The sequence below is a fragment of the Nicotiana tabacum genome, chromosome 16, assembly GCF_000715075.1.
Source record: "Nicotiana tabacum cultivar K326 chromosome 16, ASM71507v2, whole genome shotgun sequence".
NCBI lineage: Eukaryota > Viridiplantae > Streptophyta > Magnoliopsida > Solanales > Solanaceae > Nicotiana > Nicotiana tabacum.
Window position 1 is genome coordinate 168,540,169 of NC_134095.1, and position 72,089 is coordinate 168,612,257.

General features: G+C 37.2%; 1 long non-coding RNA gene and 1 pseudogene across 2 annotated transcripts; one reads left to right on the forward strand and one right to left on the reverse strand.

Moving 5' to 3' along the window:
- Positions 1-11,939: 11,939 nt before the first annotated feature.
- On the reverse strand, positions 11,940-12,030 carry LOC142170861 (small nucleolar RNA snoR114; annotated as a pseudogene).
- Positions 12,031-26,465: 14,435 nt separating this feature from the next.
- LOC142170810 (uncharacterized) lies at positions 26,466-52,485 on the forward strand. 2 transcript variants are annotated; one of them, XR_012700411.1, is made up of 3 exons: positions 26,724-27,659; positions 37,867-39,858; positions 50,057-52,485. It is a non-coding gene; the product is annotated as an uncharacterized LOC142170810 (long non-coding RNA). The 2 variants fall into 2 exon arrangements; XR_012700410.1 differs by lacking the exon at positions 50,057-52,485 and having other exon boundaries at positions 26,466-27,659; positions 37,867-40,293.
- Positions 52,486-72,089: the final 19,604 nt, after the last annotated feature.

Here is a 72,089-nt window from a genome sequence, read left to right on the forward strand (position 1 = left end):
ATCATTTAAGATGTCAAAATAGAGTAAAACATGGCTGAGTTATGAAAATAGTATAATATAGCATGACGGAGTACAAGTATAAAGTCAAAACAATGAGGAATAGCTGTGAAAATCCCCTAAGGTTCCAAAACAGTTTGCGCGAGGCCCAAATATGGCTTTCAGCCCAAAACATGATGATAACAAACAGTTTTCAATCAAATACGCAGTAAAACAGTCTTACGGGACGGACTAAGTCACAAACCCCAATGGTGCACGACCCCACGCTCATCATCTAGCGTGTGTGTCACCTTAAAATAGCATAATGATATGGAGTCTGGGGTTTCATACCCTCAGGACAACATTTACAATCATTACTCACCTCTATCCAGTCCAAACGCTAGCCCGCGATGCCCTTGCCTCTCGAATTGTCCTCCGGATGCTCCAAATCTAACCAAAATCAGTGCAAAATCATCAAAATATACTAAAGGATCAAAGCCCACTCGAAAGAAATCAAATTACAACACAAATCCCGAAATTGGCAAAACCTGACCCCCGGGACCACGTCTCGGAATTCGATAAAAATTATATCAATAGACTCCTTATCACTCCCCGAGTTTATTCATATCAAAAGCACCAAAATACAACCACAAACGACCCCTCAAATCCCATATTCGAGGTATCCAATTACAAGCCCTAGTTCTTCAATATTTAGGCTTAAATTCTACAAATTCCATGATTAATTAGATAGAAAAAACATTAGGATTGAGTATTAAGTCCATAAATCTTACCTTCAAGTGTTACCCCTTGATTCCCTCTTCAAAAAGCTTCAAAATCGCCCCAAAATGGAGGAACTTTGGCTAAAAATCGCGGAAATGGGTCTTTTAAACATTCTGCCCAACACTTAAAAATCCTTCATCGCGAACGCGGCTCTCCGTACGCAAATGCGAAAGCCTAACTTCCCCTCTCATCGTGAACGCGGCTCCCCACAGCGAACATGAAGAACAAATCTTCCAGGACCCCATCTGCTCCCTTACCTCTACGCGAACGCAGCAAGAACCTCTCGAACGTGATGACCACGAGCCTCAACCCTTCGCGAACGCGGGATAACCTTTGCGAACGCGAAGGCAAATTTTCCAGCCTCACATCTCAACTCTTCGCGAACGCGAGGGTCCACTCGCGAACGCAAAGAACAACTGCCTGCAACATCAACAACATATTTTCTGCAATTTTATCAAACTTGAAATGGTCCGTTTAACCACCCGAAACTCACTCGAGGCCCTCAGAACCTCAACCAAACATGTCAACCTATCACATAACATCATTCAAACTTGGTCCAACCTTCGTAACGCTCAAAACAATATCAAAACACCAAATTTGCATCAGATTCAAGCCTAAGAATTCTAAAAACTTTCAAATTCCGCTTTCGATCAAAGAGTCTATCAAACCACGTCCGAATGACCTGAAATTTTGCACACACATCCTAAATGACGTAACTGACCTACTGTAACTCCCGAAATTCTAATCTGACCCCGATATCAAAATCTCACCCATCAACCGGAAAACGCCAAAATTCCAATTTCGCCAAATCAAGCCTAGATCTACTCCGGACCTCCAAAATACATTCCGATCACGCTCCTAAGTCCCAAATCACCCCCCGAAGCTATCCGAACCATCAAAATTCACATCCGAGCCCTATTTCACATAATTCAACATCTAGTTGATTTTTTCCAACTTAAGCTCACTCAAAAGAGACTAAGTATCACAAACCTCACCAAAACCTTTTCGAACCCGAGCCAACCAACCCGATAACCCATAATACCGATAAAAAAAGCAAAAAAAAGCAGAAATGGGAGAAACGGAGCGGTAACTCATAAAACGACCGACCGGGTCGTTATACGAATAGCTTTAGGCAGAAACTCAAATTTCATAACCACGCATAACGTTAGTTATAAAAAAAATTGAAATATAACATGATTTAAAAATTTATAAATGGACTACGCAGTATCGATACGATTCAGTCAATTTTTGGTATTTTTACGATTAAAATAAATTGCAAGTATTTCATTGGTTTTCGTATGTGCTTCAAACTTCAAAGAATACCTATTTTTGAAGTATTTCTTATTTTCCGTAGATCGCCTAAGTACATCTCAAAACTTTGACATCGTCCATAATGCTTATTTGAATTAAAAAATTGGTGATTAAGAATTACAAAATTAACTATTTTGATTAATTCTGATTGATTCAATTTTTTCATTTACTTCTCTCATCGATTATTTTTTATTCAACTAGGAAAATATATGCTGTTTTACTAGTAATTAAAAAATTGTAATAAAAAGATCAAAGAAATATAAATGAAAGAAAAAACAAGAAGTCATACTCTCTTAGTCAAAGAAGAAATGAAGGCCGACAAAGCATTCCTTAGTGAGTTAAATTAGAGAATTATATAGTAAGAAGAAACAAAGACAAAAATAATATTAACGAAGGGAGCTAAGGTTTACCTGACTCAGAAGTCGATAGCCTTTACATACATACATATATATATATATATATATATATATATATATATATATATATATATATATATATATATATATGTCATATATTTTTTTATATTACCCTTCATGCTTAACTTTTAATATAATTACCTTTTATATACCCAATTACCATTTAGAAAACCTTTTCCTGTGCTCTCCAAGCTTACATGTATGTTAAGTTCACGCGGTGTTCAGACAACATATCAGTTTGTATGTCTTTTGGTGTGAAAATTGTCTTAGGATCAACATATTTTGGAATAACCATACCAACTACCATGGCAGTAGGTTTGCGTTGTATGAATTTACTGTCCATCAAAGAGCATGTGTGGAAGCTGTTGAATTTTCTAACCTTGAACATTGCAGAATCATTTATGCTAGTTTCCTTGAAGTGTCATGTACAATTTTCACCAACACATACCAGCCAGTAGCTACAAAATAAAAATAATTTAAACACTAGTATGAAAAATGTAGATTAAAAAAAACTGTTGTAGCATAAAAGATCATATTCAACAATTTATATACAAAACAACTACAAACTATCTACAATTTTGTTAAATAATATCACAAAAAAAAACTGAAGAAGTAAAAAATTACAAATAAACTACAAAATAAAAAAAAGTTTTGACCATTCATATGTTCCTACCTTCTAGCACTAGATTTTTTCACGCTAAATTGGAACTTGTTCATGACAGAATAGTGTTTCATTGCACTTGCAATTGTTTGCTTGTCTTGGTATACTTGGACTACTTCAATAACACTTGGTGTACTTTATGTTATTATTATACTTTCATATTTCACTATCGTCGGAGATGTTGGCATATCAATTAACTTTAGTGTTCCAGATGAACCTGCAATAAAATAAAGCTAAATAATATTATGAACTATTTTTTTGTAGTTATTTTATAGAAATATTGAAATTATGTATTTCATATTGAGCTACAAATGATATGTAGTTTTATTGTTGTGATGACCCAAAAGGTCATCACTTGTGTTGCAAGTGAATTCAGTATTTCGAGGCCTAAAAACCTCCCTTTTACCTCACCTTGATTTGAGTGCGTGGTCCGGACCTATACCCGGAAGCCCTCTATGTGAAAATAAATGAGAAATAGAAATTCCTAGAATTAAAAATTTGATTTTTGGTTGATTTTGGTAAATATTTTTAGAAAACGGACCCGGATCCTTATTCCGACGATCCCGGAAGGTCCGCAGTAAAATATGGGACTTGAGCGTATGCCCGGAGATGAATTCCAAGGTCCCAAGCCTTAGAAATCAATTTTGAAAGAAATTGTTTTACTGAATTATCTAAGAAATGAAGAAAAGAATTAATATTTGAAACAATTATTATCGGGCCCGTATTTTGGTTTCGGAGCCCGGTACAAACTTGTTATAGTATTTGAAAGATAACTGTGAAATTTGGTGAAAACGGAGTTTATTTGACGTGAGTTGGACTTCCGGTTGAAGAGTTATGAACTTTGAGAGTTCTTGATGAAAATGTTGAGTTTTGAGGTTTAATTCATGATTTTACATGTTATTTTGATGATGTGATTGCACGAGTAGGCCCATATGATGTCCTTGAGTTAGTATGCATACTTGGTTTGGCGTTCCGAGGGCTCGGGTGAGTTTCGGGTAGGTTCCAGGATGTCTTAGGCTTAAAACATAGTTGTTGCAGGTTCAGAGAAGTTGGAAGGCCTCTGAACAAACCAGTGCGGTCCGTACGAAATGGAGTGCTACTGCGGAGGGGCTTGTGCAGCCGCACTAGATTTTGTGTGGTTCGCAGTGAAGAAAAATTTCACTGGTCCGACTTCGGAAGCCTATATCTTTTGATCTACAAGGAATTTTGAGATGATTCGAAAACAAAACTTTTAGCCCTTCGTGTCTAGTTTCCAAAAAGCTAAAGAAATCACAATTTGGACATCTCCAGAAAGTTATGGCCAAAATACTAAAGCATGTCACTGCAGTCCATACGGGAGTTGTGCGGTCGCACTTGATTTTGTGCGGTCCGCACAGGGGGTCTAAGAGGGGTATATTAAAATGGAATTTTCAGTTATTTTTCATTTTTCAAAACCCCAAAATCATAAGAGGCGATTTTTCAAACAACCATTCTTCTCCAAAACATTGGTAAGTGATTTCTAACTCATTTTATTCAATCATTAACATCTTTTCACATGATTCAATTTCATGGGGGAAATTGGGTATTTTGGGTAGGACCTAGGTTTTTCAAAAATTGGGGATTTGGACTTTGATTTGAGGTCCGATTTCAAAATAAATTATATATTTGTGTTCTTGGGAGAATGGGTAATCGGGTTTTGGTTCGAACCTCGGGTTTTGATCATGTGGGCCTGGGGGAGATTTTTGACTTTTGGGTAAAACTTTGGAAAACTCATTTTCATGCATTGGAGTTGATTCATTTAGCGTTTATTGATGTAATTAAGTAAATTGTAGCTAGATACAAGCGAGTTGGAAGTGGAACCAAGGGGTAAAGCGGTAGTTGAAGCTTGATTGTGCTCGTGGCTTTGAGGTAAGTGTTTGGTCCAACCTTAGCTTGAGGGATTAGGAGTCGAGTCCTATTTGTTATATGGTAGTTGTTGAGTATGACGTATAGTCATGGTGAGGAGTATCTATACATTGGTGTCTAGCATGCTCGTGAGTCTTATATTGTGATTATCATGACTTCGATGTATCTTTCATGCCTTGGTAATGGTTTCTACTTGTTGTGTAAAGTTTATGGAAGGAATTGTGACCTATGAACATTGAGGAGCGTTGGCTCAACTTGTATAACGGATTGTGAAAGTATAAGTGATTATTGAACCTCTAGAGCATTGGCTCGAGTTGTGAAGTGAATTGTGAAGTAAAAGTGAGAAAGGTTAAGAGATCATTATGTTGCCACCCTTGTCGGGCTATTGTTGCTTTATTTGTTATCTCCCTTGTCGGGATGTTGATATTACTAATGTTGTTCCCTTGCCAGGACATAATTGTTAATTTGTTGTTCCTTTGCCGGGATTCTTATTATAATCTCATTTATTCCCTTGCCCTATTGTTTGTGATTGTTGTTTGGGTGAGGAAGAGAGCTAAAGCACGAAGGGTGAGGCCGTGCATTATTTTTTCGTGAGGAAAGAGTGTAAAGCACAAAGGGTGATGTCGTGCCGCACGATGTACCATTCTATGCCGATTATATTGATTATATGGTGAGGAAAGAGAGTAAAATCACGAGGGGTGATGTCGTGCACATTTTTATTATATGATTGCTTTGGTGAGGACGAGAGTAAAAGCACGAAGGGTGATACCGTGCATTTATCGATTTCTGACTCTTTGTTGTTGTTCGAGTTATATTGTTTCTTTCGTTTACTTGTTGTCTTTCTATTTGGAATCGATATCTCCCCTACAGCATTCCTCCCCCCTCCCATACTTGACTGTTTATTTATGTATTTCTTTTCCGCTGTATATATCTGAATTGCACAGGTTTATTTGGTAGTCTGGTCCTAGCCTCGTCACTATTTCGCCAAGGTTAGGCTAGACACTTACCAGCACATAGAGTCGGTTGTGCTGATACTACACTCTGCACTATGTGTAAATCCCGGAGCAGCTCTTGGACCGTAGTTTGGAGGCTACCTTCAGTCCATGCGGAGATCCAAGGTAGACCTGCAGGCGTCCGCAGACCCTGACGTTTCCCTCTATCCCTATTTCCTGTTTCATTTTCCTTACATTCAGAAACAATATATTGTTATTTTCTTCAGACTTTGTATGTAGTAAATCTTAGATCGTCTGTGACACTGTGATACCAGGTTTTGGGTACTTAAGGCCTTAACAGTTGTAATAGATGCAGATTTCAGATATTTTATTATTTTCTTCCGCTTAAATTCTAATTTCCGTTGTTCATACGTTATCGCTTTATGTTTGTTAAAAAGAAATAAATGGATGATGAAGTTATTATTTTAAAGGATCGGCTTGCCTAGCTCACATCAGTAGGCGCCATCACGACTCCCAAGAGTGGAAAATCCAGGTCGTGACAATTGTAGAAATATTGTATATAAAATGAAATTCAATACTATTATATATATATATATATATATATATATATATATATATATATATATATATATATATATATATATTTATAGACTTTGACATGTAGTTGTTTTTGTAAAAATATTGTAGATAAGTAATATACAACCAAAATTCGATAGTAATGTAACAGAACAAACCTGCAACTGTGTTCGAATTGGTGATACTCAATACCAAATTGAAATCACGTACTGTTATACATAGCGGATATATTCCTAAGCTTTTGTTTTCCTTTTTCGTCTCCATGTATACACGAACACCCATATCGTTTCTAATTTCCATTGGAGGACAATGTTCGTTAACAATGTATTTGATTTCTATTATTTTTTCGGATGTATCTATCATTAGATGCTCTGCTATTGTAGAATTCAATAGGTTATAACTCGCATCCTCTCCGAACTACAATTCCATTGACCTGAAAGTCTCTATATCTCCCATAGATATCTCAGTTCACATTTAGTTGAAGCATAATTGGGATTTTCGACATAATTGCGGTTGTTACAGAAGAATTGTAGCTAATTTAGTCGCTTTTGATTTGTGAAATCAGAAAAACCAATGAAACAGAGTATTGTCGTAAAAACAGAGTAGTGAATTTTGGAGAGAAACGGGTGAAATTTAATAGCGAGATTTGCGTTTGATAAAATCTGGAAGAATCCTTAATATCCCAACATTCGCGCGCCTATTAAAGGAATTATATAGCTAACAAGATTCTGTTTTTAATGAGTTGTTTATATTTTGTAGAAAATTTGTTAGCAGGGCGGGTAATTTGTAAATTATGACATTTTTCGTAATATAGTTTCCTATATGGTATAGGAACGAAAATTTCCCCTTAAAATATAGTCAAAAAATTTTCTTTGAATTAAATTTTGGATGCCTACAGACGAATTTAGGGAACGTAAAACGTCCGGGGGAGTCTATGACACTTACTGAGTGATAGACTCACTCTTTACATTTTTTTTTTAAATAGATGCAGAGGGCAAAGTAATGCCCCCGGATAGATCTGAAGTTTTTTTGGACTTTTTCATTTTTAACTCGCGCGAGAAACTATTTATATTCTATAGTCAAAAAAGTATATAACTTTTTTATATAATATACATAATATATATATATATATATATATATATATATATATATATATATATATATATTGTTGGACTTTAAGCCATTGGGCTTTAAAGTAGAAGAAGTGTGAATTGGAAATGGAGGGAAATAAAATTGAGGGAAAATAAAAATTTGAAGAAGTAAACTTTTGTCTTGCACTTTGTCCCTCATTGGTGAGGGACAATCACATTTGTGTGCTTATATATAGATTCACTTCTTAAAGCTCTTAAAAGGAGTTGAAGAGAATGAACCCTCGCGCCGTCGTCGTCGCTCGGCTCGGCTTCGGCTTCGGCTTCGGCTTTGTCAAATGATCGATAAGATTATTTTTGGACAAAATTTATTTAATTATTTAATAATTAATTAAATGCCAAATCACTGCTGAAAATATGCTAGAACACTGCTGAAAGTTCAGAGGGCCTCGCTGGCTGCGATAGCGGTAGAACCGCGGCAGGCCGCATATTATCTGAAAAGGCACCTTTCGAGACACCTCTTCTGATATTTACCTATAAATTCTGAGGCAAGGCTGCATCTTCAAGATACGAAAAACATTCTAGAACTTCTTTCTTTCTGAATATACTGCATCCTACTTCGCAGTCTCTCTCTCTCAAATTCGTAAGTGTGATTTTGCTCCGTTCTTTGAGTTCGTTGGTATCCTGCAGTTTGTATTGCCACTGTTGCAGGAAGGTTTATTCCGTTTTATCCTGGGAGGATTTAATCCATTACCTTGGCAACGTGTGAGGGGGTTAAAATTCCTTAAGGACACACAAGAAAATTGTGGACTCGGAATATTTCTGATTCTTTACTATTTTATACATTTCTTTATTCTTCTAACAGTTTTCTGATTTTTTGTTTTAACACAGCAACGCTCACACACACACACACATATATATATATATATATATGTATGTATGTATGTATGTTTTTCGACTATTATTTTGAGAATGATTATACTATGTCATTTTCCCAAATTTTATCGTGTAGTGAAGCATCTTTTATAAGAACAAAAATTCCTACACAAAAAGGTATAAACGTTTTATTCTCTTAATTATACAATTCAAACACTTGGAACTGATAGTTTATAGACTATTCATCTATGTACCGTCAGCTCTATTTTTAACATTACATAGGGAAATACATAAAGGAATACTAATACAAAGTAGACTATGGTTTGAGTTTAACTAATATCCATCAACAGTATAGTGACATTTTTACACTATCAGATCACCTGAAATATATTCGTAAGTAACCACCCTCCATACAACAGGTAGTTAACTGTGACGTAATAATGTAAAAAATAAATTACGCTGTGGACGTATATAAGTTAAACTCTATATTTATTAAAGAGCCAATTTAAGAAGTAGGACATGGACATATGTAACAACAAGGAGTACATGAGCAAATCTCCATTTTTCTACGTTGAAGCTCAGCAAAAAAGCCCTTTGAAACTGGAGTAAAATAGTTGTCTATAGTTGCAATACTATCACTTAAATAATTACCATCAGAAGAAGAATTGCAAAGAATGAAAAGAAAGGAAAAAAACATGAAAATTGCAAATATGGACATTGTGTTCTTTTTTGCCATGGGTTTAAAAAGTGGCTATATTGATGAATAATCTTAGCATTCATGCAACTGTTTATATAGCTATGATAAGGTCCAAATTTTGATATTTTCAAGAGATATATCTTAGTAATTAGCAGTATAGTATAAGAATAAAACTTGAATACAAAGTGAGTTTTTGTCTTATGAGATTTCAAGAGAATCTTTCTGTCTGCATAATAAACTATATATTAAATGAGAAAATATCTAAGGATGTGGCCTCGTGGTTAATAAAGTGAGTTGAGAATCATGAGATCTCAGGTTCAACGCCCCTCGGAGGTAAAAACAAGGTGATTTCTCAATACTTGTACTTGTGGGATGCAGTAGATATCCCTTGAAATTAATCGAGGTACTCGTAAACTAGCCCGAACAACATGATTATCAAAAATATGATAGAAAGGGTTGGATCTTTTAGTCGTCCCTGTATGATGTAGATAAAACCTTTTTCGAACATATAGGTTTTCACGGTCCATATTTTATTTATAGATTTAACTTATACACACTGATAGAGTAATTTTTTATTTATTATCGTATTTAATCGGTTATAGCAATCTATTCACTGCATTGTCTATGTTACCTATTTACAATTTATATAGATAATTAAATTTTGCTATTGGTCATGTTGACCGGATAGTGCATAAAAATTACAAACCGTAAGAATATCTATTTTATTTATTTTCACAATTTTTAATACCTCAAGCTTTAAACTAAAAAAGAACTTAGTAAACTAATTTTTTATATTAAAAAAATTAGGAAAAGGGGACTCAGATGAGTAACTCTACCGTGGCAGGATACTATTCTATCACTAAATCGCTGGTGCTTGTTGAAGCTAACTCTCTCATTTTAATATATGAAAGTCTCCCTTTTGTTTAATTAAATAATTTTTTATGATTAGTTGTTTTCTCGCGGAAGATTTGAGGAAGAATCGGACCATGTTGGATTAATTGTACATGGACATCATTTTTGCTACAAATTGTTTCCATAGCTGGAACCATGATCTTCTACTCACATGATGTCAACTTTTGCCGCATTGAATAAAGGCTCAACGAGACCAAAAAATGTCTGAATAAATTGCTACCCTACTTAAACATTTCAACAAATGCTATATTGTACACAAACATCATATTTGTTACAAATTATTTTCATGGCCGGAACATGTGATCCCACTTGACTTGGGAATGCCAACCTCCCTTAGCTTAGCCCTTTACGACCTTTTTTGCCTTCTCACTGCCATTCATCGGTTAAGACTACGTCACCTAAATCAACAAAAAAGAGGAAGGCATTTCTCATTGTTGGCTAGCCTGGGCTCCACACCAGATTTTATCTGAGATGGCGAGAATTCTTTAGTAAAGGCATGGCTTAAGCCAACTCGGGATCTTCTGCTCACACGACGTCAACTCTTGCTACATTGCGCAAAGGCTCAACGAGACAAAAAAATCGAATAAATTGCTATTCTATTAAGCATTTCAATAAGTGCTATAAAGAAAATACGCAGAGAAAATGAAGATTCAAATATACAAATATGTTGCAAAAGGAGTTCATTCAAGGTTTACACCAAATAAGCTGTTTAATTACATTCACCAATAACATGATCATTTATTCTTATTTATAAAACTCCACTCTAATTCTAAACAAAAGATGATCAAACATACATATAGGATCATGAAACCATAAAAAATGGACATGTTTATTAGCATAGCCATTTTTAAGAACATGGACATGGAAATGCACAGCAAGGATAGCAAGGGCAACGCTCCATTCGTCGTCGTCGGCGCAGCTCGTCGGAAACTCTCTTTGATGCAAGAGTAATATTGTTGTAATTTTCAACAGTTTTAGATATTGATTCATCACCTCTAATAGCCATTAAATTGCCATTAGATGAAGAGCTACAAAGTAAGAAAAAAGTCATCAAGAAAACCATGAAAAAGGGAAGTATAATTAGTGTTGCATTTAACTTTGCCATGTTGATATATTAAGTTTATATGCAAAATGATTTATATAGGCGTTGTTGAATCATATTTTCAAGATTCTTGTGAGTATTTTGAGTTCGGCTTTTAAAGCAATAGATTGTACTTAAGTGGTTAATTTTGGAAAGGAAAAGAAATTGGTGGATATTTCAAGAGAATCTTTTATGCCGTAGAGGAAAAATAAAAAAAAAAATTAGTAGTTCGAATATTACGAGGAGAACCTTGGAGGAATGGTAAGGTTGTTTTGGTATGACCTATAGTTCACGTATTCAACTTGTGAAAGCACACACTAATGTTTGCATTAGGGTAGGTTGTCTACATCACGTCCCTAAGGGTGCGACCATTCTCCGGTTATTGTGTGAATGTAAGATATTTTGTGCATCGGACTACCCTACATATGAATAAATGTCACTAATGGTCATTGGCCTTATTACATTTTATTAAGCGAAAAGACAAACTCCTATCTATTTGGTCCTAGAAGGACCTTCCCCAGATTTGGCATCCTTAGCTCTGTCGAACAGCTTTCCCAGTTGTCGAAGTCCCAGCAATAGGTAGGTGAAAGCAGACACTAATGTTTGCATTAGGGTAGGTTGTCTACATCACGTCCCTAAGGGTGCGACCATTCTCCGGTTATTGTGTGAATGTAGGATATTTTGTGCATCGAACTACCCTACATATGAAGTAAAAAATAAATAAAGGGAAGCTCGGATGCTCAACTTGTCTTGCTGCAAATTCAGAAGAGTGCGGAGACCCTAATCACCACATTGAGCGCAAATTATTCATCACAGCTAACCCCACAATTGCACCAGCCGGGAATTGAACCCGGGTATGTACCGTGGCAGGATACTATTCTAGTACTAGACCACAAGTGCTTATTGCTTACATATCTCTCTTTAGATTTTCAAAATCCACGGCCAAGGGCTGCTCCCTCAATCTCACCAGCTATTTAACCATGAAAAATGGAAGTTATAAGGGCGAGTTCAAGATTTAACTACTGAGGCGCCTTTTGGATTAAAGTTCAAGGGGCCAAAACCATAAGTCCAGAAACCTTGAGGTGGTCGAAAGGGGTTGGATCATAGCGGACAGTACCTTGACAGTTGTGCATGAGTCGTTACAGAACCAAATCACTGGAATAATTATTTAAAACAGTAATTGACTAATTATCTTTAAACCCTCAATAACCTTTTAAACTTGCATATACAAGAATTAGTGCCATATATAGAGTGTCACTTATATAGGAAAATAAAGAGAGAGCATAACATCCATGAACTAAACTCAAACAAGCATCTCCCAACACTAAAAATTATTGAGAAGATAAGCATTTTATTCATGAAGCAGCAGCAACAACAACAACCCAATAAAATTTCACAAGTAGGAATTTGGGGAGGGTAGTGTGTATGCAAACCTTACCCCTACCCCGAGGAAGTAGAGAGGTTCTTTCCGATAGACCCTCGGCTCAAAAAAACAAAAGGAGACAATACATCAGTTCCCACAACAGAAACCATAAAGTTTATTCATGAAGCCAAGTGCAAATTTGGCTACAATTAACACATATTACAATTAACAACATAGTTATTAATTCTTCAATTTGGCAATGCAACAAGTACAAGAACCACATTGAGGGACACAAATTCTGCAATAGGATATGACATCAAGATTACGATTAGTTTTCTTAAGCTGATCATTAGCAGCAGAGTGGGATAAGAGCATTCTGTGTGTTGGATTATCAATAATATCACGTGAGCTAGCACTTTGGTTGAAGCAAAGTGCAGATAAAACAATGAAAATGGCAAAAATTGCTAATTTGGTTCTTGCCATTGCACTAGTAGATATACTATATATGATAGTATTAAATATGGCTATGTAGTGAAATACAACTCCTTGCTCCTCCTTTATATAGAGCTTATCATGTATATGTAGCCATTTTATTACTCCCTCGGTTCCATTTTATGTGGCACAATTTAATGTGCACGGTTTTAAGATATAACGAAAGACATACCCCCTTCGTTCTATCTTATGTGATGCAGTTTGACTGGACAAAAAGTTTAAGAAATAAAGTAAGATTTTAAAATTTGTAGTGTAAAATAAGCCATAGGTATTTGTGTAGCTATAAATCATCTGAATAAGGTTAAAATAAAAATTTAAAAGTTAAATTATTTTTAATATAAAATAATATTATTCTTTCTGTGACAGAATAAAAAGAAAAGTGTATTACATAAATTGGGACAGAGGGAAGTCAGGATTTATCTTAAACATGTCATGATACTTCTACGACTATAAAAGCATGTCATTAAAGATAACATTGACAGCTTAAAAATAATTTGTTTTCCAATATGAAAATATATATTTTATTTTTAAACGAATTAATAAGAAAATAGCGTCACATAAATTGGAACTGAGAAATACATAAATATTTTAAAATACAATATTTGAATGATGCTTATCGATCGACAAATACAGTGTAGTTGAAGACTTAAATGGCCCAGCCCCTTTATTTGAAAATAAATTGCCTACTTGTCTAAAAGCATACAATGTAATAGACAAATTTATTAGCTGACTTTGAATTTTGTGTTTACTGCTGATGTCATGAATGATGCATATCTTTGTGAGAAAAAGATACAGTAAAATTTTGAGTGATTTTATAGTGAAAATAATTTAAAAGAGAAAAATTATTTTGAATTTATTAGCCTCGAAGATTTTTTTTATACCCAAGTGAAAAGTATAGCTAATCTCAAATATGGTTGTGAAATGAAATATAGATCAGATGTTTCTCATCACGGAAAAATTATACAGAAACTATTTCTTTTAATTATATAAATATTGTTGAATTTCCCTCTAAGAGAAAATTCTAGTGTAGTGAAATAGAGGGTTCAAAAATTACATTTATCACACGCTCAAATTATAGTAACACTCTTTTAGTATTTTTTGAGTACCCTTAATTAGTTTTTTGGAGAAATTTTACACGGTAGATCAAACCGGGAGTTTTTCTAACCAATTTAAGCTCCTATTTTAGTTTGTTTAGCAACCATTGTGATTTTTACACAAATAACACGTCGGATTCGTTATTTATTTTTTCTAGCCGGTATACATAGATTACATAATGATTATACACTTTTATACATATATTATATATGGATAATACATATATTGTATATTTACCGTCTTTTTTTAGTTTAAACGATTGGGTGAGTGGCTATTTAAATTAAGGGCAAGTGCACAGATAGCCATTTTTGGGAATGTTATTTAGAGATTAGCCAGTATTTATTTTGTCCTGAAATTTTAGACTAAAAATCTTAACTTCAGGACAATTCAGCACATTTTTGTCCTAAATTTTTAAATTGAAAAACTAGAATTCAGGATCACTGACTAATTCCTAAATAGCAACCCTTTAGAGTGGCTACCTAGTATCATTTCTACTTTGATTAATTCTTGAAAATTTTACCTCCTATAGCAAAGGTATATACTCTATTTATTATAAACCAAAATTATTTTAAAATATTATTCTATATCTACCTTTTATATTTTATAGCAAAATAGGTATTTATGGTATACACTATCGTTAAGGCGTTAAATATGCTATTTATGTTTTCTCTCTCTCTCTTTCTTTCAGTTAATACACGATTATCTCTCAAAATCACAGCAAAATACTTCTTCTTTCTCTTTCCATGATCTCTCTCTCTCTCTCTCTCTCTCAGCAAAATTGTGGTAATTGTTAAAGCACGATTCTCTCTCACAGCACGATTCTCTCTCACATTCAACGTTTTTGCTCCAAAAATTCGTGGTAATTGTTAAAGTTTTTGTCCAGTTCACACCAAATTACTCTGTCATTCTTCTTTTTCTCTTCACTCTTTTTTTTCTAATTTTCACCATTGTTAGGTTTTCAGCAAGAAACTTCAAATTTCGTCTTCAATGGTTGATTCAATAACTCCGAAAAGGGTTACACGAGGTATACCCACTAAAGCACTCAATTTTGATGGGCCATCTTTCGATTTGTGAATCACTCAAGAGGAACCTAAATTTGCAGGTTCATCAGCAACCATGGAAGCCAAGAGGCGAACAAAAATACGCAATAACCCTATGAAACAAGGTCAAGATGACAAATCTTCGAAAAAAAATCAATAGTTCCTGATGTTCCGTGTTGCTTCCAAACACACACGCAAGTATACGTGGTCATACAAGTAATATAGGATTGTAAGTCCAGATATCGTACCCATAAGGACTTGTGATTAACTATTTACTAAATTAAACTAACATAATTAATCTATCCAAGTGATTTTCTAAAGTATGAATATTTAATTAAAACTAATCTAGAGTATCAAACTAAGAGATTAAAGGAAACAATTTGGCGAAATTATACATGAATTCGATGGGAGACGATATTCTAGAGCTATGGGTTAGCTAATGTCACAATCCAAACCCCAACTCGGTTGTGATGGCACATCTCGTGAAGACAAGGCCAGCCAACTAAACCCAATTCACCTTTTTAAGACAGCTAAACAATATAAAAGCAGTCTAAACATAATTTAATGATAATAAATAGCGGAAATACAACCCGACACAGCCCAAACCGGGGTATCACAAGTCACGAGCGTCTATAAGGTCTAAAATACAAATAAGTTCTGAAATAGGCTAATTACAAACTAATGAAAAGAGGGAAAAGCAGTGCTGCGAATGCTGGCAACTACCTTGCTAAACTCCGATAACTCTGCTTCCAATTAGTCAAACCCCGCTACCGGATGTATAAATACCTGAATCCGCATGTAAGGTGCAGGGAGTAAAGTGAGTACTCCAACTTAGTGAGTAATAATCATAACTAAAGTCTGAATGGTAAGAAATCACGTAAAGCATATCAGGGTGATGTATAGAAGCAGTTCAAACCAGTAAGAAAGCAGTGAAGGTGTAAAATCTCTTAAACAATCTTAGCTCAGTTGGAAACTACTTTGAAAATGACCTTTTCAACCGCTATGCAAATGAATGCAAACAATTAGTGCAGATAAACACAGTAATTCGTCACTCGGGCACAAATACACAATTAAAGCAGGTAAATAACAGGCAAATAAGAGAAAATAAGCACATAAGGTTGCCCCACGGGCTCAATCTCATAACAATACCAGCCCCTCGGGCTCAATCTCACATCACGATGGGTACCCGCGCTCACTGGGGGTGTGCAGACTCCGGGAGGGCCCCCTTACGGCCCAAGCGTAATATCAAGCCATCTCGTGGCATCATATCTAGGCCCTCGACCTCATATCAATCAAGCCACCTCGTGGCGTATATATCTCAGGCCTTCGGCCTCATAAACAATATCAACAAGCCATCTCGTGGCGTACATATCTCAGGCTTTCGACCTTAAATCAGTATCAGTGTTTCCTTACAACTAGGCCTTCGGCCTTACTCAGTCAAAAATACTCACAAGCCCCTCGGGCATTAGTAAAACAGTATCTCTCAGCCCAAAACGTCATTTAAAATATCATTTAAGTCTCAAACTGAGAAAAGATGGTTGAGTAGTAAAACAGTGGAAAATAACATGACTGAGTTCAATTAATAAGTCAAACAGTAAGGAAATAGTAATAAAAATCTCCAAAGGGTTTAAATAGTTGGCATGAAGCCCAAATATGGCAATCATCCCAAATCATGATGATAACATATAAGTTTCAGTCAAGAGGTAAAACTATCAATCGGGACGGACCAAGTCACAATCCCCAATAGTGCACGACCCACGCTCGTCATCAAGCATGTGCCTCACCTCAATATAGCACTACAATGTGCGATCCGGGGTTTCAAACCCTTAGAGCATCATTTACAATCATTACCCACCTCGAACCGGCTAAATCTCTAACTCACAACGCCTTTGCCCCTCGAATCGGCATTCACGCGTGTCGAATCTATCCAAAATCAGAACGAATGTGTCACAATATGTTAAGGGAACAAAGCCCTAGCGAAAACAATCGAATTACCACAAAATTCCAGAAATTGGTCAAACCCGACCCCTCCCACATCTAGAATTTGACAAAATTCACAAAACTAGAATCCTTATACTCTCACGAGTCTAACCATACAAAAATTATCCAATTCCGATACCATTTGGTCCTTCAAATTATCATTTTACATTTTTGAAAGATTTCACAATTTTCTTCCCAAATCATGAATTAATTAATGAATTCAATGATAGAATCATGTACTCTAGCCAAATCTGAGTTAGAATCACTTACCCCGATGAGTTTCTTGAAAAGCATTCAAAAAATTGCCAAAATCCGAGCTCTCTAGGTCAAAATATCTAATAAAACCCAAAACCTCGTATTTATAGAGTACCCCACAGATTTCCACCTCCGCGGACCGCACAAAATCGACCGTGGTCCGCACAAAAACGACCCCGGCCGCACAGGCTTTCCTCTACAGTGATAGGCTTTAGTATTTTGGCCATAACTTTGGATACAGATGTCCATATTGCGATATCTTTACCTTTCTGGAAACTAGACACGAAGGTCTACAACTTTTGTTTTTGAATCATCTCAAAATTCCTTGTAGATCAAAAGATATGAGCTTCCGAAATAAGACCAGTGAAATGTTCCCCACCGCGGCCGCACAGCATTTTGTGCAGTCCGCACAGCACCTACCGCGGCCGCACTTCTTTTTATGCGGACCGCGCAGGTGGATTCCGAGGCCTGCAACCCTTCTGGACTTGCTACAGCTATGATTTTCGGCCTAAAACATCTCGGAACCCACCCGAAATTCCCGGAACTTCAAACTAATTGTACCAACACATCCCATAACATCGTTCAAACTTGTTCAAAACTTCAGAATGCTCACAATAACATCGATCACCAATTTAACATAGGATTCAAGCCTAAGAACTCCAAGAACTCTTAAATTATGCTTTCAATAAAAAAGCCTATCAAATCTCGTCCGAATGACCTGAAATTTTGCACACACATCCTAAATGACACAACGAAACTACTGCAACTCTCGGAATTCCATTCCGACCCCTATATCAAAATTTTACCTATCGACCGGAAAGCGCCGAAATCTCAATTTCGCCAATCCAAGCCTAAACTTTCCACGGACTTCCAAAATGCATTCTGATCACGCTCCTAAGTCCCAAATCACCTAACGGAGCTAACCAAATTATAAAAATTTCAATCCGAGATCATATACAAACAAGTCAAATATTGGTCAAACCTTTCAAGTTCAAGCTTTAAACTGGGAACTGTTCTTCCAAGTTTATTCCAATGATCCTGAAAACCAAAATCAATGATTTACATAAGTCATATCACATCACATGGGGCAAGTAATGCCCGAGAACTGGCGAGCGAAATGCAAAAGCTCAAAACGACCGGTCGGGTCGTTATAGCTAACAATCTCGTTGAGTCGTCCACTTAAATTGTCTAATTAATTTATCTGGTTTATTGGTGACATGATTAATATTACTCGTAATATTCTCCCGAATTACTACTCGCCTATTTAAGCTAACTTAACGCCTATATTCCTATGGAATCAGGATTAACAAGAACACATTTATAATTCCCGTATAGTATCCAAGCAAGGGGATTAGGTATATTCTTATCCTAACCGCAAATCCGTTTCTCGATACTTAGGTTCAAGATCTTGCTCTACTCAATCTTTTATGCAATCTAAAATTCCCTCTCCCGAGTTCAATCTTAGATTCGTAGATAGTATTTAATTAGTGATCAAGCAATCAAATAATTAAGCGCAAGATTGAATAAATAAACCAATATGATAAAATAACAAGAACAATTCAAGCTTCAAACTACAACGTTCATGTAGCACCCACAACTCTAGAATTAATAAACTATAAGATTAAAGGAAGAGAAGACGAAGAAAAACTGATATTCCTTGCTCCCGAGTGTTCCGTGCTTGTGTTTTCCTCTCAAAGGGGTGTCCTCCCCCTCCAAAATAGGTTTAGACTTGCTTTTATACGAGTTGGGGGCATCTTGGATCAAAATAACGTTGTCCCGAGCGAGGTCGGACACTTTTCCATCACCAGCGCCCAAGGTAGCGTGGGGAGCTATCCCTAGCGCTGGGATTTTTGAGTTTCTAGAAATTGGGCCACAGGTAGCGCCCCATGCTACTTGTGGCATTACAAATGGTTATTTATAATTTTTCTCTTTTTTGGCTCTAATCTCACACCTTTTGCCCCATATTATATCTGGATGATTCCTACACATTAAAATACCACGAATTAACACAATTTATAACATTACACATCCAAAAGTTACAAACACATATGTAAAATGCGAGGCAATATGCATATAATATACATACTTTAGCCGAATATCAATACCCCACACTTAGACTCTTGCTTGTCCTCGAGCAATGGTACTATCAACTACACCCCAACAACGTATGCATCTCAACTACAGAGGAGCACTTCAATTTTTAACCATACACTCTACCCTTAACTATGATCGATATCGGCAATCAAGAACGAACATGCAAATTTCACATTCTTTCTGTTTTAAACATGCCCAATTATAAACATTTGAATTCAATCAATTCATACAACCTATTTGTAATCACCCTACCTCAAGAGCCGACTCGTTGCCACTAAGCTCCCTCAACTCGCGCACTCACCCACAAGAGAAGTTTACAACATTACCAGTCCTTCATGAGATCATGTGCCCTCACCAACAAATAAAAGAGTAAATATATAATAGTCCACACATTCAAGTATGCATTTGAAAAAAATTGAAGAACATCACACAATTGAACAAAATTCACTCACTCTCAGAAAGAATTTCATGTGCATCCCATGGCCGTACCATAAGCTTGCCCGTAGTGTACATCTCTACTAATCTAAGCTAGCCAAATCTTGGATCAATTAGGGCTTTAAGGTTGTAATGTAGGCTAAGAGATGGGTAGGATACATTTAGGAATACTGACTAACCCCCCTAAGCACTTTAATACACTACACTCACAAATCGAGTACATATTCTTCTCAACTAATTCGCTAACAATCCCGTTAAGTCTTCCACTTAAATTGTCTAATCAATTTATCCGGTTTATTAGTTGACATGGTTAATATTACTCGTAGTATTCTCCTGAATTTCTACTCCCCTATTCAAGCTAACCTAACGCCTATATTCCTATGGAATCAAGATTAACTAGAACGCATTTATAATTCCTGTATAGTAACCAAGCAATGCAATTAGGTATATCCCTATCCTAATCGCAAATATGTTCTTGATACTTAGGTTCAAGATCTTGATCTAATAAATCTTATATGCAATCTAAAATTCTCTTTTCCGAATTCAATCCTAGATTCGTAGATAGTACTTAATTGGTGATCAAGCAATCAAATAATTAAGCGCAAGATTAAATAAATAAACCAATACGATAAAAATAACAAGAACAACTCAAGCTTCAAACTACAACGGTCATGTAGCACCCACAATTCTAGAACTAATAAACGATGAGATTAAAGGAAGAGAGGAGAAGAAAAACTAATAATCCTTGCTCCCGAGTGTTCCGTGCTTGTGCTTTCCTCTCAAAGTGGTGTCTCCCCTCCAAAATAGGTTTAGACTTGATTTTATACGAGTTGGGAGTGTCTTGGGTCGAAATAACCTTGTCCCAAGAGAAGTAGGACACTTTCCCATCACTAGCACCCAGGGTAGCATGGGGCGCTATCCCTGAAGCTGGGATTTTGGATGTTCTGAAACTGGGCCACAGGTAGCGCCCCACGCTACTTGTGGCGCTACAAATGACTATTTTTAATTTTTTTCATTTTTGGCTCTAATCTTGCACCTTTTGCCCCATATTGCATCTGAATGATTCCTACACATTAAAATACCACGAATTAACATAATTTATAACATTACACATCCAAAATTTACAAAATATGAGTACAATGCGAGGCAATATGTATATAAATATACATACTTTAACTGAATATCATTCCTCAACTTTCTGTACAAAACGTAACTGTGGAAAAGAGAAGAAAACTTATCGATGTTTCTTCTAGGAGCAAGGGTAAAGAGGTCACTAAAGAAAGTAGCTCAAAAATACGAAATTTAGATGTATTTATATGTATTTGAGTCCACATACACTGATTTTAGTTTGTACAATGATTTTTATGTATTTAGATATATTTATATGTATTTGAGTTTAGAATAACAATTTTAAATACACCAACAGTTCAGTAATCATTGCCATAACTCAAAGTTGTATTTTTGTCATAATCAGTGTATTTAGATGCATTCATGACTGAGTTCTATATTTACTGTTTTGTATGTACTGTATTTTGTCTACAATAAAAATAATGTATTAATACATTTACAAGTTGATAACCGATAAGACGAACCATCAAGCGTAAATATCCGCCCCAATCCCGCCCGATAAGCAGCCCTACTTTCAAGAGGGATCCAATGTCGACAATAAGAGTTCTAATCATAACAAGCAGCCAAAGTGTCACAAGGGAACAAATACCAAAAATATAGTATATAAAGAAGTATTAGGTAAGATACGATTACATTTTTAATTTCTATATTACTAATACATATATCATTTTTAGGTTCAGATGATGATGTTGAATTATTTTAAATTCAAGTACAGCATAATAACGTTTCCACATCAACCGTTACATTCATATAGATATATTATAGGTAAATTTACTTAATATCTATAAATAATTATTTGAGAATATACGTGAAAAGTATGGATGTCAAAATTTTAGCGACCAAACATCAAAATATTGCATGTTGATGTTTGGTTGCTAAAATTTTGGCATCCATACTTTTCACCTATATTCTCAATTAATTATTTGTTGAGTGTGTATATATATATATATACACACACTCAACAAAATTTAAATCTGATCCCATAGTTTTAATTGTACATTAGTTTAGTGCAAATTAAAATTGAACCCACTTATTCTAATATTAATTTCGCCTCTGATATTAGTCTACAAGGAAACTGAAAAATTCTACAAGAAAACTGAAGAATACTCATAGGAAGTTGTTTGAATAATCTTTTATGGTAGTGGCTAGAAAACCAACTAAGCAAGAGGATAAAGATCATCAAAGATTCAAAAGGCTAAATGGATGATGAACTACTACGGAAATCTCCAACAACTAAAAGAGTGTTCACAAGGCTCAACTATATAAAGAAGAAGAACTGAAAGAGAAATATATAAATATTTAACTACTATAGATTCAAAAGTTGTCCATCACTCTTTTTCTAAAGCTACAACCGTGCCATTGTTATTGTTTTGTTTTGGTGCCTAAAATCGCTCCTTAGAATGTATATTGAACTTCGCCGAGATCATATATGAGTGCACTGCCATCATCATCAATCAATATCTTCTCATGTTTCAAATCACAAAGAATGAGAAAGTTGATGTGCAATATAAGCAAGAGTTATGCAACTTTCTTTGAAAACTTCAATGTTGTTGGCCAATCCAATCCTTTAATCTTTGATGATAGGTCCCCATTAATTCTTCATTAGCGTGAGAACAACGAAACTTTGCTGATCAATTGAATTTAAACCCGGCCTACAACATTTGTAATGTCCCATTACCCGGATAAATGACTTATGCAGCTAACTTGTGGGCAACTTTAACCTCGCTCTCATAGAAAAAGCTGAAATTGCCTGTGATCTTCAAGGCACACTCACCTCGAAGCAATTCTAATGTGTTCACATCATCACATTAGTATGAAAGGACCAAAATTGATACTTGCAGTAATAATTGTTGATCCTCTTCTGCAGTTATACAATAATGATAGTATTAATTTAGCGTTCATTCTATCAAAATAGGCATGTAAACAAAAATTAGATAAACAAAATTATGTATTCATATACAAACGGTTTTCCATCATCACCCCAAAGCATTTATATATATATATATATATATATATATATATATATATCAATTAATATTAATTAAACAAAGAATACAATTTACACAAGTAATTCATGCTTTGAGAATTTTATTCTCAAATTTTGACATCTATTTTTAATATTTACGCTAGATAAGTTCTTTATAAAATTATATGTATAAGTATATTTTGATATGATATATTTTTTACGAATTAAATAGAAGCAGTAACAATTATGCTTAACAATTATTTAAGTATGTATAAGTTTTTATAACATAATGTTTAAGATTAGAGAACTCAAAACATTATGTTTCTCGAAAGAAGAAGAAAAACAAGAGATTTTTCTTTCCTACGCTATATATGAAACTTTATTACCCTTCCTAATCAAGCTTTACTTAATTACATGGTCATATACAATTTATCAATTATATACAAATAAGTTTTAAATGGGTATCCCTTTATATTCGGAATTGAATAAGGAATATCAGTTATTTCCCCGTACCTTTATACCTACCCTATCTCTCTCTCTCTCTCTCCTCTCTCTCTCTCTCTCTCTCTCTCTCTCTTCGTCTCTCTATCTCTTCTTCTATGCTTTTCCCCCAATTTTTCTTCCTTTGTTGTTTTTTATGTATAGAATTTTAATGGAACTAATCATGGATTTCAGTCGTTAGTTTGAACTTAGCAATTTCCTTTCATATTGCTCAATTGATGTTCGAATTAAAATTGTCAATCAATAAAATTTTGAAAGTGTTTGATTCTCTACCATTGACAGCCATTAAAAAGCTTCAAAGCTTTGAATTCGAATTTGGATTGTTCAAAAACTATTATTTGTTTGGATTGGGTGTTGTTGCAAACAATTGAGAATATTTTTGGAGTTTATAATCAATTTTGAGGGTGTTTGGTGAAAGACTTGATTTTGGCCAAATTTCAGATTAAAAATTGAAGAAGAAGATATGACATACAATATACTTACGAAATTGTATTAAAGTTGTATTATAGTTGTATGTAAATTGTATTTGTAATGACTTGAACGGTCATTTTGAGCATTTGCACTTTGCTCGCCAGTTCTTGGGCGTGACTAGCCCCGTATGATGTATTATAACTTATGTAAATCGACGGTTTTGATTTTCAGGTTAATCGGAACAGATATGGAAGAATGATTCTCAGCTTGAAGCTTTAAATTTGAACAGTGTAACCAAGTTTTGATTTTCTAGTATTCAATCTCGAATTTGGATTTTTATGATTTGATTAGCTCCATTAGGTGATTTTGGACTTGGGAGCGCGTCCAGAATATGATTTGGAGGTCCGTGGTGGAATTAGGCTTGAATTGGCGAAATTGAAAATTTGCCGATTTTCGGTCGGCAGTTGAAATTTTGATATCGGGGTCGGAATGAAATTTTTGAAGTTAGAGTAGGTTCGTGGTGACATTTGTGATGTGTGTGAAAAATTTGAGGTCATTCGGACGAGGTTTGGTAGGTTTCGGCATCGTTTGCAAAATTTAAAAGTTTAGAAGTTCTTAGGCTTGAATCCGATGGTAATTTGGTGTTTTGATGTTGTTTTGAGTGATCTGAAAGTTCGACTAAGTTCTATGTTGATATGTGACTTGTTTATATTTTTAGTTGAGGTCCCGAGGGCCTCGGGGTGAATTCGGATGGTCATGGGGAAGTTTGAAATTTGGAAAGTGCAGCTGAAGCTGCTGTTGCTGGTGTTTCCGCACCTACGAATTGGGAACCGCATATGCGAGCTTCACAGAAGCGGTCTTGAGCCGCAGGTGCGTAGAGGAACCGCAAGTGTGCCTTGGTCCACGCATCTGCGTGGCCGTAGGTGCGGTTAGGCGACCGCAGGTGCGGAGTTTGGCTGGTTAATGAAAATTTGCATAAGCGGAGATTTGTCCGTAGATGTGGACCGCAGATGCGAAAATTGGTACCGCATGTGCGGTTTTGCTGGGCAAAAAAGCATAAATAGAGGACTTTGCGAACTTTGGTTCATTCTTCACTATTTTATCTGGTTTTGGAGCTTTTGGGAGCAATTTGAAGAGGGATTCAAGGGGGTTTTCATTAAGGTAAGTAATTTGAGCGCTAATACTCGTGTTTATGGTAATTTTCTGTGGTTTAATCATGTAATTAGTGGTGATTAAGGGTGAAAATTAGAGGTTAGGGCTTGGGATATTAGAGAGTTTGATTTGGGGATTTGAAGGACCATTTGATGTCAGATTTTGATGAATTTGGCATGGATAGACTTGTGAGTGGAAGGGGTTTCTAGTTTTGTGATTTTTGTTGGATTCAAAGACGTGGGCCCAGGGGCTGGGTTTGAGTTAATTTCGAAATTTTGGTCTAAATTGATAGTTTTTCGTATGGAATTGGTTTCTTGGCCCATATTGATTGCATTGTGTTGCTTTTGGTTATATTCGGGACATTTGGAGGTTGATTCCAGAGGCAATGGCATCGCGGAGTAAGGATTTGACCGGTTTGAGGCAAGTAATGATTGTAAATCTAGTCCTGAGGGTATGAAATCCCAGATTTCACATCGTTCCACTACTTTGAGGTGATGCACATGTTAGGTGACGGGCGTGTGGGCGTGCATCGTTGGTAATTGTGACTTGGTCCGTCCCGTAGCAACTATTAAGTTGCATATTTTACTGAAACTATATGATACTTATGTATTTTAGAAATAATTTCTATAAATTGGATTGAATGTCATACTTGGGCCTCGTGCCAAAGCTGTTCGGACCCTTAAGGGACTTTTCTTATTATCCTCTCACTGTTTTGATTGAAAATCTATATTCAGTCATGCTATGTTTACTGATTTCATAACTCAGTCTTTATTACACCGTTTTGATGCATATAAAATGTTATTTTAGGTTGAGCACCCTGATTCTTTACTGATAGCCCGAGTGGCTTGAGAGGTTTATGACTGAGTGAGGCCGAGGGCCTGTAATTGTGAGGATATTGAGAGTATACCACGTGAGTTGTCCGTGCGGATTCTGATATGGATACTATAGCACGTGAGTTGTACGTGCGGATTATAGCGCTTGGGTTGAAGGATCCCCTCCGGAGTCTGCACACTCCAGTGAGCGCGGGTACCCTGAGTGAGTGATATGATGTTTTTCTCGAGGGGTTTTTCTTGATCCATGTTTTGCCCGAGGGCTGTTTACAAGTAATTGTGAGATATGCCCGAGGGCCTGTATATGAGTGACACTGATGTTTGCCCGAGGGGCTGTTTATGAGTGATGTTTTCCCGAGGGGCTGTTTATGATTTATGTTGCCCGAGGGGTAGTATACAAGTGAGTTTTGCCCGAGGGACTGTTTATGCTTTCATCATTTTTACTCACTATTTCATCACTTTATCTGAAAACTGTTGAAAGATGTTGTAAGCACGTGATTTTTGACCCTCCCCGGAAATTTTTACGTTCTTAGCTTAAAATATTTAATTTAGGACTAATATAGCCATTTTAACTATTTTTACTTTATTTCGGTGCAAAAAGAAAATTTCAAAAAATATATATATAAATTTTAGTTTATGTATCTCTCATAAACTTGAAAAATACAAAAAATTGTACTTTATTTTGGTACTTTATATAAATTCGAAAATTACAAAAAAAATATATAGTTCTATTAATGTTTGCGGTCATTATAATTTTGAAAAATACAAAAAATATTACTTCATATTTTTGTCTTTATTAAAGAACGAAAATTACAAAAATAGTTTTATTAATATTTTGTAGCTATTTTAAATCTCGAAAAAATATTTAAAAAAATATATAGTTTTGTTTGAATACTAGTCTTATTTTTGGTAGTTATTTTGCTTACATAGGACTAGTTAAGCAACGTTTTCCTATTTCTCGGGTCCGGGCAAAAGAATAATATTCGGGTTCAAACTACCCGATTTTAGGCCTAATTTTCGGACCTAGCCCATAATAAACCGTGTCCAGGACACATGGGGAACCCTACCACGCGTGGGGGACATAAGTCTCGAACCGCACCACGCGTGGGGCTCATTTTTCTTGGCAAAATATTACAAAACACGGACAAACACATTTGACAAGGGGGGACTTTTTTTGGAAAAAAATTTGGACGGAGAGGATTTGGCAAAAACACTGTACATCTATCTTCTTCCTAAAGAAGAAGAAGAAACAGGAACCCGACTGTCCAAAAAACCCACGACCAAACCCTACTTCCCCCAGCGAAAACCACCACCAAACGAGCCCGTCTCCTCCCAAACTCCGTCGCAACCCAACTCCCTCCAGCTTCTCCGTCGACCCACTGTCGTAACCAAACAAGTCCGTCGCACCCCTCGTCGTCACGCTCAACACCACCTGCCCCAACGCCATAACCACCATCCAAACGACCACTCCTCCATCACTGCTTCTTCTGCTCCCGTCACAAAAATCAGTCACCACACCTCCCTTCACACAAAAACAATTCCACCTCTTCTTCTAACTTTCGATTTGAAACCAAGGAATCCGATGGAGTTTGACTGAGGTCATTTTGGTTTCAAGTTTTTCGGTGTCGATTCGAGTTTTCGTTCGCAGTCCGTTACATTTTCGAGTACGGAGCAGTGAAACAATCACGGTCAAATTCTGTTTTGAGGTTCATTTCTTTCCCACTCCAATTGTTCTTCGACGAGAATATGATTTGATTTGGTTAAATGCTTGATTTTATTCTTACGGTCTAGATGATGGTTGATTACTTTCAGATGATGAATTGTTTGTGTTCAATGAATTCTGAAGCACTCTTAGAGTGACATATTTCTTTTAAAATAAAATAAAATTTGATATCACCAATAACTGATTTAAAAAGTTGTCGTGCAATAGGAGTTGCTGGGCCAAGGGATAAGAAGAAAGTTGTAGCTTTTACCTGTGTTAAGTGTTGCCTGATACCCATTATGCCTCTCCTTGTTACCATTGGATTTTTCTTATAAATTGCACTTTGTATCATAGTTTTGTTTGTCCAACAAAGATATGTACTATTCTTCTATATGTACTCTGAAATACATTTCAATTGCTGTTACTGTTTTTTTAATTAGATTAGGATTTCTCATTTATATTCTTCACCTATATGAAATTGGAAGCCTTATGCGTTTTGTTGCATCTCCATATGTTTACATATGCAAAACGTGTGCAAGAGAGAGGAATGCAAAATGGTAGATCTACACTAAAACCAGTAAAGGCATATTAACATATATTTAATTGAAAAGGATCGCTGGTTGCCCAAGGTTTCCTTGTTTTTCCTTTTCCATATTTCCTTTCTTCTACTTGTTTTCTATGTGGGGTACTATATTTTTATATACAGAAAACTTGAATGACTATTATGGCCTATGTAAAATAAGTAATTGTGCATGCGTTGCGTGCCAGGATTACGATTTAAAAATGAAAACGCGTAGTTGTTTTAGGTGCGTTATTTTAATAAATTATCTTCTTAAATTCGGGTGTGCATTTCATGTGACTCAAATCCAAATCTCAACAACGTTAAATAAAATGTGTCAATAACCACGGGTGCATTGATGTAACGTGGTTCGAGATATATTTTCACGACGTTGCAATTCTCGTAAAAATAATAATAAAAGCGGTCAAGAGTTTAAAACTTGCACATAGGTTTAACATGTACAAAATCAGATAATCAAGCCAAATATAACAGTTGAGCGACCGTGCTAGAACCACGGAACTCGGGAATGCCTAACACCTTCTCCCGGGTTAACAGAATTCCTTATCCAGATTTCTGGTACGCAGAATATAATATGGAGTCATTCGTTTCCTCGATTCGGGATTAAAATTGGTGACTTGGGACACCCTAAACCTCCCAAGTGGCGACTCTGAAACAATTAAACCAATCCCGTTTCGATTGTCCTTTAATTGGAAAAAACTCCCCCCTGCCCCATCGGGTGCGGAAAAAGGAGGTGTGACAGCTCTGGCGACTCCGCTGGGGATCAGACCCAGAACCACTGGTTCAGGGTTAAGAATTCGAGCTTAAAATAATTGTTATTATTTGGCTTTATCTATTATCTGATTTTTACATGTTTGAGCCTAATGTGTTAAATGCTGCTTTTACCGCTTTGATATTATTTGAACTGTATATAAACTGTGCCGAAACCCATATCCTTTCTGAGTCATCTAAATCATGAAGAAGGGTGTACTTCGTACGACTTCTTTTCTGTATAGTGTCAAATCCCAATTTAGAACGAGGTTCGGACAAGTTGCTAAGCCGGTGAAGCTTCTGTATTCCCGGTACGCTGCCCCCCCTCGGCTCGAGCTGTCCGCTCGGGTAAGCCAGGTCTAGAACAAACACCCAGGTCTGAACCTAGTATAACAAAGCCACATGCTGGATCCCTAGTAGGAACGTTTATTTGCATCATGTGCATTTGACTTAGGGGACTCAACACAGGAGTTGGGTCCGTCTAGGACAAGCAACCTGAAAATAATAGACCAGCTTTTGGCATCCTATGTGCTACATATTGTATTTAGTCAAGGGCGAATGGGTCATTTGGTCATTTCCAGCATGGTGTTATTTTAATCAAAGCATGGGGAACATTTGTGGAATCCAAGGAGCCTTGGAATTCCCTATGTCCCCCACGCTTCATTTTTGGAAAAAGCACCTAGGGAACATTTGTGGAATCCAAGAAGTCTTGGAATTCCCTATGTCCCCCACGCTTCATTTTTGGGAAAAGCACCTAGGGAACATTTACGGAATCCAAGAAGTCTTGAAATTCCCTATGTCCCCCATGCCACATTTTTGAAAATATAATACATACAAAAAAATAAAATATATATGTATATATATAAAAAAAAACATTGAAAATTCGAAAAAAAAGATTGTGTATGTTGTCATCATTTTCCACATATAAGAAAATCGTGAAAAAAGGAGAAAATAACAGCATAGAGAAAAGTCCGAGTAGAGTCGAAGCTCTGCCGAAATTTGGAGAAAATGAAAAATGTCTTATTAAGTTTGTTTTATTAGCAAGTCTTGTTTCGAAAAAATGTCAAAAAGTCCAAAAGTTTTATTATGTTGAAAAAAAAAGAGGGGAGTCGGGCGTTGAAAGTGGCTTTATTATTGCAAATATATATATAAAAAATAAAAATCAAATAAAAAAGAATCCAAAATTTTTTTCTTTATTTCCAAAAAATGTATATATGTCTTTATCTGTAGCAAGAACATTTGTCTTGCCAAAAGTTTTTAGAACCCCAAATTTTCAAAACAAATAATCCAAAAATATTTTCCATTATTGATTTCTTTAGAAAGTCTTTCTAGTTGTTTCTTTAAAAAATAAAATAAAATAAAAAATAAAAAATATATATAATATAAAAAATAAAAAAAAAACAAATCCGAAAATATTTTGATTCTTCTTTCAAAAATTGAAAAGAAAATTCAAAATTCAAAAAAAAAACATTTTAGAAGCATTTCTTATATTAAAGGTAAAATTCCGAAAAATATTTTCTTCTTTTCTTTAGAATAAAAAAAAACGAAAATTCAAAAAAAATATTAGTCTTTCTTTTAAAAAGAAAATCAATCAAAAAATAATATTTCCTTGCTTCTTTTAAAGTAGTTCTTTTAAACGAAAATTCAAAAAAGGTTAGTTCATCTGCTTATTATTATTTGCCTACTTATTCTTATTGGACCGAACTACGCGGGTTTGATTCTCACCGGATGTGAGATACGTAGGCAACCCTCATCGGGTCCAACCCCACCTTCTCAAAAAGAAGGAATGTTTTATGTTTTTCGTTAATTTGTTTGTTTGTTATGAATGAAAAATAATAGTCTATTTGATTGTTGTGAAAAAAGAATAATAATAAAAAAAATAGAAATGGAAAAGGGTCTTCTCAAAAATAGCTTATTTGCCCGAACTATGCGGGTTTGATTCTCACCGGATGTGAGATACGTAGGCAACCCTCATCGGGTCCAACCCCACCTTTTGCTAAAATAGCCAAAAATCAAAAATTTTAATCTTGTCATAAATAAGTCGGGTGATGTCCAACCCACTTTTTGCTAAAATAGCCAAAAAACAAATAAATAAAAAATATATGTCAAATTTTAATTTTGTCATAAAGAAGTCAGGTGACGCTGTTTTATCAAGACATAGCCGAATGTTCCCGAAAGGGACGCCGGAAGGCTGACTTCGCATAAACAGCCACCTTTGGGTCATTTTGAGATATGGACCCACACAGCATAAAAATCTTCGTCCCCGAGACGTTGAAAGGCCGTGTTTGTAATATTGAGTTTTCTAATTTGAAAAACAATAAAAAGAGTCATAAAGAAGTCGGGTGATGCTGTTTTGTCATAAATAGCCGAATTTTCCCGAAAGGGACGCCGGAAGGCTGACTTTGCATAAACAGCCACCTTTTGGGTCATGTTTAGGATTTTTGTCCAGTTGACCCACACAGCCTTAAAAATCTTCGTCCCCGAGACGCTGAAGGGCCGTGTTTTGCACCACCAAGTTTTATTATAATTTGAAAAAAAGAGTCGACGGTCAGGTGAATACCGTTCAAATTTTGTCATAATAAACCGAGCTAGCTTCGGCCGCGTCTTAAACCGTTCTTGCCGAAATAGCCTTAGAGTATCTTTCAGTTGTCGAAAGGTTATTTTCGTAAAAGAATGGACAAGTTTGTAAAGTGTCAAAATAATCCTCCCCGGCCTCAAAATTCATGTGAAATTTGGAAGGGGCCACATTTGCAAAAATAACCATTTGGTTGCATTTGTCGAACAGAGAAAGGAAGCTAGCCTTTTGTTTTTAAGTTTATAAATCTTTAATTAGAATATGTGGTTTGTTTGATTTTTCAGTATGTAAATTGAGAAAAAATGTCGAGTATTGTTTATCTTTGGGCCGAACTACGCAAGGTCTGATTCATGCGGGGTCATGATACGTAGGCAATCTCCATAAGATTCGACCACACACAAAAAAAAATGGAAAAAAATGAAAAAGAGAAAAAAAAGAAAAAAGGAAAAACAAAGGTAATAAATAAATAAATAAATAAATATATATATATATATATATATATATATATTGATAATAATAAGGACCGACTGAGTCCATTCTAACATATTTGGTTTTGAATTGTGAAGAAAGTTGAGGTGGTTGGTTTGTGCCTCAAAGAAAAATGACAACTAACGTCGAAGCTGCTACAAGTGCTCCAGAGACTCAGAGTGGGAAGGTTCCTCGTCATGAGTCACAATTTACGACACAACAAGAGCAGTACCACTCTCCTGAGTATCACTCGTACTCGTTTGATCTTGCTGCAAAAGCTGAGAAGCCTGCCCGAAAGATGGTACAGGAAGAAATGACCCAACGAGTGAAAAGCTTAGAACAATGGTTAGAAAACATGCAAGGGCTAGCAGGCCAAAAGAGTGTTGCCTTCAAAGATCTATGTATGTTCCCCGATGTCCACTTGCCGCCTGGTTTCAAGACCCCCAAATTTGAAAAGTACGATGGACATGGAGATCCCATAGCCCACCTGAAAAGGTATTGCAATCAACTGAGAGGTGCAGGAAGAAATGAAAAATTGTTGATAGCTTATTTTGTGGAAAGCCTTACGGGAGTAGCCTCCGAATGGTTTATGGATCAAGACACGTCTCGCTGGTATGTCTGGGATGACATGGCACAGGCCTTTGTCAGACAGTTCCAATACAACATCGACATTCCCCCAGACCGCATTTCCCTTTCAAACCTGAAGAAGAAACCAAGTGAAAGTTTCAGGGAATATGCCATAAAATGGAGAGAGCAAGCAGCTCGAGTTAAGCCACCCATGGATGACCACGAGTTAATTACTGTCTTCCTTCAAGCGCAAGAGCCAGATTACTTTCAAAACATGGTGTCCACAGTTGGCAAAACCTTCTCGGAAGCGATCAAAATTGGAGAAATGGTAGAGAATGGTCTTAAGACAGGCAAAATTATAAGTCAAGCTGTTTTTAAAGCCGCAACTCAGGCTGTCCGGGTTGAGTCAGATAATCTTAGCGACACAAATGAGGAGATTGAAGAAATCATGATGACATCAGGGTCTAGAAGAGGTCCCAGGAGAACATCTCGAGGGTATGAGCAGCCTCCTCAAATTTTTTATGGCTCCCCTGAGCAGTATTATCCACCTCAGGACGCTCAATACTCTGTCGCTCCACCTCAGTATGTTGTCCAGCCACCAAAACACCCCAGGAGGCGAGCACGAGCATCACAAAATCTCCAGAAGTCTCCACAAAATTTTCAGATGCCCTATAACCCACAGCCAAGCCAGTGGTATAAAGGGGAACAAAGGTTGAAAGATAATTTTACACCAATAGGAGAGTCCTATGAAAGCTTATTTGAGAAATTAAAGAATCATGACATGATTGCACCTATTCCTCCAAATCGTGTGGACCCACGTGCAAGAAGCTTTGACCCTTCTAAAAGGTGTGAATACCATTCCAATGTCCAGGGGCACAATGTTGAAAGCTGTCGGGATTTGAAAAGAGAAATAGAAAGAATGATCCAAGAAGGGCGGATTGTGATCAATAACAGTGACATGGAGCACTCGAACCCTATCGAGAACTTGTTGACAGAGGGTGACGATGTTGAAGCGGGTAATGGTCTTGGCAGTATTGATGCAAAGCTCAGTGGCTAAGATGCCAATTTTTTGGGGAGGACGCTTCGTTCCTTGGTCAGCAAGAGAGAAGCTTGTGGTGGCTTATTTTGTTGTCATTTCTGTTGTTCGGATTATTAAGGTTGTAATTGGGATTTTGTCATGTGTCAAACCTTCTTATCTTTCCATTTTGTCATAGCAGTTTGTTTAAATTTTGTCCAGTTTGTGTTAGGATTTTATTCTGGTTGTTTTGTTTGTTTTATTATTCAAACCATTTCGCCGGTAGTCTAATACAAAGTCGGTCTTTTGTTAGTTCCAGTCGTCTTTTGTTTAGTCCTTTTATCATTTCATTCAATGCCGATTCTAGGGACATGACATGCGCACACACTTTGGGCCTAGTCTTTAAAGTTAATCATAAAACCCTGGAAAGGCGATCAGACCATTTAAAGAAAATAAGGACGGTTTGAGATTATTCAGAGCCCGAGTCATGTGGAACTGGGGCAAGTTAAGCACAAAGAAAACCGTTAAAAGCAAGATTCGCCAATTTGGCATGAGGGTCGGTCATGATAATGAGAGTGTCGCCCAACGGTGCTTAGAAATGACAAAGGAAAAATAAAATGTTTAACACAATTGTCAAGTCCAGCACCATCAGAAGAGACTACAAATTTAAAGTGTGTTGTTTGCACTTGGCATGTTTTGAAGACTGAAATGACGAAGGCATTTTGTTCTGCTACCTAAACACTTTATCCTTCGTTACCCCCTTTGACCCTTATTTATTTTTCTTTCATACCCCTTGTTCGGAATCAGTAACAACGAAAAAAAGAGAGAGAAAGAAAGAAAACAACAACGAAAAAAAAAGAGAAAAAAAAAGAAAAGAAAAGAAAAGAAAATTGATAACAAAGAAAAAAAAAAGAGAATCAAATGAAAAAGAGGAATTGGGAACTACGTTTGACCTGATTCCTCAAAGAGGATACATAGGCGCTTCACGGCTCGGTCATAGTTTTGAAAAATGAAAAAAATCAATTAAGATATCCCCAAGCAAGAAACTGGGGCAAAAGTTGCGTTTGATGTAAATAAATCTAATTCCGAAGGTTGTAATTAATAACCCAAAATTAATGCATTTTTGAGCCTTTAATACCCTTTTTTTCTAGCCCTATCCAAAAACCCACATTACGGTCCAAAGAAAGACATTCTGATCAGTTTTCAAAAATGCCAAGTCAGACAAATGAAGAATCTTACCGGCGAACATAACATTCTGTTCCACAGCAGAAAGGACTCTAATCTCCAACAGAAAGAGTCATACCAGTAACACTCCAAATCCCCAGCTGGAGAGAGATATAAAACGAGAGAGTCTTATTGGTGAAAACCTTCACGGGCACCATAAGGCGATGAAAGCTGAGAGAAAACCCAAAAATGAGAGAGACTTGATAGTGAAAACCCTTCGGGCACTACAAGTCGAATAAGATTGAGAATCAGATGGGGAATCGCCAATTGAAGATCTTGAAAGATGATTGACGGTAGAGGATAGGCCACATACGCATGTCATGGCCATTAGAGTCGGTATCTGCATTTGATAGGGTTTTTATTTATAGTTTCTTTTGTTAAAGAGTCATGTTTTTTTTCCTTTGTCTTTTTATTCTGTTCCCTTTTATCTTTTTCCTTTCATAGAAAAATCCCCAATAGAGTCTGTCTGGTCAGAACAAGTATGAAATGACTTCAAATAGGCCATCAGCTTTCCAAAATGAGATATGACTAGTACATCCAAGTGGTATAGTCAGCAGGGAACAAACGCGAGGCCAGTGTCAAAAAGATATCCCTAGCAAAAGGGAATTGACAGAAGGATTGACAAGCGTCAAGAGAGATACCGTTGCCTTTATCAAAAGTTATAAACCTCAAGGCCAAGGCCCATGAACAAAGCAAGGAAAGCAGTGAGCATGATTTGGCGAAATCCATACTAGACTAAAAGGTCGGGGAAATGCCAGTTTCCGAGCTGTGCCACAAAAGAAGAGGGATATCCCCATCAGAAAGGGATTGTACCCAGCAAATAAAATCGTCCCCAACAAGTTGTGCAACGCAAAGCAAGGAAGGAAAAAAGGAAAAACCATCCCGTTGGGAGTATCACAACCAACCACCATGTTTTAAACTAACAATTTTGTTTGATTTGAAACAGGTAAAGGAAATGGCATTGATGCCAGAACTGCATGCCACAAGGGATATTATCAAACTGGGGCAGAAAATTTTCCTTCCATTTAGAAAATTTTCTGGAAGTCAGGTACCCCCAGCTGATAACATTTTACCCAACAGTGTTATCCCTAGCAGGTAAGTAAATAATTCCTCAAAAGTGTTATCCCTAGTAGTTGCGAGGGGTCCAACACAAGGTTGGAAAGTCGGTATCCTCAGCGGTTCCTTTCAGGGAAAGGCAAAACGACTCTCAAGGGAGGTAGTCTTCAAAGGAAGAAGCTATGCGAAAAAAAAAAAAAGAATAAAATCAAAAAAGAAGAATAAAAAGATAATAATGAAAAAACAAAAAAAAAAGGGGGGTAAAAAGTCATCCCCATCTAAATAATCCCCAACAGTTTCGAGGGAGGACAACACAGGTAAGTAAATAATTCAAAAAAAAAGCGAAGGTTTCATTAATAGGAGACGCACTTCCTAGTTTGAAATCATTAGAGTTCTACCCATAGGAGATGCATTTCCTCCTAAGTTCGTTTTAGTTGCACCAATAGGAGATGCATTTCCTCCTAAGTTTTAGTTTTACCCATAGGAGATGCATTTCCTCCTAAGATTGTTTTAGTTTCGCCCCATAGGAGAGGCATTTCCTCCTAAGATTGTTTTAGTTTCGCCCCATAGGAGATGCATTTCCTCCTAAGTTTGTTTTAGTTTCACCCATAGGAGATGCATTTCCTCCTAAGTTTGTTTTACCCATAGGAGACGCATTTCCTCCTAAGTTTATGTTTTACCCATAGGAGATGCATTTCCTCCTAAGTGGTTGTTAAAGATAAAAAAAAAATATAAAAAACAAAAAATGACCTAGTCTGATGAACCTTCTCCTAGGATCAAAATCTTAGTCTGACGAATTTTTCTCCTAAGATAGAGACCTAGTCTGACGAACCTTCTCCTAGGATCCAAATCTTAGTCTGATGAATCTTTCTCCTAAGGTAACCAAAAAACAAAAAATGACCTAGTCTGAAGAACCTTTTCCTAGGATCAAAATCTTAGTCTGACGAATTTTTCTCCTAAGATAGAGACCTAGTCTGACGAACCTTCTCCTGGGATCGAAATCTTAGTCTGATGAATCTTTCTCTTAAGATAACCAAAAAACAAAAAATGACCTAGTCTGATGAACCTTCTCCTAGGATCAAAATCTTAGTCTGACGAATTTTTCTCCTAAGATAGAGACCTAGTCTGACGAACCTTCTCCTAGGATCAAAATCTTAGTCTGATGAATCTTTCTCCTAAGATTCAAAAAGAAATGACCTAGTCTGATGAACCTTCTCCTAGGATCAAAATCTTAGTCTGACGAATTTTTCTCCTAAGATAGAGACCTAGTCTGACGAACCTTCTCCTAGGATCCAAATCTTAGTCTGATGAATCTTTCTCCTAAGATAACCAAAAAACAAAAAATGACCTAGTCTGATGAACCTTCTCCTAGGATCAAAATCTTAGTCTGACGAATTTTTCTCCTAAGATAGAGACCTAGTCTGACGAACCTTCTCCTGGGATCGAAATCTTAGTCTGATGAATCTTTCTCCTAAGATAACCAAAAAACAAAAAAATGACCTAGTCTGATGAACCTTCTCCTAGGATCAAAATCTTAGTCCGATGAAATTTTCTCCTAAGATAGAGACCTAGTCTGACGAACCTTCTCCTAGGATCAAAATCTTAGTCTGATGAATCTTTCTCCTAAGATACCAAAAAAAAAAAAAAAAAAACGTTTAAAAAAAAGAGTCATTTTCCTAAACCCAGGCGCCCACCTGAATAACGAGAGGAATACATTTCAGTATTTGCATTCCTAAAACCAGGCACCCACCTGTATAACGAGAGGAATACATTTCAGTTTTACTTTCAAGTGTTGAAGTTGGGAGCCCGCCCAGATAACAGAGGCATACATTTCAGTCTTTACTTTTCAAGTATTGAAGTTAGGCGCCCACCTGTATAACAAGGGAATATATCCTAATCTAGTGTTTAGTTCACTCTCAGTACTGCATCAGTAGTATCAGTGGGCTACGATTTTGCTAACGACTCACAAACCTTCCCAGTGCAAACTGGGTTAGGAAATTTTGTTTGTTTTGTTTGTTTTAATTGTCAGGGGCCTGCCTGTAGAGCAGAAGATTGTTATATGTCAAAGATTGAAGAAGTTAGGGGTCCGCCTGTAGAACAGCGGGATCGTTCAAAGTCAAGCCGTAACCCATTGGAAGGCAGAAGGCTACAACAAAAATCCCCAGCACTCAATCCAAGATAGAAGCAACAAGAAGCTCGCCCCAAGAATGCGAGTCAACAGTCTGAGAGGGTCAACAAAAGCTAGTCACAAAAAAAAAAAAAAAAAAATGAATGAATCCAAAGCACGGAAGTGGAGAACAGATGTGATCTGCTCAAGAACTAGCGCCTACAACTAGCAAGTATCAAGGTTCAAATCCAAAGTCTGTATGAAGCACCATTCAAGACTCAAGACCAAGTTTCAGAAGACTTAAGAGATAGGAATCCTTGTAACTAGTAGCTGATAGGCTTAGTTAGTCTTTTCCAGTTTTCATTTTTGTTGTAATGACAGGACCGCGGACCGGAGCCTCAACGGAACGGCACCTCGATCGGCTCTCCACCTCGGTACAACTTCACTATCTCTCTCATATCTCGAACTACACGTGGCCTGATTCCTGTATAACCAAGGATATGTAGGCAGCTCAGATACCAGGGCTCGGTCACATGCCCTCCCTTTCCTTAGTGTAGTCCCCCCAAGTAATGGTCGGGTCAAAAACACGTCTAGTCGTTCTTTGTCGGAAAACTCTTCGTGTTTCCAGTCAAAGAGGGGCAGCTGTAAGCACGTGATTTTTGACCCTCCCCGGAAATTTTTACGTTCTTAGCTTAAAATATTTAATTTAGGACTAATATAGCCATTTTAACTATTTTTACTTTATTTCGGTGCAAAAAGAAAATTTCAAAAAATATATATATAAATTTTAGTTTATGTATCTCTCATAAACTTGAAAAATACAAAAAATTGTACTTTATTTTGGTACTTTATATAAATTCGAAAATTACAAAAAAAATATATAGTTCTATTAATGTTTGCGGTCATTATAATTTTGAAAAATACAAAAAATATTACTTCATATTTTTGTCTTTATTAAAGAACGAAAATTACAAAAATAGTTTTATTAATATTTTGTAGCTATTTTAAATCTCGAAAAAATATTTAAAAAAATATATAGTTTTGTTTGAATACTAGTCTTATTTTTGGTAGTTATTTTGCTTACATAGGACTAGTTAAGCAACGTTTTCCTATTTCTCGGGTCCGGGCAAAAGAATAATATTCGGGTTCAAACTACCCGATTTTAGGCCTAATTTTCGGACCTAGCCCATAATAAACCGTGTCCAGGACACATGGGGAACCCTACCACGCGTGGGGGACATAAGTCTCGAACCGCACCACGCGTGGGGCTCATTTTTCTTGGCAAAATATTACAAAACACGGACAAACACATTTGACAAGGGGGGACTTTTTTTGGAAAAAAATTTGGACGGAGAGGATTTGGCAAAAACACTGTACATCTATCTTCTTCCTAAAGAAGAAGAAGAAACAGGAACCCGACTGTCCAAAAAACCCACGACCAAACCCTACTTCCCCCAGCGAAAACCACCACCAAACGAGCCCGTCTCCTCCCAAACTCCGTCGCAACCCAACTCCCTCCAGCTTCTCCGTCGACCCACTGTCGTAACCAAACAAGTCCGTCGCACCCCTCGTCGTCACGCTCAACACCACCTGCCCCAACGCCATAACCACCATCCAAACGACCACTCCTCCATCACTGCTTCTTCTGCTCCCGTCACAAAAATCAGTCACCACACCTCCCTTCACACAAAAACAATTCCACCTCTTCTTCTAACTTTCGATTTGAAACCAAGGAATCCGATGGAGTTTGACTGAGGTCATTTTGGTTTCAAGTTTTTCGGTGTCGATTCGAGTTTTCGTTCGCAGTCCGTTACATTTTCGAGTACGGAGCAGTGAAACAATCACGGTCAAATTCTGTTTTGAGGTTCATTTCTTTCCCACTCCAATTGTTCTTCGACGAGAATATGATTTGATTTGGTTAAATGCTTGATTTTATTCTTACGGTCTAGATGATGGTTGATTACTTTCAGATGATGAATTGTTTGTGTTCAATGAATTCTGAAGCACTCTTAGAGTGACATATTTCTTTTAAAATAAAATAAAATTTGATATCACCAATAACTGATTTAAAAAGTTGTCGTGCAATAGGAGTTGCTGGGCCAAGGGATAAGAAGAAAGTTGTAGCTTTTACCTGTGTTAAGTGTTGCCTGATACCCATTATGCCTCTCCTTGTTACCATTGGATTTTTCTTATAAATTGCACTTTGTATCATAGTTTTGTTTGTCCAACAAAGATATGTACTATTCTTCTATATGTACTCTGAAATACATTTCAATTGCTGTTACTGTTTTTTTAATTAGATTAGGATTTCTCATTTATATTCTTCACCTATATGAAATTGGAAGCCTTATGCGTTTTGTTGCATCTCCATATGTTTACATATGCAAAACGTGTGCAAGAGAGAGGAATGCAAAATGGTAGATCTACACTAAAACCAGTAAAGGCATATTAACATATATTTAATTGAAAAGGATCGCTGGTTGCCCAAGGTTTCCTTGTTTTTCCTTTTCCATATTTCCTTTCTTCTACTTGTTTTCTATGTGGGGTACTATATTTTTATATACAGAAAACTTGAATGACTATTATGGCCTATGTAAAATAAGTAATTGTGCATGCGTTGCGTGCCAGGATTACGATTTAAAAATGAAAACGCGTAGTTGTTTTAGGTGCGTTATTTTAATAAATTATCTTCTTAAATTCGGGTGTGCATTTCATGTGACTCAAATCCAAATCTCAACAACGTTAAATAAAATGTGTCAATAACCACGGGTGCATTGATGTAACGTGGTTCGAGATATATTTTCACGACGTTGCAATTCTCGTAAAAATAATAATAAAAGCGGTCAAGAGTTTAAAACTTGCACATAGGTTTAACATGTACAAAATCAGATAATCAAGCCAAATATAACAGTTGAGCGACCGTGCTAGAACCACGGAACTCGGGAATGCCTAACACCTTCTCCCGGGTTAACAGAATTCCTTATCCAGATTTCTGGTACGCAGAATATAATATGGAGTCATTCGTTTCCTCGATTCGGGATTAAAATTGGTGACTTGGGACACCCTAAACCTCCCAAGTGGCGACTCTGAAACAATTAAACCAATCCCGTTTCGATTGTCCTTTAATTGGAAAAAACTCCCCCCTGCCCCATCGGGTGCGGAAAAAGGAGGTGTGACAGCTCTGGCGACTCCGCTGGGGATCAGACCCAGAACCACTGGTTCAGGGTTAAGAATTCGAGCTTAAAATAATTGTTATTATTTGGCTTTATCTATTATCTGATTTTTACATGTTTGAGCCTAATGTGTTAAATGCTGCTTTTACCGCTTTGATATTATTTGAACTGTATATAAACTGTGCCGAAACCCATATCCTTTCTGAGTCATCTAAATCATGAAGAAGGGTGTACTTCGTACGACTTCTTTTCTGTATAGTGTCAAATCCCAATTTAGAACGAGGTTCGGACAAGTTGCTAAGCCGGTGAAGCTTCTGTATTCCCGGTACGCTGCCCCCCCTCGGCTCGAGCTGTCCGCTCGGGTAAGCCAGGTCTAGAACAAACACCCAGGTCTGAACCTAGTATAACAAAGCCACATGCTGGATCCCTAGTAGGAACGTTTATTTGCATCATGTGCATTTGACTTAGGGGACTCAACACAGGAGTTGGGTCCGTCTAGGACAAGCAACCTGAAAATAATAGACCAGCTTTTGGCATCCTATGTGCTACATATTGTATTTAGTCAAGGGCGAATGGGTCATTTGGTCATTTCCAGCATGGTGTTATTTTAATCAAAGCATGGGGAACATTTGTGGAATCCAAGGAGCCTTGGAATTCCCTATGTCCCCCACGCTTCATTTTTGGAAAAAGCACCTAGGGAACATTTGTGGAATCCAAGAAGTCTTGGAATTCCCTATGTCCCCCACGCTTCATTTTTGGGAAAAGCACCTAGGGAACATTTACGGAATCCAAGAAGTCTTGAAATTCCCTATGTCCCCCATGCCACATTTTTGAAAATATAATACATACAAAAAAATAAAATATATATGTATATATATAAAAAAAAACATTGAAAATTCGAAAAAAAAGATTGTGTATGTTGTCATCATTTTCCACATATAAGAAAATCGTGAAAAAAGGAGAAAATAACAGCATAGAGAAAAGTCCGAGTAGAGTCGAAGCTCTGCCGAAATTTGGAGAAAATGAAAAATGTCTTATTAAGTTTGTTTTATTAGCAAGTCTTGTTTCGAAAAAATGTCAAAAAGTCCAAAAGTTTTATTATGTTGAAAAAAAAAGAGGGGAGTCGGGCGTTGAAAGTGGCTTTATTATTGCAAATATATATATAAAAAATAAAAATCAAATAAAAAAGAATCCAAAATTTTTTTCTTTATTTCCAAAAAATGTATATATGTCTTTATCTGTAGCAAGAACATTTGTCTTGCCAAAAGTTTTTAGAACCCCAAATTTTCAAAACAAATAATCCAAAAATATTTTCCATTATTGATTTCTTTAGAAAGTCTTTCTAGTTGTTTCTTTAAAAAATAAAATAAAATAAAAAATAAAAAATATATATAATATATAATATAAAAAAAAAACAAATCCGAAAATATTTTGATTCTTCTTTCAAAAATTGAAAAGAAAATTCAAAATTCAAAAAAAAAAACATTTTAGAAGCATTTCTTATATTAAAGGTAAAATTCCGAAAAATATTTTCTTCTTTTCTTTAGAATAAAAAAAAACGAAAATTCAAAAAAAATATTAGTCTTTCTTTTAAAAAGAAAATCAATCAAAAAATAATATTTCCTTGCTTCTTTTAAAGTAGTTCTTTTAAACGAAAATTCAAAAAAGGTTAGTTCATCTGCTTATTATTATTTGCCTACTTATTCTTATTGGACCGAACTACGCGGGTTTGATTCTCACCGGATGTGAGATACGTAGGCAACCCTCATCGGGTCCAACCCCACCTTCTCAAAAAGAAGGAATGTTTTATGTTTTTCGTTAATTTGTTTGTTTGTTATGAATGAAAAATAATAGTCTATTTGATTGTTGTGAAAAAAGAATAATAATAAAAAAAATAGAAATGGAAAAGGGTCTTCTCAAAAATAGCTTATTTGCCCGAACTATGCGGGTTTGATTCTCACCGGATGTGAGATACGTAGGCAACCCTCATCGGGTCCAACCCCACCTTTTGCTAAAATAGCCAAAAATCAAAAATTTTAATCTTGTCATAAATAAGTCGGGTGATGTCCAACCCACTTTTTGCTAAAATAGCCAAAAAACAAATAAATAAAAAATATATGTCAAATTTTAATTTTGTCATAAAGAAGTCAGGTGACGCTGTTTTATCAAGACATAGCCGAATGTTCCCGAAAGGGACGCCGGAAGGCTGACTTCGCATAAACAGCCACCTTTGGGTCATTTTGAGATATGGACCCACACAGCATAAAAATCTTCGTCCCCGAGACGTTGAAAGGCCGTGTTTGTAATATTGAGTTTTCTAATTTGAAAAACAATAAAAAGAGTCATAAAGAAGTCGGGTGATGCTGTTTTGTCATAAATAGCCGAATTTTCCCGAAAGGGACGCCGGAAGGCTGACTTTGCATAAACAGCCACCTTTTGGGTCATGTTTAGGATTTTTGTCCAGTTGACCCACACAGCCTTAAAAATCTTCGTCCCCGAGACGCTGAAGGGCCGTGTTTTGCACCACCAAGTTTTATTATAATTTGAAAAAAAGAGTCGACGGTCAGGTGAATACCGTTCAAATTTTGTCATAATAAACCGAGCTAGCTTCGGCCGCGTCTTAAACCGTTCTTGCCGAAATAGCCTTAGAGTATCTTTCAGTTGTCGAAAGGTTATTTTCGTAAAAGAATGGACAAGTTTGTAAAGTGTCAAAATAATCCTCCCCGGCCTCAAAATTCATGTGAAATTTGGAAGGGGCCACATTTGCAAAAATAACCATTTGGTTGCATTTGTCGAACAGAGAAAGGAAGCTAGCCTTTTGTTTTTAAGTTTATAAATCTTTAATTAGAATATGTGGTTTGTTTGATTTTTCAGTATGTAAATTGAGAAAAAATGTCGAGTATTGTTTATCTTTGGGCCGAACTACGCAAGGTCTGATTCATGCGGGGTCATGATACGTAGGCAATCTCCATAAGATTCGACCACACACAAAAAAAAATGGAAAAAAATGAAAAAGAGAAAAAAAAGAAAAAAGGAAAAACAAAGGTAATAAATAAATAAATAAATAAATATATATATATATATATATATATTGATAATAATAAGGACCGACTGAGTCCATTCTAACATATTTGGTTTTGAATTGTGAAGAAAGTTGAGGTGGTTGGTTTGTGCCTCAAAGAAAAATGACAACTAACGTCGAAGCTGCTACAAGTGCTCCAGAGACTCAGAGTGGGAAGGTTCCTCGTCATGAGTCACAATTTACGACACAACAAGAGCAGTACCACTCTCCTGAGTATCACTCGTACTCGTTTGATCTTGCTGCAAAAGCTGAGAAGCCTGCCCGAAAGATGGTACAGGAAGAAATGACCCAACGAGTGAAAAGCTTAGAACAATGGTTAGAAAACATGCAAGGGCTAGCAGGCCAAAAGAGTGTTGCCTTCAAAGATCTATGTATGTTCCCCGATGTCCACTTGCCGCCTGGTTTCAAGACCCCCAAATTTGAAAAGTACGATGGACATGGAGATCCCATAGCCCACCTGAAAAGGTATTGCAATCAACTGAGAGGTGCAGGAAGAAATGAAAAATTGTTGATAGCTTATTTTGTGGAAAGCCTTACGGGAGTAGCCTCCGAATGGTTTATGGATCAAGACACGTCTCGCTGGTATGTCTGGGATGACATGGCACAGGCCTTTGTCAGACAGTTCCAATACAACATCGACATTCCCCCAGACCGCATTTCCCTTTCAAACCTGAAGAAGAAACCAAGTGAAAGTTTCAGGGAATATGCCATAAAATGGAGAGAGCAAGCAGCTCGAGTTAAGCCACCCATGGATGACCACGAGTTAATTACTGTCTTCCTTCAAGCGCAAGAGCCAGATTACTTTCAAAACATGGTGTCCACAGTTGGCAAAACCTTCTCGGAAGCGATCAAAATTGGAGAAATGGTAGAGAATGGTCTTAAGACAGGCAAAATTATAAGTCAAGCTGTTTTTAAAGCCGCAACTCAGGCTGTCCGGGTTGAGTCAGATAATCTTAGCGACACAAATGAGGAGATTGAAGAAATCATGATGACATCAGGGTCTAGAAGAGGTCCCAGGAGAACATCTCGAGGGTATGAGCAGCCTCCTCAAATTTTTTATGGCTCCCCTGAGCAGTATTATCCACCTCAGGACGCTCAATACTCTGTCGCTCCACCTCAGTATGTTGTCCAGCCACCAAAACACCCCAGGAGGCGAGCACGAGCATCACAAAATCTCCAGAAGTCTCCACAAAATTTTCAGATGCCCTATAACCCACAGCCAAGCCAGTGGTATAAAGGGGAACAAAGGTTGAAAGATAATTTTACACCAATAGGAGAGTCCTATGAAAGCTTATTTGAGAAATTAAAGAATCATGACATGATTGCACCTATTCCTCCAAATCGTGTGGACCCACGTGCAAGAAGCTTTGACCCTTCTAAAAGGTGTGAATACCATTCCAATGTCCAGGGGCACAATGTTGAAAGCTGTCGGGATTTGAAAAGAGAAATAGAAAGAATGATCCAAGAAGGGCGGATTGTGATCAATAACAGTGACATGGAGCACTCGAACCCTATCGAGAACTTGTTGACAGAGGGTGACGATGTTGAAGCGGGTAATGGTCTTGGCAGTATTGATGCAAAGCTCAGTGGCTAAGATGCCAATTTTTTGGGGAGGACGCTTCGTTCCTTGGTCAGCAAGAGAGAAGCTTGTGGTGGCTTATTTTGTTGTCATTTCTGTTGTTCGGATTATTAAGGTTGTAATTGGGATTTTGTCATGTGTCAAACCTTCTTATCTTTCCATTTTGTCATAGCAGTTTGTTTAAATTTTGTCCAGTTTGTGTTAGGATTTTATTCTGGTTGTTTTGTTTGTTTTATTATTCAAACCATTTCGCCGGTAGTCTAATACAAAGTCGGTCTTTTGTTAGTTCCAGTCGTCTTTTGTTTAGTCCTTTTATCATTTCATTCAATGCCGATTCTAGGGACATGACATGCGCACACACTTTGGGCCTAGTCTTTAAAGTTAATCATAAAACCCTGGAAAGGCGATCAGACCATTTAAAGAAAATAAGGACGGTTTGAGATTATTCAGAGCCCGAGTCATGTGGAACTGGGGCAAGTTAAGCACAAAGAAAACCGTTAAAAGCAAGATTCGCCAATTTGGCATGAGGGTCGGTCATGATAATGAGAGTGTCGCCCAACGGTGCTTAGAAATGACAAAGGAAAAATAAAATGTTTAACACAATTGTCAAGTCCAGCACCATCAGAAGAGACTACAAATTTAAAGTGTGTTGTTTGCACTTGGCATGTTTTGAAGACTGAAATGACGAAGGCATTTTGTTCTGCTACCTAAACACTTTATCCTTCGTTACCCCCTTTGACCCTTATTTATTTTTCTTTCATACCCCTTGTTCGGAATCAGTAACAACGAAAAAAAGAGAGAGAAAGAAAGAAAACAACAACGAAAAAAAAAGAGAAAAAAAAAGAAAAGAAAAGAAAAGAAAATTGATAACAAAGAAAAAAAAAAGAGAATCAAATGAAAAAGAGGAATTGGGAACTACGTTTGACCTGATTCCTCAAAGAGGATACATAGGCGCTTCACGGCTCGGTCATAGTTTTGAAAAATGAAAAAAATCAATTAAGATATCCCCAAGCAAGAAACTGGGGCAAAAGTTGCGTTTGATGTAAATAAATCTAATTCCGAAGGTTGTAATTAATAACCCAAAATTAATGCATTTTTGAGCCTTTAATACCCTTTTTTTCTAGCCCTATCCAAAAACCCACATTACGGTCCAAAGAAAGACATTCTGATCAGTTTTCAAAAATGCCAAGTCAGACAAATGAAGAATCTTACCGGCGAACATAACATTCTGTTCCACAGCAGAAAGGACTCTAATCTCCAACAGAAAGAGTCATACCAGTAACACTCCAAATCCCCAGCTGGAGAGAGATATAAAACGAGAGAGTCTTATTGGTGAAAACCTTCACGGGCACCATAAGGCGATGAAAGCTGAGAGAAAACCCAAAAATGAGAGAGACTTGATAGTGAAAACCCTTCGGGCACTACAAGTCGAATAAGATTGAGAATCAGATGGGGAATCGCCAATTGAAGATCTTGAAAGATGATTGACGGTAGAGGATAGGCCACATACGCATGTCATGGCCATTAGAGTCGGTATCTGCATTTGATAGGGTTTTTATTTATAGTTTCTTTTGTTAAAGAGTCATGTTTTTTTTCCTTTGTCTTTTTATTCTGTTCCCTTTTATCTTTTTCCTTTCATAGAAAAATCCCCAATAGAGTCTGTCTGGTCAGAACAAGTATGAAATGACTTCAAATAGGCCATCAGCTTTCCAAAATGAGATATGACTAGTACATCCAAGTGGTATAGTCAGCAGGGAACAAACGCGAGGCCAGTGTCAAAAAGATATCCCTAGCAAAAGGGAATTGACAGAAGGATTGACAAGCGTCAAGAGAGATACCGTTGCCTTTATCAAAAGTTATAAACCTCAAGGCCAAGGCCCATGAACAAAGCAAGGAAAGCAGTGAGCATGATTTGGCGAAATCCATACTAGACTAAAAGGTCGGGGAAATGCCAGTTTCCGAGCTGTGCCACAAAAGAAGAGGGATATCCCCATCAGAAAGGGATTGTACCCAGCAAATAAAATCGTCCCCAACAAGTTGTGCAACGCAAAGCAAGGAAGGAAAAAAGGAAAAACCATCCCGTTGGGAGTATCACAACCAACCACCATGTTTTAAACTAACAATTTTGTTTGATTTGAAACAGGTAAAGGAAATGGCATTGATGCCAGAACTGCATGCCACAAGGGATATTATCAAACTGGGGCAGAAAATTTTCCTTCCATTTAGAAAATTTTCTGGAAGTCAGGTACCCCCAGCTGATAACATTTTACCCAACAGTGTTATCCCTAGCAGGTAAGTAAATAATTCCTCAAAAGTGTTATCCCTAGTAGTTGCGAGGGGTCCAACACAAGGTTGGAAAGTCGGTATCCTCAGCGGTTCCTTTCAGGGAAAGGCAAAACGACTCTCAAGGGAGGTAGTCTTCAAAGGAAGAAGCTATGCGAAAAAAAAAAAAAGAATAAAATCAAAAAAGAAGAATAAAAAGATAATAATGAAAAAACAAAAAAAAAAGGGGGGTAAAAAGTCATCCCCATCTAAATAATCCCCAACAGTTTCGAGGGAGGACAACACAGGTAAGTAAATAATTCAAAAAAAAAGCGAAGGTTTCATTAATAGGAGACGCACTTCCTAGTTTGAAATCATTAGAGTTCTACCCATAGGAGATGCATTTCCTCCTAAGTTCGTTTTAGTTGCACCAATAGGAGATGCATTTCCTCCTAAGTTTTAGTTTTACCCATAGGAGATGCATTTCCTCCTAAGATTGTTTTAGTTTCGCCCCATAGGAGAGGCATTTCCTCCTAAGATTGTTTTAGTTTCGCCCCATAGGAGATGCATTTCCTCCTAAGTTTGTTTTAGTTTCACCCATAGGAGATGCATTTCCTCCTAAGTTTGTTTTACCCATAGGAGACGCATTTCCTCCTAAGTTTATGTTTTACCCATAGGAGATGCATTTCCTCCTAAGTGGTTGTTAAAGATAAAAAAAAAATATAAAAAACAAAAAATGACCTAGTCTGATGAACCTTCTCCTAGGATCAAAATCTTAGTCTGACGAATTTTTCTCCTAAGATAGAGACCTAGTCTGACGAACCTTCTCCTAGGATCCAAATCTTAGTCTGATGAATCTTTCTCCTAAGGTAACCAAAAAACAAAAAATGACCTAGTCTGAAGAACCTTTTCCTAGGATCAAAATCTTAGTCTGACGAATTTTTCTCCTAAGATAGAGACCTAGTCTGACGAACCTTCTCCTGGGATCGAAATCTTAGTCTGATGAATCTTTCTCTTAAGATAACCAAAAAACAAAAAATGACCTAGTCTGATGAACCTTCTCCTAGGATCAAAATCTTAGTCTGACGAATTTTTCTCCTAAGATAGAGACCTAGTCTGACGAACCTTCTCCTAGGATCAAAATCTTAGTCTGATGAATCTTTCTCCTAAGATTCAAAAAGAAATGACCTAGTCTGATGAACCTTCTCCTAGGATCAAAATCTTAGTCTGACGAATTTTTCTCCTAAGATAGAGACCTAGTCTGACGAACCTTCTCCTAGGATCCAAATCTTAGTCTGATGAATCTTTCTCCTAAGATAACCAAAAAACAAAAAATGACCTAGTCTGATGAACCTTCTCCTAGGATCAAAATCTTAGTCTGACGAATTTTTCTCCTAAGATAGAGACCTAGTCTGACGAACCTTCTCCTGGGATCGAAATCTTAGTCTGATGAATCTTTCTCCTAAGATAACCAAAAAACAAAAAAATGACCTAGTCTGATGAACCTTCTCCTAGGATCAAAATCTTAGTCCGATGAAATTTTCTCCTAAGATAGAGACCTAGTCTGACGAACCTTCTCCTAGGATCAAAATCTTAGTCTGATGAATCTTTCTCCTAAGATACCAAAAAAAAAAAAAAACGTTTAAAAAAAAGAGTCATTTTCCTAAACCCAGGCGCCCACCTGAATAACGAGAGGAATACATTTCAGTATTTGCATTCCTAAAACCAGGCACCCACCTGTATAACGAGAGGAATACATTTCAGTTTTACTTTCAAGTGTTGAAGTTGGGAGCCCGCCCAGATAACAGAGGCATACATTTCAGTCTTTACTTTTCAAGTATTGAAGTTAGGCGCCCACCTGTATAACAAGGGAATATATCCTAATCTAGTGTTTAGTTCACTCTCAGTACTGCATCAGTAGTATCAGTGGGCTACGATTTTGCTAACGACTCACAAACCTTCCCAGTGCAAACTGGGTTAGGAAATTTTGTTTGTTTTGTTTGTTTTAATTGTCAGGGGCCTGCCTGTAGAGCAGAAGATTGTTATATGTCAAAGATTGAAGAAGTTAGGGGTCCGCCTGTAGAACAGCGGGATCGTTCAAAGTCAAGCCGTAACCCATTGGAAGGCAGAAGGCTACAACAAAAATCCCCAGCACTCAATCCAAGATAGAAGCAACAAGAAGCTCGCCCCAAGAATGCGAGTCAACAGTCTGAGAGGGTCAACAAAAGCTAGTCACAAAAAAAAAAAAAAAGAAAAATGAATGAATCCAAAGCACGGAAGTGGAGAACAGATGTGATCTGCTCAAGAACTAGCGCCTACAACTAGCAAGTATCAAGGTTCAAATCCAAAGTCTGTATGAAGCACCATTCAAGACTCAAGACCAAGTTTCAGAAGACTTAAGAGATAGGAATCCTTGTAACTAGTAGCTGATAGGCTTAGTTAGTCTTTTCCAGTTTTCATTTTTGTTGTAATGACAGGACCGCGGACCGGAGCCTCAACGGAACGGCACCTCGATCGGCTCTCCACCTCGGTACAACTTCACTATCTCTCTCATATCTCGAACTACACGTGGCCTGATTCCTGTATAACCAAGGATATGTAGGCAGCTCAGATACCAGGGCTCGGTCACATGCCCTCCCTTTCCTTAGTGTAGTCCCCCCAAGTAATGGTCGGGTCAAAAACACGTCTAGTCGTTCTTTGTCGGAAAACTCTTCGTGTTTCCAGTCAAAGAGGGGCAGCTGTAAGCACGTGATTTTTGACCCTCCCCGGAAATTTTTACGTTCTTAGCTTAAAATATTTAATTTAGGACTAATATAGCCATTTTAACTATTTTTACTTTATTTCGGTGCAAAAAGAAAATTTCAAAAAATATATATATAAATTTTAGTTTATGTATCTCTCATAAACTTGAAAAATACAAAAAATTGTACTTTATTTTGGTACTTTATATAAATTCGAAAATTACAAAAAAAATATATAGTTCTATTAATGTTTGCGGTCATTATAATTTTGAAAAATACAAAAAATATTACTTCATATTTTTGTCTTTATTAAAGAACGAAAATTACAAAAATAGTTTTATTAATATTTTGTAGCTATTTTAAATCTCGAAAAAATATTTAAAAAAATATATAGTTTTGTTTGAATACTAGTCTTATTTTTGGTAGTTATTTTGCTTACATAGGACTAGTTAAGCAACGTTTTCCTATTTCTCGGGTCCGGGCAAAAGAATAATATTCGGGTTCAAACTACCCGATTTTAGGCCTAATTTTCGGACCTAGCCCATAATAAACCGTGTCCAGGACACATGGGGAACCCTACCACGCGTGGGGGACATAAGTCTCGAACCGCACCACGCGTGGGGCTCATTTTTCTTGGCAAAATATTACAAAACACGGACAAACACATTTGACAAGGGGGGACTTTTTTTGGAAAAAAATTTGGACGGAGAGGATTTGGCAAAAACACTGTACATCTATCTTCTTCCTAAAGAAGAAGAAGAAACAGGAACCCGACTGTCCAAAAAACCCACGACCAAACCCTACTTCCCCCAGCGAAAACCACCACCAAACGAGCCCGTCTCCTCCCAAACTCCGTCGCAACCCAACTCCCTCCAGCTTCTCCGTCGACCCACTGTCGTAACCAAACAAGTCCGTCGCACCCCTCGTCGTCACGCTCAACACCACCTGCCCCAACGCCATAACCACCATCCAAACGACCACTCCTCCATCACTGCTTCTTCTGCTCCCGTCACAAAAATCAGTCACCACACCTCCCTTCACACAAAAACAATTCCACCTCTTCTTCTAACTTTCGATTTGAAACCAAGGAATCCGATGGAGTTTGACTGAGGTCATTTTGGTTTCAAGTTTTTCGGTGTCGATTCGAGTTTTCGTTCGCAGTCCGTTACATTTTCGAGTACGGAGCAGTGAAACAATCACGGTCAAATTCTGTTTTGAGGTTCATTTCTTTCCCACTCCAATTGTTCTTCGACGAGAATATGATTTGATTTGGTTAAATGCTTGATTTTATTCTTACGGTCTAGATGATGGTTGATTACTTTCAGATGATGAATTGTTTGTGTTCAATGAATTCTGAAGCACTCTTAGAGTGACATATTTCTTTTAAAATAAAATAAAATTTGATATCACCAATAACTGATTTAAAAAGTTGTCGTGCAATAGGAGTTGCTGGGCCAAGGGATAAGAAGAAAGTTGTAGCTTTTACCTGTGTTAAGTGTTGCCTGATACCCATTATGCCTCTCCTTGTTACCATTGGATTTTTCTTATAAATTGCACTTTGTATCATAGTTTTGTTTGTCCAACAAAGATATGTACTATTCTTCTATATGTACTCTGAAATACATTTCAATTGCTGTTACTGTTTTTTTAATTAGATTAGGATTTCTCATTTATATTCTTCACCTATATGAAATTGGAAGCCTTATGCGTTTTGTTGCATCTCCATATGTTTACATATGCAAAACGTGTGCAAGAGAGAGGAATGCAAAATGGTAGATCTACACTAAAACCAGTAAAGGCATATTAACATATATTTAATTGAAAAGGATCGCTGGTTGCCCAAGGTTTCCTTGTTTTTCCTTTTCCATATTTCCTTTCTTCTACTTGTTTTCTATGTGGGGTACTATATTTTTATATACAGAAAACTTGAATGACTATTATGGCCTATGTAAAATAAGTAATTGTGCATGCGTTGCGTGCCAGGATTACGATTTAAAAATGAAAACGCGTAGTTGTTTTAGGTGCGTTATTTTAATAAATTATCTTCTTAAATTCGGGTGTGCATTTCATGTGACTCAAATCCAAATCTCAACAACGTTAAATAAAATGTGTCAATAACCACGGGTGCATTGATGTAACGTGGTTCGAGATATATTTTCACGACGTTGCAATTCTCGTAAAAATAATAATAAAAGCGGTCAAGAGTTTAAAACTTGCACATAGGTTTAACATGTACAAAATCAGATAATCAAGCCAAATATAACAGTTGAGCGACCGTGCTAGAACCACGGAACTCGGGAATGCCTAACACCTTCTCCCGGGTTAACAGAATTCCTTATCCAGATTTCTGGTACGCAGAATATAATATGGAGTCATTCGTTTCCTCGATTCGGGATTAAAATTGGTGACTTGGGACACCCTAAACCTCCCAAGTGGCGACTCTGAAACAATTAAACCAATCCCGTTTCGATTGTCCTTTAATTGGAAAAAACTCCCCCCTGCCCCATCGGGTGCGGAAAAAGGAGGTGTGACAGATGTTTTAAACAGTTTTACTGAAACTGGATTTAAATGAGCTGAGTTGATTCAAAACCCTGATTTTAAATGCATGTTGTATTCTACTGAAATTTCATGATATGAACTATATATGTTTTATTGCTCGTCACTACTGCTCAATCTTTATTTACTTTTATTACTTACTGAGTTGGCTTACTCACATTACTACATGCACCTTGTATGCAGATCCAGTGGGTTGTTGGATGTGCTTATAAGTGTTGATTTCATCCGTCGCGGATCTGTTGGAGTTAGCAAGATAGCTGCATGGCGATCTCAGTCCTACTCTTCTCCTTCCTATCTTCCTATAGATGTTATTAGTTGGTTTCCAGACTGTATTGGTCTTAGTGTTATCGGACAGTTCTTAGTAGATGCTCATGACTAGTGACACCTTGATGTCGGGATTTTCTCTCTTATGAAGTTTCATTAATTAAATAGCTTGAAGAAACTTTATTTTGAAATATCGGGTTATTTTGGTAAAAGAGTCGGCTTGCCTAGTTCTACGTTAGGCGCCATCACAACATGGTAGATTTGAGTTGTGACAAGTTGGTATTAGAGCCTAGGTTACATAGGTCTCACGAGTCATGAGCAGGTTTAGTAGAGTCTTGCAAATCTGTACGGAGACATCTGTACTTATCTTTGAGAGATTGAAGAACCCTTAAGAAAACTTCACATTCTTAAATTCTTATCATGCGTCATTGATTCAGCTTCAAATGTAACTCTTTGAATTCCTTCCACGCATTCGTATGCGCATATGAGTGCTCGATATCAGTTGTGCATGGACGGCTTGTGATTCCATAGATGAGGTGCGAGATGTGATTTTAGTATGCTGATGATGGGCTAGTTTGGAGGACTTGAGGCAGGGTTTTGACTATAGCTGAGCACTAAGGTGTTGATTGTGTGAGCACGTATTTTTAGATTTATATGTCCGATGGTGTCCCTATTAGTAGAGTTTGTGGCTGGATAGCTACGTGATGAGTATGATTTGATTGCGAGATGTGTTCAGATTATTTGAATGTGGCGAGAAGAGTTTGCTGGGGATGTAGCAAGGACTAAGGGGTGCTTGATCGATCATTTTAAGCATTTGCACTTCAGTCGCCAGTTCTCGGGCATGATTAGCCCCGTATGATGTATTATAACTTATGTAAATCGTCGGTTTTGGTTTTCAGGTTAATCGAACAGATATGGAAGAATGATCTCCAGCTTGAAGCTTTAAATTTGAACGGTTTGACCAAGTTTTGACTTTCTAGTTTCGATCTTGGATTTAGATTTCTATGATTTGATTAGATCTGTTAGGTAATTTTGGAATTGGGATCGCATCCGGAATGTGATTTGGAACTCCGTGGTGGAATTAGGCTTGAATTGGCGAAATTGGAAATTTGGCGATTTTCGGTCGACAGTTGAAATTTTGATATCGGGATTGAAATGGAATTCCGGAAGTCGGAGTAGGTTCGTGGTGTCATTTGTGATGTGTGTGCAAAATGTGAGGTCATTCAGACGAGGTTTGGTAGGTTTCGGCATCGTTTGCGAAATTTGGAAGTTTAGAAGTTCTTAGGCTTGAATCTGAGGGTAATTTGGTGTTTTGATGTTGTTTTGAGTGTTCCGAAGGTTCTACTAAGTTCGTATGTTGATATGTGACTTATTGGTATTTTTGGTTGAGGTCCCGAGGGCCTCGGTATGAATTCGGATGGCCATTAGGGAGTTTGAAATTTGGAAAGTGCAGCTGAAACTGCTGTTGCTGGTGTTTCTGCACCTGTGGATTAGGGACCGCAGGTGCGAGTTTCGCAGAAGTAGTCTTGAGGTGTAGGTGCGTAGAGGAACCGCAGGTGCGGCTTGGTCTCTGCATCTGCGTGACCGCAGGTGCGGTTAGGCGATCGTAGAAGCGGAGTTTAGCTGGTTAATGAAAATCCACAAAAGCGGAGATTTGTCCGCAGGTGCGGACCGCAAATGCAAAAATTGGTACCGTAGGTGCGGTTTTGCTGGCCAGAAAGTATAAATAGAGAGCTTTGCGAATTTTGGTTCATTCTTCACCATTTTATCCGGTTTTGGAGCTTTTGGGAGAAATTTGAAGAGGGATTTAAGGAGGTTTTCATTGAGGTAAGTAATTTGAGCCCCAATACTCGTGTTTATGGTAATTTCCCTTGGTTTAATCATGTAATTAGTGGTGATTCAGGGTGAAAATGAGAAGTTAGGGCTTCGGATATTGGAGAGTTTGATTTGGGGATTTGAAAGACCATTTGATGTCGGATTTTGATGAATTTGGTATGGATAGACTCGTGAGTGGAAGGGGTTTCTAGTTTTGTGATTTTTGTCGAATTCCGAGACGTCGGCCCAAAGGCCGGGTTTGAGTAAATTTCGGAATTTTGGTCTAAATTGATAGTTTTTCGTATGGATTTGGTTCTTTGGCCTATATTGATTACATTGTATTGCTTTTGGTTAGATTCGGGATGTTTGGAGGCCGATTCTAGAGGCAAGAGCGTCGTGGAATAAGGATTTGACCGGTTTAAGATAAGTAATGATTGTAAATCTAGTCCTGAGGGTATGGAACCCCGGATTTCACATCGTTTCACCACTTTGAGGTGACGCACATGCTAGGTGACAGGCGTGTGAGCGTGCACCATTGGGGATTGTGACTTGGTCCATCCCGTAGCAACTATTAAGTTTCGTATTTGACTGAATCTATATGATACTTATGTGTTTTAGAAAGAATTTCTATAACTTGGGCTGAATGCCATATTTGGGCCTCGTACCAAAGTTGTTTGGACCCTTAGGGGCCTTTTCTTATTATCCTCTCACTGTTTTGATTGAAAATCTATACTCAGTTATGCTATGTTTATTTATTTCATAACTCAGTCTTTATTACACCGTTTTGATGCATATAAAAACGTTATTTTGGGCTGAGCACCCTTGTTCTTTACTGATAGCCCGAGTGGCTTGAGAGGTTTATGACTGAGTGAGGCTGAGGGCCCGTAATTGTGAGGATACTGAGAGTATAGCACGTGAGTTGTTCGTGTAACACGTAAGTTGTGCGTGCGGATTCTAATATGGATATTGTAGCACCCGTGCAGATTATAGCGCTTAGGTTGAAGGAGCCCATCCGGAGTCTGCACACCCCCAGTGAGCACGGGTACCCTGAATGAGTGATATGATGTTTTGCCTGAGGAGCTGTTCTTGGTTCATGTTGTGCCTGAGGGGCTGTTTACGAGTGATTGTGAGGTATGCCCGAGGGGCTGTATATGAGTGACAGTGATGTTTGCCCGAAGGGCTATTTATGATTTATATTGCCCGAGGGGCTGTATACAAGTGAGTTTTGCCCGAGGGGCTGTTTATGCTTTCATCATTTTTACTCACTGTTTCATCACTTTGTCTGAAAACTATTAAAAGATTATTTAAATGGTTTTACTGAAACTGGATTTTAATGAGTTGAGTTGATTCAAAAATCCTGATTTTAAAAGCCTAGTGTATTCAACTGAGATTTCATGATAACAACTGTATATGTTTTATTGCTCGTCACTACTACTCAGTCTTTATTTATTTTTATTACTTACTTAGTTGGCGTACTCACATTACTCTCTGAACATTCTGTGCAGATCCAGGGGGTTGCTGGACGTGCTTGTGAGTGTTGATTTCATCTGTCGCGGATCTGTTGGAGTTAGTAAGGTAGCTGCATGGCGATCGCAGCCCTACTCTTCTCCTTCCTATCTTCCTATAGATGTTATTAGTTGGTTTCCAGACTGTATTGGTCTTAGTGTTATCGGACAGTTCTTAGTAGATGCTCATGACTAGTGACACCCTGATGTCGGACTTTTCTCTTTGCACTTTGTTATTCAGATTTATCTTATAAAGTTTCATTAATTAAATAGCTTGAAGAAACCTTTATTTTGAAATATCGGGTTGTTTTGGTAAAAGAGTCGGCTTGCCTAGTTCCACGTTAGGCGCCATCACGACATGGTAGATTTGGGTCGTGACAGTATTTAAGTTATATTATATTGTAGTTATATATATTTTTATTAGAATATTGTATGAAATTTGAAAAATAGTTGTATAATATATTAAATATTGTAAGAAATTTGTATTTAAATTATAAATACTATCGTTTTACATAAAGTTATCAATATATATCAAAATTGTATTAAGAGAGGAAGTTTTGATTGAAATTTTAGAGAGGAAGAAGAACACACCACATACAAAATATATACAAATCAGATACAAGATACATACAAAATACATATTGTTAAAATTTGTATGAAGATTATATATAAGTTATGATGTTGTAGATGTATTTAACTGAATAAAAATAATGTATGAAAGTCGTAAATAAATTGTAAATATATTGTATATTGTATAATTAGTTGTATACAATTTATTTGTACTTTATATATTAATATAGATGTATCAAATTTGTACGAAATTTTATTATTAATTTGTATGTTGTTGTACCATACAAATTTATTGTTGTTGAATTTTTATTAATGTTGTTGCGGTGCTACATCGACGGAGGTGGAGGCATTGAACATTTTACTTAATTTTGACTCACATGTTCAGCCACAAAAATCAGCCACTTAAACCACTTTTAAACCCAGCAAAACAGTCGACAAATCGCACACTTTTACACCTAAAACCAAGCCCAAAACCACCCATCGAAAATATTAATCGTACCAATAAATTTTGACCGGGAGAGTAGTAAAACGAATATCAGAAAACATTTTGTGCTGTGAACTAACGCTATGGATCAGTCCACACTGTTGATTAGATAAAAGGTAAATGCATTTGGCCTCACTTGGAGTCTGTGTATGCGTAAATATTAACCAACCTTGCATTTGGTCAATATTTTTTTCCACTTTAATAAAAAAGGAAAATAGTGTAATTTAAATCCCCTAATTTAAGGTATTAGTAATGGATTGTAATTGTGTGTGTACGTGTGTGTGTGCATGTGTATATATATAAATAGAGAGAGGGAGAGAGAGAATAGGGAAAGAGGAGAGGAGAGAAAAAAGAAAAAGAGTGTAACTAAATCTCCTAAGTAAAGTGTAACGACTCGGCCGGTCGTTTCATGAGTTATAGCCCCGTTTTCCCCATTTCTGCTTCTTTATGTATTCCTCAACGATATTTCATCGTATCGTGTTGGTCGGTTCGGGTCCGGAGTGATTTCGGTGTGGAATGAGACACTTAGTCTCTTATTTAGGAGTTTAAGTTGGAAAAGTCAACCGAATGTTGACTTATGTGTAAACGATCTCGGATGTGAATTGTGATGGTTCGTTTAGCTCCGTTAAGTGATTTTGGACTTGGGAGCGCGTCCGGAATGCGATTTGGAGGTCTGTGGTAGAATTAGGCTTGAATTGGCGAATATGAAATTTGGCGATTTTCGGCCGGTAGTGAAAATTTTGATATCTGGGGTGGAATGGAATTTCAAAAGTTGGAGTAGGTTCGTAGTATCAATTGTGACGTGTGTGCAAAATTTTAGGTCATTCGGACGAGGTTTGGTAGGTTTCGGCATCATTTGCGAAATTTGGAAGTTTAGAAATCCTTAGTCTTGAATCCGAGGGTAATTTGGTGTTTTGATGTTGTTTTGAGTGTTCGGAAGGTTCGACTAAGTTGCATGTTGATATGGGACTTGTTGGTATTTTTGGTTGAGGTCCCAAGTGCCTCGAAATGAATTCGGATGGTTAACGGAGGATTTGAAAATGGGATTTTGCAGCTGAAGCTGTTGCTTCTGATGTTTCCGCACATGTGGAGTAGGGACCGCATGTGCGATGATCGCAGACGCCAGAAGTAAACCGCAGATGCGGAATTTATCGCAGGAGCGAAAGATTTGGCCGCACCTGCTAGCCCGCAGGTGCGAGGCCTGGGGCGTAGGTGCGTAAGTTGGTGAGTTAAGTGAAAATCGCAAATGTGGCACCTTGACCGCAGGTGCGGTCCCGCAGGCGCGAGAAATAGGCCGCAGGTGCGGAACTGCCTGGGCAGAAGGTATAAATTAAACCCTTCGCGAATTTTGGTCATTCATCACCATTTTTATCCGATTTTGGAGTTTTTGGGAGCAATTTGAAGAGGAATTCAAGGGGGTTTTCATTGAGGTAAGAAATTTGAGCCCCAATACTCGTGTTTATGGTAATTTTTCGTTGTTTAATCATGTAATTAGTGGTGATTAAGGTTGAAAATGAGGTGTTAGAGCTTGGAATTTTTGGAGAGTTTGATTGAGGAATTGAGGGGTCAAATGCAGTCGGATATTGATAAATCTTGTAGGTATGGACTCGTGAGTGAAATGGCCTTCTAGTTTTGTGATTTTTGTCGGATTCCGAGACGTGGGCCGGGGGCGGGTTTGAGTGGATTTCAGGATTTGTGCCTAATTTGATAGTTTTTCTTGTGGAGTTCATTCCATTAGCATATTGTTCTGGTTGTGAATAGATTCAAAGCGGTTGGAGGCCGAGTCAAGAGGCAAGAGCACTGTGGAGTAGGGATTTGACCGGTTTGAGGTAAGTAACGATTGTAAATCTAGTCCTAAGGGTATGAAACCCTGAATTTCGTATCGTTTTACTATTTTTGAGGTGACGCACATGCTAGGTGACAGGCGTTTGGATGTGCACCGTTGGGGATTGTGACTTGGTTCGTCCCGTAGCAACTATAAGTTGCGTATTTGGTTGAAACTATATGATACTTATGTGTTTTAGAAAGAATTTTTATAAATTAGGTTGAATGCCATATTTGGGCCTTGTGCCATAGCTGTTTGGACTCTTAGGGGCCTTTTCTTATTATCCTCTCACTGTTTTCGGTTGAAAATCTATACTCGGTCATGTTATACTTACTGATTTCATAACTCGGTCTTTATTACTCTGTTTTGATGCATATAAAATGTTATTTTGGGCTGAGCACCCTATTTTATTGATAGCCCGAGTGGCTTGAGAGGTTTATGACTAAGTGAGGCTGAGGGCCTGTTTCGTGAAGATATTTATGGGATCGGGCTACACGTCGCAATATGTTGTTACTGATTCATGATTGAGTAAGGCCGAGGGCCTGATTGATTTATGCCATGAGGTGGTTTTTTATAGCTCTTGGGCTAAAGGAGCTCCTCCAGAGTCTGCACACCTCCAGTGAGTGCGGGTATCATGAGTGAGTGATATGAGATATGCCCGAGAGGCTGTATACGAGTGACTATGAGGTTTGCCCGAGGGGCTGTATATGCGTGATGTTCTGCCCGAGGGGTTGCTTATGAGTGATGTTTTGCTCGAGGGGCTGTTTATGATTTCATCATTTTTGCTCACTGCTAGACTGAGTCTCTGATTGAGAACTGTTGAAAACCATCTTCAAATGATTTTACTGAAGCTGAGTTTAAACGAAATGATTTGATTCAAACTCTGCTTTTAAAAGCATGTGTTTTACTAAGATTTCATGATATGAACTTTATGTGTTTTATTGCTCGCCACTGCTTCTCAACCTTTATTTACTTTGGTTACTTACTGAGTTGGTTTACTTACGTTACTTCCTACACCTTGTGCGCAGATCCAGGCACGTAAGGACCCGGTAGCGGATGTTGACTAGTCCAGCTGTAAATTCTTCTCGGAGTTGGCAAGGTAGTTGTTGGCAATCGCAGCCCTATTCTTCTCCCTCCTATCTTCCTATAGTTTATTTTGTAGTTACATTTCTAGACTATGTTAGTCTCGGTATCTCGGACAGTGTTTAGTAGATGCTCATGACCAGTGACACCTCGATGTCGGGCTTTTCTTTCCGCACTTTGTTATTCAGATTTTCTTTATGAAGTATTATTATTAAATAGCGTGAATTTATCTTTGAAAATGAAATATCGCTTGATTTTGGTAAAGAGTCGGCTTGTCTAGTACCACGCTAGGCGCCATCACAACATGGTAATTTGGGTCGTGACATTGAGGCACTAATAACGGAATGTATATAATTTATAAGTAATCCGTATTTAGGACGGGTAATATACAAAATTTAGATAGTTTTGTTAAATAAGTTTCAAATATTGTATAGGAAGAAAAAATCCCAGTAACAATTGTGCTTCATTTGAAAGATGGATCTTGGGCCGAAGATAAATAACTTAACCTCAAAAATTATAATCTTCTGTTAATGGTATGGACTCTAAGATTTTCAAGAAAGCTAATGTGATTTTAGTTGATACTCAAAATGTTGAAAATTTAGATGGCTAATTATAAAGATCTTTCACAAGTCATGACGTTATTTACAATTAATCGTAACAACCCAGAAAAATAATGATGGGAAATATATTTGGAAGTTTCAGGCTCGTGGATTATTATCTTTTGCTAAAGATTAGTGTCAAAATGATTCTCAAGACTAACCAAATCTCTCTAATTAAGCTCAACTAGCAGACAATTAAACCATTAGGAACAAATTACGGTGAAAAAGTCTAATTAGATTTTTGACTCCTAGCAATAAGAAGAAGAAAAAGTAGTAACTAAATATTGAATCCACAACAAGAGGATTATTGATAGGTCATCTTATGTTTTGGAACCTAATTTTGCACTTTGAAGCCATAAATACCTCATATTAACCTTTCTCGATTTGCATGCACAATCCGGGTGTGTTTCTGGAAAGCTTTTATGTTAAAAACTGAGAAAACATGAAAATGTTGCCTTAAAATCCATTTGAGTTGACTTCGGTCAACGTTTGGAGCAAACGAACCCGGATTCATATTTTGACGGTCCTGATGGGTCCGTATCGTGATTTGGGACTTGGGCGTATGCCCGGAATCGAATTCAGAAGTATCTAGCCCGAGTTATCGCACTTTGTTGAAATTGGAAGTTAAAAGCTTAATGACTTTGAAATGTTTGACCAATGTGTGACTTTTTGGATATCAGGCCTGTATTTTGGTTCCGGAACACGATATAGGTCCAATACCATATTTATGACTCGTCTGTCGAATTTGGTGAGAAATAGAGTTGGTTTGATGTGATTCGGACGTCCAGTTGTTAATGTAGCAGTTCTAAAGTTTCTTGAAAATTTCATTTGATTTTGGCGCCCGATTCATAGTTCTAGGGCTCGAGTGAGTTTCGGATAGGCTATGCATTGAAATTTGACTTAGAACATTGTTGGTGTGCTTCAATTTTTGGTGCAGGCCTCAGACTTCGCAATTGTGAGGTCAAGTTTCGCATTTGCGACCTCTGATGGGTTCGCATTTGCGAGCAGCTCATCACATTTGCGAAGAGTAACTGGGGCACCTCAAGTTCGCATTTGGGAACAAAGCTTCGCATTTGCGAAGTGGGTCAGGGGACACAATGATCACAATTGCGATCCAAAGGGTTGCATTTGCGATGAAAGCAGAGATGTGAAGAGCTTCGCATTTGCGATTTATTCTTCGCATTTGCGAACCTCAGATCGCAAATGCGACATCTGTAATGGGTCAAAATGGGAGTTAGACGAGATTTTTGTTCATTCTCTCAAATTTTCAAACTTAGGAACCCTAGAGGCGATTTTTCAAAGCGCTCTTCTTCCCCAAATCATTGGTAAGTGATTCTAATCCATTTTCTTTAAATCTTTCACTACTTTTCCTAAGATTTTAACCTAAAATCTAGAGTTTTTATGGTAGAAATTGGGGGTTTGGGTAGAATTAGGGATTTTTGTAAAATTGGGAATTAAACCTCAAATTGAGGTCGAATTTCAAACAAATCACATAACCGGGCTCGGGGTAAATGGGTAATCGAATTTTGGTCCAAATTTTGGATTTGGACCAAGCGGGCCCGACAGTTGACTTTTTCAATAATGACCTAAATTGAATCATTTGCAATCATGGGTAGTTCCTAAGGCATAGTTTGAATCATTTGGTTAGTAATTTTCTAGATTCTATTGGTTCAGTGGCTTGTTAGAAAGGCAAAGTTGTGGTTGGGCTTTGAATTGATCCTTTGGAGCGAAGTAAGTGTCGTGGTTAACCTTGACTCGAGGGATTAGGACTTGTTTGTCTACTAAATACATGTTTAGATGTTGGGTACAACGTATATGTGAGGTGACGAGTACTTATGCGTTGTTGTCGGGTTATAGCATGCCGGTAGGACTTGTTCTTTGCAATTATTGCATTTTTTGATCACATTATCCATGCTTAGACTAGTTATTTGTTAAATTGATCATTTGTAATGACCCAAAAGGTCATCACTTGTGTTGCAAGTGAATTCAGTGTTCCGAGGCCTAAAAATCCTCTTTTTTACCCCACCTTGATTTACATGCGTGGTCCGAACTTATATCCGGAAAGTCTTCTATGTGAAAATATGAGAAATAGAAATCTTTAAAGTTAAAATTTTGATTATAGTTGACTTTGGTCAATATTTTGAGCAAACGGACCCCGGATCCGTATTCCGATGATCCCGAAAGGTCCGTAGTAAAATATTGGACTTAGGCGTATGCCCGGAATTGAATTCCGAGGTCCCAAGCGTTAGAAATTAATTTTTGAAAGAAATTGTTTTACTGAAGTATCTAAGAAATGAAGAAAAGAATTAATGTTTGAAACCATTGTTATCGGGCCCGTATTTTAGTTCTGGATCCCGGTACAAACTTGTTATAGTATTTGAAAGATAACCGTGAAATTTGGTGAAAACGAAGTTTATTTGACGTGGACTTCCGATTAAAGAGTTATGAACTTTGAGAGTTTTTGATGAAAATGTTGAGTTTTGAGGTTTAATTCATGATTTTACATGTTATTTTGATGATGTGATCGCACGAGTAGGTCCATATAATGTTTTTGAGTTAGTATGCACGTTTAGTTTGGAGTCCCGAGGGCTCGAGTGAGTTTCAGGTAGGTTCCAGTGTCTTAGGCTTAAAACATAGCTATTGGAGGTTCAGAGAAGTAAAAATCTCTAAACCTGCTAGTGCGGTTCGCACTGATTTTGTGTTGTCCGCACTGGTGATTGTGCGGCCGCAGTTGATTTTGTGTGGTCCTCACAGGGCATCTGAGAGTAGTATATTTAGACGGGATTTTTAGTTATTTTTCGTTTTTCAAAACCCCAAAAACATAAGAGGCAATTTTTCAAACAACCTTTCTTCTCCAAAATGTTGGTAAGTGATTTATAACTCATTTTCTTCACTCCTTAACATCTTTTAATATGATTTCAACTCAAAATCAATGATTTTCATGGGGGGAAATGGGTGTTTTGGGTAGAACCTAGGTTTTTCAAAAATTGGGGATTTGGACCTCGGTTTGAGGTCCGATTTCAAAACAAATTATATATTTGAGTTCGTGGGGGAATGGGTAATCGGGTTTTGGTTCGAACCTCGGGTTTTGACCATGTGGGCCCGGGGGCGATTTTTGACTTTTTGGGTAAAACTTTGGAAAATTCATTTTCATGCATTCAAATTGATTCATTTAGCGTTTATTGATGTAATTAAGTAACTTGTGACTAGATACGAGTGAATTGATGGTGGAATCAAGGGATAAAGCTATAATTGAATCGTGAATTGTGTTCGTGACATCGAGGTAAGTGTTTGGTCTAACCTTAGCTTGAGGGATTAGGAGTCGAGTCCTATTTGCTATGTGGTAATTGTTGAGTACGGCGTATAGGCATGGTGACAGTATCTATAAGTTGGTGTCTAGCATGCCCGTGAGTCCTTATATTCTGATTATCATGACTTCGTTGTATCTTTCATGCCTTGGTGATGGTTTCTATTTGTTGTATAAAGTTTGTAGAAAGAGTTGTGACCTATGAACATTGATGAGCGTTGGCTCAAGTTGTATAACGAATTGTGAAAGTATAAGTGACAATCAAACTTTTAGAGCACTAGCTCGAGTTGTGTAGGTATAAATGATAATTGAACCTCTAGAGCATTGGCTCGAGTTGTGAAGTGAATTGTGAAGTAAAAATGAGAAAGAGAATAGACCTTATGTTGTCACCCTTGTCGGGCTATTGTTGATTTACTTGTTATCTCCCTTGTCGGGATGTTGATGTTATTGATGTTGGTCCTTTGCCGGGATTTAATTGTTGACTTGTTGCTCCCTTGCCGGGATTCTTATTGCAATTTCCTTTATTTCCTTGTCCTATTATTTGTTCTTGTTGTTTGAGTGAGGAAGAGAGTTAAAGCATGAAGGGTGATGTCGTGCATTGTTTGTTTTGTGAGGAAAGAGTGTAAAGCACGAAGGGTGATGTCGTGTCGCACGATGTACCATTTTGTGCCTATTATATTGATTTCATGGTGAGGAAAGAGTGTAATGCACGAAGGGTGATGTCGTGCCGCACGATGTACCATTTCGTGCCTATTGTATTGATTCTTATGGTGAGGGCGAGAGTAAAAGCACGAAAGGTGATGCCGTGCACTTGTCCTTGATTTCCCTGATTCTTGCTGATAATTGAGTTATGTTGTCCTTTATGTTTATTTACTGATTTTATGTTGTTGCTTGATTTTATTTCGAGATTATAGATTCCCTTACCCTATTTTCCTTGTGATTGTTGTTTGGGTGAGGAAGAGCGTAAAGCACGAAGGGTGATGCCGTGTATTATTTTGGTGAGAGGGAGTAAAAGCACGAAGGGCGATGTTGTGCACTTGTCTTTGATTTCCTAATTTTTATTGATAACTGTTTTACGGTTTCTCTACACTAAATTGTTGGTTTCCTGTTGATACTTGTTGTACCCCGCAGCATGATTTTCCCTTCCTATTTTCAATTGAATTGTGGTGATCCTCATATTTATTTGTTGCTCTTCTATTACTACTCGATGTTTCACCGCAGCATGTTTCCCCCTTCCATACTTGATTGTATATGATTGTTTCTTTTTGTACTTCTTTTCCGCTGTATATAGTTAAATTGCACAGGTTTATTTGGTAGTCTGGTCCCAGCCTCGTCACAACTTCGTCGGGGTTAGGCTAGACACTTACCATCACATGGAGTCAGTTATGCTGAAACTATACTCTGCACTCTTTTGTGCAGACCCCAGTGTTGTAAACTTCGGACCGTAGTGAGATTGTTGATTCTTGCTCATCAGGCGACCTGAGGTAGTCCTGCAGGTGTCCACAGGCCTTGGCATCTCCTTTTATATACTATTCATGTTTCTTTCATGTATTTCCAGAGACAGTGTATTTATTTCTTTCAGACCTTTAATTGTAGGATTCTTAGACCGTCTGTGAAACAGTGACACCAGTTCTGGGTAGTCAAGACTCAAATAGTTGTATTGGATTCATGTTCAGCTAGCTTATTGCTTTTTTTTCTCTTCCGCTTATGTTAAATTTCGTTGTTTAAATGTTATTACTTCGAAATTATTAATGGATATAAAATTGGTAAGAAGGTAATTGTTTGATAATTGGCTTGCCTAGCTCCCATTAGTAGGCACCATCACGACTCCCGAGGGTGGAGAATCCGGGTCGTGACATCATTCTTACCGTGTTTATGGGTTTTGTGATAATTGAGTATCGATTCCAAAGTTGAGATTGGTATTGTGGAACCGTTGTTGAAGTGAGGCTTGTACTTGTTAATCCTATCTTCATGTTATTACTTGTTCATTGTTATGTGGTAAGGGAGAGAGTTAATGCACGAAGGGTGATGCCGAGCTGTATGTGAGTGTTAATGCACGAAGGGTGATGACGTGCCATATTGTGAGTGTTAATACACAATGGGTGATGTCGTGCCATGTTATGAGAATTAATGCACGAAGGGTAATTCCGTGTCGTATCTATTCATTTATGTTGTGAGTGAGAGTAAAAGCACGAAGGGTGATGCCATGCAGTATTATTGTTTTATTATGAGGTTGAGAGTAAAAGCACGAAGGGTGATGCCGTGCAATTTTCTTCATTATGCTTATCAATTTTTACTGGTTAAAGGCATACTGACTGTTCTGGTTATCATTTCGCTATATCTCTCATATCTTGTATCCCCTTTAGCATGTCCCCCCTGTCGATATTACTTGCTTAGCTTTTATTTGTTGTTATCTTGCACATATATTATTATTTCCACAGGTTTATTATGTAGGTGTCTTGTCATAGCCTCGTCACTACTTTGTCGAGGTTAGTCTTGACACTTACGAGTACCTGGGTCGGTTGTACTCATACTACACTCTGCACTTCTTGTGCAGATTTTGGTACCTGCCCTAGCTGTCCATGAGGTGGAGCAGCTTGGAATAGCTTTGGAGACTCGAGGTAGATCTGCTGACGTCCGCAGGCCTTGAAGTCCCCTTCTACTCTTTTTTTCTTATTTCACTGTTTCTTTTCGTTCAAAACAATTATATTTCTTCCAGACTCTATTTGTAGTAAATTCTAGAAAATAATGAGTTGTGACTCCAGATCTGTATTGTAGTAGTTATTGGGCTTTTATGTTATTCCGCACTCGATTTTAATTCGTTTTGGCTTAATCGACTTTATTTATTGAAATTGAACAAAAATTGACTTAACGGTTGTCTAATGTTGTCTTGCCTAGTAAGTGAAATGTCAGGCGCTATCAGAGTCCTGAAGGTGGGAATTTTGGGTCGTGACAATTATTAAGAGAACTAATCTTAAGGAGATAACGGTGTAAATTTTTCTAATCAATTTCCCAAATTTAGGGTTAGTTATATTTTTGGACAAAATTAGAATTCTAAAAGAAAAATAATTTAGATAAAAAGGTATGAAAATAGCACGAGCTAGCCAGTTTTCGGACTGGTCATTGAAAAATAGTTAGCGTTTGCAAAGTCATTGAAAAATAACTACTATTTTGCTGCAACACAAAAAGTTCCAGCATAATATATTGGAAATCGGTGCACCTGTGTATGAACTTCCAGCATATTATGTTGGACCAGTATATTATACTGGAACTCCAGTATATTATACTAGAATATTTTCAGAATTTTGAACAATGTTTTCGTTCAGATTTACCATTACATTAAAAGTGATTAAATTTTAATTATTTTTAAAACTGTGATTATTTTTCAATTACCACTTGTATATCTTGCTATTTTTAAATTTCATCGTTAAAAAGGTAGACCATGAAACTTTATTGTTGTTAAGATTTAAGTTTTTTGGGTTAATTAGTTACACGAAAGATATTTCCTTGTATAACTACTAACCTAGTAGCACAAAATGAATTTTGGGTTCGGTGGCCAAGTAAGGGGTTGACAGAATTCATAGATTTCAAATCTTAAATTCGCCTCTGACTTAAATTACTTGAACACATCGCAGAACATGGAATAAGAGAGCACCCAATTCTCAAGTCGCTGGTATAACCATCGACCTTTACATGCACCGATCCACAGGTGTGACAATATGGTGATATAAGGTGATGGGACAAGATAGACCTCCAATGAAAATAATCACAACTCGTAAAAAAATAAAATCTTTTAGGAAGCAATGGGGACTTATCAAGAATGTTTTTCTAAAAATGAAAGCAAATTCATATATGTGATTCAAACTAGTTGGTAAATAGGATTAGCTGCTACAACAAAATCCTTTTTAACTTGATTAGAGACTTGTATGCACGTGTATAGATAAGTGTGAGATTTAAAACCTTTAATTTGTCAAGACATATGATTTTGTATTAGATAGTGTGAACATGACTAGAATGAAATGGATACAAAAAACTCGTATAGCAACTCTAACTAGCTTGAGATTAAGGTATAGTGGATCGATTGAATACTCATATTTAAATTTTGTTAAGAGTAATCAAAGAGAAACAAATGGCAGACGAAACATAGACAGAAAAAAGCAGATGAATAAATTGAATTATACAAAAATAAAAAAGGGCAGCCGGAGCACAAAACTTCCCGCCTTCATATAGGCCTGGGGAGAGGTCACACCCCAGGAGGTGTGATGTAGACAGTCTACCCTAATGCAAGCATTAATGGCTGCTTCCATGGCCGAACTCGTGTCCTATACAAAACTGAAAACTCAAAATCAGTCAAAAAGGTTCTTCTCCCCTTGAGATAATTTACATTTTCTAAAGAAAGTTTTCCTATAACAGTGAAAGAAAGTTTTACTTTTTCTTCAACAGTAACAAGAAATGAATTATAATAAATGGGAGAAGAGATGTTGACATGTCTAGGCCTCACAGTAAGAAAATGTCCTTCCCATACTATAGCTTAAGATGAACAACATCCGCCTTTCTTTGTTTCTGCATCTGTTTCTTGGTTTCCATCAGCTTGCAAAATCAGTCTTACCATTTGCTAGTTGCCCAGAAAACTTTTTCTGGAGCTCTTGAGATTGAGAGGGCGTTTGGATTGGCTTTTAAGATGGTCAAATAAGCTTTTAAGCTCTTTTTAGTACTTTTCAGTATTTGGCAAAGTCAAAAAATGTTTAAAATAAGTTAAAAACTACTTAAAACAAGCCAAAGCAATAAGCTGGGATACCCAACATATTGCTTTTTGGCTTAAAAGCTATTTTTGCTGAAAACTCACTTTTTAAAGTCAATCCAAACAGGCTCTAAATATCCTTCCTGCTCAAAATATTGTAGATCTCCCTAACAACCGTCTGAAAAGCAGAATATTACTGATATATTTTGGCAATTCCAACGTCCAAACATCTTCCTAACTTTTTCTAGGAATTCATATATTGCCATTCTCTTGCTGATATAATGTAACGACCCGACCGTTCGTTTTGAGCTCTAGCGCGTTGTTCAGTGGTTTGAGGCTTCACTTCAAATATTATGACTTGTACGCATGGTCAGAATTGAATTCTGGGAAGTTCGGAGTTGATTTGGAGAGAGAATTCTCATTTCGGAAGCTTTAAGTTGAAAGAATTGACTAAGATTGGATTTTTGAGTAAACGACCTCGGAATCGAGATTTGAAGGTTCAAGCAGGTTCATATGATGATTTCGGACTTGGGCGTATGTTCGGATCGGGTTTTGAAAGATCCGGGAACGTTTCGGCACCTATTGTGGAAGTTAGCATTTTTGAAAAAATTTCATAAGTTTGGGTTGAAGTGCATTTCACTGTTATCGATGTCCGTTTAGGATTCCAAGCCTGGGAATAGCTTTGTATGGTGATTCTGGTGTTGGAGCGCAATCGGAAGTGAATTCAGAGGTCCGTGGGTCATTTTGGAGTCATTTGGCTAAAGTTGAAAATTTAAAGGTTTTTAAGAAATTTGACCGGAAGTGGACTTTTTGATATCGGGGTCAGATTCTAGTTACAGAAGTTGGAGTAGGTCTGCAATGTCGAATATGACTTGTGTGCAAAATTTGAGGTTAATTGGACGTGATTTAATAGGTTTAAACATCGAAAGTAGAAGTTTGAAAATTTAAAGTTCATTAAGCTTGAATTGGAGTGCGATTCATGGTTTTAGCGTTGTTTGACGTGATTTGAGGCTTCGAGCAGGTTCGTATTATGTTATGGGACTGAGTTGTGTGATTGGATGGGGTCCCGGGGGCCTCGTGTGTGTTTCGGCCCTTTCCGATTGTATTGCGCTATTATTTGATGTTTCAACGTCGTTTCTTGGGAATAAAGGGTATCATATTAAGAAAATGAGCTTCAAATTCAGTTTTTATTGAACCATTAGATCTGCATCGTAATTACGGAGTCATATAAAAAAGAATCATTGAATTTGGACGTCATATGAGGAAGTTATGCTCATTTTTGTGTTGGGAAAAACTTTTGCTTCTGTTATGGTCGCAATTGCGAACATATCCATCGCAATTGCGATGCCCAGTTCACAATTGCGAACTTTTTGTCACAAATGCGACATTTTTGTGAATTGTTTCACGTATTTTATACATGTTTGTTTAAGATGTTTGCTCTGCTTCATATTTATTCACTTTTTTACTATATTTGATGTCATTGGACCACTAGTAAGTGTCGAAATCGACCTCTCTTCACTACCTCTTCGAGGTTAGACGAGATACTTACTAGGTACACGTTATTTTTTTTACTCATGCTACACTTGCTGTGTATTTTTGTTGCATAGGCACATATTTTTCTTGTGGCTTAATTCGGCGCAGCGACATGGTTGATACGGAGACTGGAGTGAGCTGCATTTCTTGAGACGGTCCGCAGCCAGCAGAGTCTCCTTCAGAGTAGCGAATTGTATTTCCTTTACTGTCCAATTTGTATTCCGGATAATTATTGTATTACATTGTTCCCTAGAAAGTGCTCATGCACTTGTGACACCAATTTCTGGGATGACTAAAGGATGATTCAGTATTTAGGTTTGTTAAAGATATCATTATTTATTCAGTGGAATTCTTTATTAATTGTTTAATATTTAAAAAGGAATGATTTCAATATACTAAAACGAGAAATTTCTAGGTATTGGGTGTTGGCTTGCCTGACAGTGGTGTCTGGCGCCATCACGATCCTTAGTGGATTTTGGGTCGTGACAACATGGTATCAGAGCACTACGTTCTCTTAGGTCTCACGAGTCATGAACGAGTCTAGTAGAGTCTTGCGAATCGGTACGGAGACGTCTGTACTTATCTTCGAGAGGCTACAGCGCTGTTAAGAGCACTTCTCTTCTTGATTTCTCATCGTGCGGTTTAATTTCTTTGAGGCTTATGCCTTTACTTCTTTCCTACTCAATCTATGCAACACGAAGTGCTTATTATAAATCAAAAATTGAGGAATTTTAATGGTACTGCAGATGGTGCGTGATGTTTCCTCCTACAAGTTTGATTGGGCAGCGAAGGATGAGGAAGGGCATGTGGGAAGTATCTTGTGGTGATTAAACTCCTAGAAGGCCAAGTATGGGAAACAAGAGTCGAGTAGTTGCTTAAAGGAGTGAGTTTGACCAAAGTGGGAGAGCGGTAGAATAGCATATGGGTTTAATGGCAGGGTAACTACACATCTTGAGGAAAAGTTAGAGTGATTTGG